We start from the raw sequence: 60,948 nt of genomic DNA, 5'->3' as shown, positions 1-60,948 counted from the left end.
ATCCACCACAGCATGCTCCACAGCATCCTCCACAGCATGCTCCACAGCATCCACCACAGCATGCTCCACAGCATGCTCCGCGGGGGGAGCGGAGGGGTGGAGAGCATCTCTCCCCCCGACGCCGGCTCCTCCCCGGTGAGCACCGGGGGAGGCCGGGGCTGCGCGGCGGGGGCGGAGGAGGGCGGCGGGGCGGTGGCCACCCGCGGCACGGCCGCCCCGCGTGGAGCGTGGGGCCATGGCTGTGGCCGCGGACGGCGGCCGCTTCGGCTACATCCTCGACCTGCTGAAGCGGGACAAGGTAGGGGCGGCGCGGCCGCGGAGCCGCCCGTGCGGGGCCCCCGTGGCTGCCGGCGGGGGTCCCCGGCGGCGGCGTGTCGGTGGGGTGCGGTAAGGCCTCCCGGGACACCCACGCAGGTCCCGGCAGGCAGCAGCGCCGGGGCTGTGCCGCTGGGGATGCGCCCGGAGGGGACACTCGGTTGCCTCCTTACTTTTTTGTTTGTTTGTTTGTTTTTTTTGTCGGGGGGGAGTGTGGGGAGGAGCTTGACTCGTCTTCAGAGCTGATGTACTTCGGAGGCTCGCCTAATATTTGCCGCACGGTTCCGAGGCTGTCGGATGAAAAACTTTAACACGAAAATGCGAAGTGCCGCTCAGCCCGGCGCAGCTGGCCGCCTGGCGTTTTTGCAGCCTTCTGCTGTGCGTGTGGCAGTCTGTCCTTCTGCTCATCTTCTGTGGATGCGGCGCGGTAACGCGGGATGCGCCCCTGGCAGCCGCTCACCGGGGGCTTCCTCCGTTATCCGTGGCTGGCCTGGCTGCGGGCACTGCTGGAGGGAAAAGGGTCGCCCCCAGGAAATGACTCAGAGTTTGCAAATATTTTGAGGGAAAGCCGCATGTGCGTTTCGTGGAAAAAGGAGGTGGGCAATCCAACTTCTTGTATTTGTGAGCTGCGGACACATGTAAGGAACAGGAAGCGTTGCTTCTGCCCTCCCCCCAAAGGCTCGGCGGTGGTGGGTTTAAAAAAAAATGAAGTAGTCACGGTATTTTTAAACTGAAGTGTGGCAAACAGTGGTGTTACTGGAAAGACTGTTTGTTCCAAACGCATCCCGAAGACCTTCCAGCTCATCTTCAGAGGCTGCCTTCACCCCCCCTTTTTTTGTGCCCACCCTTCCCGCCCCCTTGCCCTTCTAAATGTTCTGGATGAACCTTTAGACTGGGGGAGAGAGGAGTTCCCTGGGCGATTTTCTGCTTCTCTTTGCCCGGGGGTAAGCATGCCTGGGGCTCCAAAGGACAATTCTGATGTCCAAGTCTTGTTCCTGTCCATTTCGTGCAATACACAAAATCATAAAGGGTTTCAGGCAAGAAACTCCTTTTGCCTGTGACTTCCCTGTAAGGGGGTGATACGTCTACCCCTTCTGTCACAGTTAACAGTCTGTGCTGGTAGCTGAAATCAGACGCCCTCTGCAAGAGCATATGGTTCAGTAGACAGCCGAGTTAGCACATTAGTGTGAAATATGCATGTTTATTACAAACAGTGCTGTTCTTTATACACAGAGCATCACATTGCCAAGTCCCATCCTCAGAGACACTTGGTGGACCTGAAGAAAAGAGGAGCAGTAGCAGCTGTATGACCTTCACAGACTTTCCACAGTGGTGGTCACTGCTTGAGGCTCTCCAACAGCCCGCTCTGAGACCTCTTGCTCTCATGTCTGCCTTTTGCATTTCTTTACCTCCAGGGGTTGTAGGTTACAGCCCCTTGGTAATTTATTGACATTATCCAGGAGATTGGAGGTATTCCGCTGGGATAATTACGCTTCCTTCTCAGGTGACATAAATCATGCCAGCAAAAGGACTCTTAGACATGGTAAACTGTGATTGCTTAGGGGCAGGGTATTACCGCTTAGAGGTCCCAGTGCTCCAGTTTTTCCCTTTCCCATTCTCCCATATCAATAAAGCTTTTGCAACAAAGCCTGAGAGCATTAACATGCTCTGAATTAACTGCTAAGCATCTGGCTTTCACTGAACAAAGCACTATTAGAGAAACAGGACATAATAACAATACTTTACACTTGCACACTCACCTCTCTGCTACGTAGGGTCCCAACAGGTACGATACATCAGCTCGCAGACCCTGGCACGTGAGCTCTTTTGGCATTTGTGCTGTTTTTCCACTCAGCTTGCAGTCTCTGTCAGGCCTCCCAATGGGGGCAAATCATTATATATTGCTTTTCCCTGGGGGAATGTCACTTCAAAAACCTGTTATCTCTTTTAATGATTTGTACTAATTATTCCCCTGTGACTCTGTTTCACACACACAACTTGCACATTGTACCTGGACCAGAAATATGCATGTAAGCATGCCAGCTTTTAGCCCCAATAAGAGAGTCCTTGTGTAATCCATATATCCACAACATCTGTTTAGGCTCACTACAATACTCTGTGAGATATTCTGGGCCTCCGAAGCACCTGTCACAAACATCACAGTAGCATCTGAGCACTCCAAAATACCCCTGTGAGACAGATTAACAATTAACTGCATTTTGTAGCAGAGGCACTGAGGCAGAAGGAGTTTGTATGACCTCCTTTCAGGACTCTGAAATCCCAGTTCAAATCACAAGAAGGACGGACACTCAGCTGTCTCAGAATGACATGATATTCCAGAAATGGTTTCAGGCTTCGTTTTTCCCTCTCTCTTCTTCACTGTAAGTTCCCTTTCACAGTAGTCAAACACATGATTATCCATACAATTATTCACCCTCACTCCATTCAAAATTATTTTACTTGCATAGACCTATGTTTTCTTCATTGGAATGCATCTGCTTCTCTTCTGGTACTAATTTCAAGGAATTTTTAGAAAATTCTATAAAGAAATATTTGTGTCTGGTGGGGTAACTCATACCAATACTTGTTATCCATTTTGTAGGACCATTTTCGGGGATTTTCCTGTAAATGGAATAAAATCAATGAACCGATATAAACCAATGTGAATTTCAGAGAGAGGCTAGTAACACTGACCCTGTCCTTGTGCACTAGCTGTTGAGAGAACAGCAATACCCCATGTGCTATGTGTGTATTGTCCGTATTTTTCATGCCATATCTTTATGGTGTCAGAAACTGAGTCTGTGGCTGGGCTTCCTGTAAATTTGATTTTTTTTGTTAATGTAAATCTTTTATATTCCAAATCCTTCTAAAAATAACTTGTTTACAGATATGATTCCCTCCTAGTTCAGAGCTGGAGGGTATTTTGGTTTGAATATCATGTATTTTTAGGAATCTTTTTCTTTATCATTCTTTCATTTGCTTGGCAAGTGATTACAATGTGTGGGGGAAACAGCAGAGTCCTCCATGTGGACTGCTGTCTTTAGCTGCTCTAAACTGCAACTGCTGCTTTCCAGGTGTCCTGGGTGTGAAGCAGAGTACTACACCTGCAGCAGTAAGTAAAAAAGTAAAGATATACTGAGCCAACTTAAAACACTTTGAGATGTGCTAGCTACAAATCCTACCCAAAGCTGATTGCAGTCCCAATATTCTGGCAGTTAGATGACCATCATTTTATTGGCTCAGTGCTCTGTGTGTAGCAGTGGTTTGTCTGACCTCCCAGACTTATTGGATCCAGCTGATGAGGTTATGGGATGTTAGGAAACCCATCTGACCTTGAGGGTTATGGGCCTGTAGCACATTTCTGCAGAGCAGATAAACAGCCAGAATCAAAGGACTAGGGCTTGATACTTTTGTTTTATGACAAGAATTCAAGCATTGGAACAGGCTGCCCAGAGAGGTGGTGGAGTCACCATCCCTGGAAGTGTTAAAAAAATGGGTAGATGTGGCACTTCAGGACATGGTTTAGTCCAGTCTACCCTTGATTGGCTTAGAGCAGACTTGGTAGTGTAGGTGAATGGTTGGACTGGATGATCTTAAAGGTCTTTTCCAACCTAAACAATTCTATGATTCTATGAATCTAAGAAATCCTCAAGTCATCATTATTTTAATTTTGAAACACCCAAGGGCTACAGGCCCTTGCTGGCTGTTCAAGGTGACACAACTGAAGGTTAACCATCAAGAAGACAACAATGAGCCTGTACTCCTGAGCCAAAACAGGCACATTTCTCTCAGGCAGCATAAATTCCTGCCTTATTGCTGAGTGAACGATAATATCTTTCAGCCTGTATGACTGAAAAGTCCTGGGGAAAACAGTCATCTTCATGGTTCAACTTCTCAGGGCTAAGTAGCAAAGCAAATCACATCGCTGACAATTTACAGAGAGCGAGATGCAGGCTAAAACCCCACTGCATCCATCCTGGCAGAAAATACTTCCCATTGCACAGGGAGAAAAGTATCTCCCTGGTAGCTTGGTCCCCAAGATGGTCACGTTAGCTCAGGACCAAATCTCACTCTTCATCCTGTGTATCTCTGCTGTGGACATGTTGGATCTGCTGTGGTGTAAGCCTAGTGCAAGGCAGGTAGCAGCAGTTCAGTCTGAGGAGTGCAGACCAGCAGGGAATTGGCTCAGGCTTGAGCCAGGGTTGCAAAAGCAGTGTGCACAAAAAACCCCCCAACATCTTGGAAAGCTTTGGTCTGAGGGCCTGACTCCTGAAGGCAAGGGAGGTGTTGCCAGAACACCCCCAAGTGCTTTGGGGCACGCTGTGTTGCTTCGTGCAGTAGGATCCCAATCAGACTGTATAACAAGTGTAGGATTTTTACGGTTTGTTGAAAACCAGTGCCACATCCTTCTTTGAATTGTACTGATAGTCAATGGAAATGAGTGCTTAGAACACTGCTGTGTACCATTGATTAAATTAACAAGCATATCTAAGCTGAGGTAGGAGGGAAAATAGGATGACCTCCACCCCTCCAGTTTCTGTCTTGTGCTGCTGTCTTGGGAATGCAAGGCATGCCAGCAATGCCCCAACAGACCTCACCTGCTGAGGGGGCAGAAGTGAATGATGAAGGATGTGTTGAACTATCTTGACACTTTCCAGGTATTACTTGGTGTAAAAGGAGTCCCTCGTTAGCAGAACGGGTGTCCAATTGATGCACGCATGTGCCTGGAACGAAAGCAAAAGGGTAGGTCTGACTTCTGTGGCCACGCTGGTCTTACATGCAGGTCCCTTCTGCAGAGGCTAATGACAGGAGCCTCTTCTGACAGTGGTTTGTGCTCTTACCTTTTTAATGTACCAGTGATTCCTAACCGTTGTCTTTTTTTCCTCCCAGTACCTTAAAGCTAGTGCGGATTTTGGCACTGCAAATGCAGTCATCCTATGCTTTGATCTACAATCAAAGGGCTAGTAAAAAGGTGTGAGTGCAGGAGGGGGACTTTTACCCTTTGGAGGCCTTCAAGGACCTTTTCATCCATGTAACATCTTAATGTGGTGGAGGAGGAGGTGGTAATTAAAACCCTGCTCTACGGTACCCTGAAGCCAGAGCAAACAGGCACACAAACAAGCTAATACCTTAATGATCTATTAAGGGATTGAACAAAGAGTCACTCACAAGTCCTGGCCACAACAGTAGTTGGCAGTGTGGTTCATCTGAAGGCTGTGGGAGGACAGGAGGAAAATGTGTGCTCCAGATTTGTCCATGCTACAAACACCCACCTCTGCTGGCACCTACACCTCTGGCATGAAGCGCAGAATGGTTTGCCTTGCTGTGCTGCCAAAGACAAAATTTCTTCGTACTGTTTCAAAGGCAGCAGCAGAGCCAAAGGGGCTTTGTTCTGGTCTGTGGCTGATTAGTTTATTTGGCCCTAAATCAAGCACATCCAGTGTCAGTGATGGGAAGCGTTCTAATGTAGACAAGGGCTTATTAAGAGATACATCCTTTAAGGTCTGCCTGCAACATCAGGAAATTTGCGCATAGTAGAGGTGGTGAAGGGATAATACAGTTGTTCAGATGCTTGCAAATCCTTACTCAAAACATAGTTGGAAGGCTGACAAATCGTGTTCTTACCAACCCATTCTCCCCCACTGCTCGGTTTAGTGACATGTTTCAGTTTGAACATACGTACTGTGCATTACTGGCATTATGGGAGTCATTTCAAGCACAGTACTCTGTATTTTTATGAGGGGGGCTTCTAAAGTAAATGTGCAATAACACCTTTACCTATGTTCTGTAGAAATTTGTTCTTTGTAGTACTGGACATGCAAAAACATCACCTCTGTCTTCATGATTTCTGAGTGTAATTTTCCATTCAAATTTCATGTCCAGGCCACTGAAGCCCAGATGTAAATAGGGACCAAAACACAAATAAGAAATTTCAAGCGTGTTTGTTTTACTGACTCATATGAAGGGTAATTCTGAGGGGACAAAGGAACTTCTTATCCTGACATTAGTCTTTTAAATAGGCAAGTAGGTCAAATTCAGAGTTTGTCAAACTGACAGCATTTCATTGTTCACGTAGTCCAGGCTGTTGGAATTAACTAAACCTCCTTCCACTGTGTAATGTAAGGACACTGTATGCTTTCACTCTTTGAGTTTCCTAACTAGTGATTTTTCTCCCTTAGCCTAATGCTCCATGAACTGCAGACAGCATTGCATCTGCAATGGTCGTGTCCACACCCTTGCCAAAACCTGAAGAAGCTGGAGATTTAAAAGTGTTTTTTGTTTGTTCTGGCTGGTGGTGAAAAGGGTATTTGCTGCACCTTTTCCGACAGAAACGTGCTGTAAGAGGAGAGTAGGAGGCGCAGAGAAGCGTGACCACTTCCCCACCTCTTTTCTCATCCCGGCTGCCACGAAAGCCGCCTGCTGCGTGGCTGCTACGCCCTAAAAACGCCCCGCTGCAGCTCGCCTGCCCATGCCCGGCGCATCGCCCTGTTCCTAGGGACAGACACACACCTGTCTCACACCTATTACCACGGGACGTTATTAATGGCAGGGGTTTGAGTGGGAAAGGACTAATTACTCCCCGCCGCTGGGATGGGCGACATTTCCGGTGCAGCTTGGCGAAAGAGAGGAAAAAAAAAAAAAAAATCAGTGAAATAAATTTTCCCTCGGGACCGGCGAGGCGTGGGCTGGCGGTGGGGACAGGCCGGTCCGGGGCGGGGGGGGGGGAGGGGGGCAGCTGCGGTGGGCCCGGCGCCCCGCCGCCCCCCGGCGCTGCCCCTGCCCCCCGGCGCTGCCCCTGCCCCCCGGCGCTGCCCCTGCCCCCTGTCCCCGGCGCTGCCCCCCGGCTCTGGCGCTGCCCCTGCCCCCCGGCGCTGCCCCTGCCCCTGCCCCCCGGTGCTGCCCCTGCCCCTGGCCCCCTGTCCCTGCCCCCCGGCGCTGCCCCTGCCCCCGGCGCTGCCCGCTGCCGCTCCCGCTCGCCATTGTGCGCTGGGCGCCGCCGCTGGCCCCGCCCGGCGGCCGTGGCTCCCCCCCGCCCCTCGGCGAGCCGCCTCCTCCCTGCCTCCCTCCTTGCCTCCCTGCCTCCCTGCCGCCCGGCCGGCCGGCGCCCCGCCCGCCTTGCAGCCGCTGCGGCGGAGCCTGCGGGCGGCGGAGGCGCGGGGATGGAGGGCGATCGGCCGGAGAGCCCGGTGAGCGCGGCGGGGGGAGCCGACGGGGGCGGGGGGGGGGCGGCCGCCGGGCCGGGGTCTGTCGCGCCGCTCCGCTGTTGCGCCTTGTGCTGCGGGGGGCGGTGGTTTGGGGGGGGGGGGGGTGCCCCCCTCCGCCGCCGCGGTGTGCGCCGGCAGCCCCCTCCCTGCCCGGCGGGGAGCGGCACCGGCGGCGGGCAGGGCTGCGGCGGGGGTCTTCAGGGGGTCTTCAGGCGGGGCTGGGTGCGCGCAGGGCAGAGGCTCCCGGCGGCGCGGAAATAAAAGCGGCGGCGCGGCGGGCTGAGCGGTGCCGAGCCCGGCGGGGACGGGGGGGCGGCGGCCGCCGCCATCCCCACTTGATGCTTCGCTGGGGTCTCCCTGCAGAGCCTGGGCGCGGGGCGCGGCGCCAGATTTGGGGGGGTGTATGTGTGTGTGTATGTGTGTGTGTGTGGTGTGTGTGTGTGTGTGTGCGCCACCGAATTGCTGCACGGACCCACGGGCGGCTCTTTGTGCGGCAGAGGCACCAACAAAAAAAATAAATAAATAAACCTTCCCGACTCGGACCTATTAGCCTAATGAAGTCAAGGCAATTTCAGTCCTTAAATGCGAATTACGCGGCAGGAAAGCCTGTTGTTTAACCAGTCTGACGATTTGTTTTTTTTTTTCTTCCCCCCACCCTTGTTTGAAGAGCGAGCGAACAAACTCGAGTTCAACGTATGGATTCCCATTGTTAAGAAGTATGGTTGCTTTGGTTTCACTAGGTCCTTAAGTGGAATTAAGGCTACTCCCCTCCTCTCCTTTCCTCCCCTGCAATGCAGACATGACCTAAAGATGAACTGAGTTTGCCTAGTGGCAGTGTTCATGTCAGTTGAAATGCATGTTGTCAGTGCTTTCATAAATGTTAATTGAGATTTGTTTGCATCTTGACCAGAGGAGTGCCTCAAATCAGCTAAAACTGTGTGCAACGATTATTCTACAGAGGCTGGGGTTTGGTGACATGCAGACATACAGCTGTGCAGTAAGTCTCACTGGCTCACATTTTCTGCGCTTACACGTGTTTTTCCCTCTTTCTGTCGTGAAGGTTGCCATTAAGGGTATCGAAAGAGAGCTCATCTGCCCAGCATGCAAGGAATTATTTACCCATCCACTGATCCTTCCTTGCCAGCACAATGTCTGTCACAAATGCGTGAAAGAAATACTCTTTGCATTTGAAGACTCTTTTGCTGATGCAGGCTCTGAATCCTCTAATCAGAGTAGCCCTCGAATTAAAATCTCTTCTTCTAGCATGGACAGAATTGACAGGATTAGTAGATCAGGTACGTATCAGAATTCTCATGCGTTTTCCTAATTTTATTATTTGACTGACTTGAGCTGAATGGTATCTGCATTGGTAAAATGTCTTCCCAGTACTCCTGACGCAGTTAAAGAGATGGCTTAGGGATAGCGCAAGTCTTGTTCATTCTCTGGCAAGAACAATGGGAATATTTTTAAGGACAATGCACTTTATTTCATATATAATACATTTGTCGTGTGGCATCCTGTAAATCTTTGTAACCATTGTGCTTGTTTATTCCTGTATTTCAGTTACATCGAGACGCAATAGTGTCATGTTCAGTGGCGTTGAGATGTAGATTTCAGCAATTTTATTGCCTGTCAGTATTACTGTTGAGGTGGTTCTCTCAGGTTTCAGCCAGCCTAAATCCAGTAGTTCCAACTTCCTTCTGAGCCTCTGCAGACTTTGCAAATGGCAGTTTTGTCCTATCCATTTCATTATGCTTACAATAAATCATTTTCCATAGATGATGATCATTGCACGGTTGCAGAACTGGAGGATAGATGACTGTAAGAAGACTGCGCTAACAGTTTCTTTCAGTGTGGTCTACTCAAAGCTTTAAGGAGCACTTAGCTGTAGGACTCCTCACGCTCTTTGTGGTATCACACTAGAAAGATTCTTACAGCTGTCTCTGTAATCCATGCATGAATTGATCCACTTTTACATAGATATATCAAAAGTACTTTGTGTATGTTAGACCTCTTGAAAGAAACCTGATCTTGCCTTTTAGGCTTCCTTCTGACATAATTATCCACTTTAAAACCACAGTCCGCAGTGCTCTGGAAGAGTCACCCACAAGACAAACCCTAAAGCTGTATGTTGCATTTCATATGTTGCTAATGTTCATACTTCCCAGTTTTCAAAGTTCAAATGTTTTATTTCACCTGCTTCTTTTAAACAACTCTGGAGTTGTTAGTACTGGTACTCTTTCAAATCAGTTTGATAAGCAAACGCTGTGTTTGCTGTAGCTTGGCTGGTTGAGGCTTACATGATTTGAGGGAATCCCCAAATCAAATGGCTAGTTATCTTCTGTACAGTCCTATGTTCTGGATATGGGGTGCACAGCCCCACAGTCACTGTTCAGCTTTGTGTGCATACACTTCAGCTGCTTTCGAAGCCCTCTCTAACCGCAGTGTTACGTGCAGTTTGAATGAAGAGAGCCCACTGGTGACTGCCTTCTCCCAAATCCAAGCCTATTCCCTTTTTTCCTCAATAAGCATCATGTTCTGGCATGGCATTGTAGGCATGGACTGAAGCGGTCACCAGTTTCTGCTGCAGCTGTCTGCTTTGTGTTTTTTACAAGGTGGACATCGGAGCGCCAGGTTGGGTGCCTGGGGAGTGGTGGATGCACCGTGGGCCACCTGACCTCCCTGTGAAAACTGTGGCTTGCGAAGTGTGGGAGCGTCGGACAGGCTGCACGTGGGGAGCAGCTCCCCACGCTGCCTTCAGCAGCGTAAGCGAGGAGGTAATCCTTTATCTCCCATCAAAAGCTGTCCTCCAGCTTGCTCTTCGTTGGGCAGTAGAAATAGTGATTGAGCATGACGCGGCCCGCACGTGGTGCCATGGCACAGCCTGCCCTGTGCGCGGAGCAGGCAGAGCTCCCTTGGGAACCTGACATTTAATTACTACTAGATTTGCAGAGTTCAGTGTGCAGTGCTGCCACAGTTGTTGGCTGCCCTTCTCACAAGGTTTAGCGTCACTGCTTCGTTACGCCCTTAACGACCGGGCAAGAAAGACCCGATCCTGGTGCCCCCGTCCCCCTGAGATGTATGCACGCAAGTTGTTGCAGGGGTTGTAATCTTTAAATCCACAGTAGCCTGCCACCATTCCAGCAAACTGATGGAAAGTTAGGTGTGCTATCTCCCCATCTGTGATTCTAGTAGAGGGAGATTAATGCTTTCCTAAAGACTTCATACCTGTTTGATGAGTAGCAAGGTAGTGTTGAGACTTGGAAATAATGTGCTCCCCCGCTGCCTCCCGAAGAGTGTTGGGCAGATGCACATCACAGGAAAATTACCATCTCAGACAGTTCAAATTTGCAAAATGAAAAGCATATGGAAATGGGAGCTTTAAAGAGTACATTTGGACATTCAGGTTATAGTGTCTTTGCTTCTAATGTTACAGGCATTATAGCTCCATTGCTGTGTGGGGTGTGAGATTTCCTCACAGATATTTGGTACAAGTAATGTCCAGCCAGCCTGTGACTTATTGTACAATTCGTATCTTGCATCTGAAGTAACCATACTGTGCATTGTCTTGCTTAATTTGTTTTGTGATCCTTAGGGGAATTTGTAATAAAACAGCTCCATAAGAGAGAAAACGTACAAGAAAACATCCAAAGTGGGGCCTCACATGTATAACAAAAACCCACTAGAATTTCTGATAGGCTTGTGCAGGGCATGTCACTGTCAAGACATTATTGTTATATTTGAAAATGTATACGACACCTTCCTCCTGCTGTGGCTTTTTTCTTTTTCTTTTTTTTTTCACTTAAGGAATCCCTGCTATCTCCATGAGGAGTACCATCTATTTAAAATGATTTTGACATTTAAATTCTTGAGATGCCAGAAGGAACTGGTCCACATTCTGTATTTGTTGTGCACACACAGCTTGCATTTACAAATACAATTTATCTTTATGTAAAATGGTCGGAACTGGTAGAACTCTTTATTTTTCAGTTGAAATGGAGTGTGTGTGCTTCTTAAAATCTAATGTGCTGGTTTTAAAAAAAAACACTGTTTATGTTGTAGATAAAATAATTTTTGCTTAAAAAAAATGTTGCATGTAAAATGAAAATAAAGGATATTTTTTATTGCTAATCCATTTTCTGTAATGTTAGTATAATTACAATGTTGGTGTAATTAAAGCATTTAATGTGGTTATGTTGGCACTTGTGCAGCACTGACCGATGATGCAGAAACTGAACGTTTGAAATCTCTCTCTCTGCACCTCCCCCCCCCCCAAATCTCTTCTTTCTTCCTTCTGTTCTGCTTAAATACTACCGTTGTTTCATGTGCTAGGAAATTAAACATTCTTGCCTTTCAGCTCTGCAGTAGTTTAACAGGCACAGGAGAGAAAACAGTTGATGCTTTTCATTTGAACCATTGTAAACCAATGGTATATCTCATTTTTTGATTTCTAAACAGCTTTCTGTTCATTGTTCGCAGCCTCACAGAGGAGGTCTTTTGGGTGGAGAGGTAGAAATGCTTCACTTCTTGTATTGGCTAGAGATAGTCTAGCATTTAGATCTTGAGTTAAATATTGTTGGTTAGCGTATAGCTTTTTGTCAGTGGTCAAGTCCACAAAATGGCTTTTGCAGTGAGCAAAGGTACAGCAAAGGACTTCTATAAGGAAAGCTTTTCATTCTGTTTAACACTGACTTAAAGGTCAACTGGACTGGAATTCAGTTAAGGGTTGGATTATATTTTTTTTCTTTTCCAGTGTATGCGTGACTGGACATCCATTGATGGGTGCAAAAATGCATGTTCTCTCTTCCCTTTAAAACAAAAACCCAACAGTTACCCCTGCTAGCCCACACTTTTTAATTTTCAAGAGGTTACATGCTCAAGTTTTGGTAAAACTGCTGTCTCACTGGTAGTGAAGTGTAATTATTAGATTGATCTTTGTAACATTTAGAGGTCATGGTTGGCCATCACTTTTAAATGGAAGGTAATACCAGTTCTTCATTGTATCTGAGCCTGCTTAATTTGTTAAAGAAGCATATTGAAATTTACACCATATTAATCGGAGTAGGTAGTTCTGGTTTTGGCAATTTAGTACGGACTTGAATATATGAGGAAAACTAAATATTTTAAATTGATACACTTGTAATGTTTGACGTGCTTAGTGACACAGGTTGAAGGGGTAGCGAGTGCCTCTTTAAGTACATCTAATTTCTAAAACTGAGCTAGTCTGAGCATCTCAGCCACTGTCTGAGCTTGTTAACATAATTTTTTTTTTTATGTGATGCTCTGTCAAAACCAGGAAAAAAACCCCAAAGCTCCACTTTGCCATAATAATGGCAGGCACATGAGCAATCCATAGAAATATTGTGTCCTTCAAGAAAGACATGAACTGAGCTAAACACAAATCTGAATTTCACAGTCAGTGGAGGACAAAGCTAATCGGAAGGGGAAGTTTAAATTGCCTCAGTTGAAGACTGAAAGTGTCATAAAACAAAGATACCGTAGGACACTGTCAGAGCTCTCAGAAAGCTGTCCTTATCTGCTCTTTTTGCAGAAAGCACCCTTGATTTGGGGAAGTATCTGAAAATAACATTTTACAGCTACTAACCTCTCTCACTTTTTTTTTTCTTTTGTTTCTTCGTAAAAATTCGTCAAAAAGCATTAACTGAGTTTGAGGGCGTGGCATTATATATGTATATATTTTTTAAAACTTTTACGAGAATCCAGTTGACTTTTAAAATCTTTATTTTTTTAAAACTCTCACACATTTAACTTCCATGTCTTCCATAACCATAGAATTCTGGTGATACTGTTTACTTGGAAAACACAATTTTATCTTTAAGATGTCATATCCCTTTGCAAACCATCAGCTGTAGGTTGGGCTTTTCAACATTTTAAGTGTTGGTACCTCTCTGTGGAAAGAGAACATTTAAACATTGTCTTTAAAAGACATACTTAAAATTGTTCTTTGACTTGAGCCTTTGCAATCTGTATCCTAATATTTGTGAGTTTGGAGTCTGAGCATGAGCATATGTTGTGGTAATTTTTTAGTTATTGATTGAGCTGTTCATTGCAAGTGGAGCGGTCTGTTTACAAACCACAGTGGGAAATTTCTTGTGATGATTCCTAATATTTCACAAAATCCATACTTTTTTGTTGTAAACCAGATTGGCAAAGTGTAAAAGACAGTGTGGGGAGAACGTAAGTTTCTCTGAGCTTCATATCTAATATGACTACAAAATCCGTGGGGTTTGCTGCTCTGGTTATTTGTGTTTTGTTTTTTTATATATAAGCAGAACGCACTTTTAGCAAACTGAACACAAGACAAATAGGAAAGAGAGTGCTCCAAGTAATTTGGCACTTCATCAATGCTTTCTTTTTAAAATACGAGTGTAGAAATCCTGTAAGCAGAAAGCAGACTAATTCTTACTGAATGTTAATATTTTAACAATAGGCAAAAAGAGAATGTTTCCATACTTTAACTACTGAAGTAGCAGAGCATGTGAAGAAGCTTAGCAAGTAAACTTCCAGGGTGTAAAATGGGAAAAAACCCAACCCTAGGCTCTTAGAGTGCTGTCAGTGAAAAGGGATGAGACATCTAAAGGTGCACAGGACTTCTTTGATACTGGATTGCTTTCCGTAAGCAGGGTGTCACCAGTCTTTGCAGAGCATGGGTCGTGATGATGGTCTCGTTTCGGTCCACCATGGGCAGAATGAAAGGCCTCCATTGGGATGCAGCTGAACTCACCTTTGAGTTAAACAAACGCCCCTTCTACATCTGAGCCACTTGGGCCAGACTTCAAAAGCATGCTACCAGATACGAATTTCAGATTGTATTTTTAAACTTGACCACTGCACCATGTTTTTTTTCTTGTTATCTTGCTTTGTCATTGCTTGCTCTCTGCTGCAGTGTACTGCTTGTAGGCAGTCCCTGTACATATGACACTATACCATTATTTTCTTAGTTTTAGCAAATTTAAGTACTCCAGATCCCTTTCTGTACCTGTTGACTGCATGGCACTGCATGCAAAATCATCTTTTTGTTTAGGCCATTGTAGAAGTCTGTGTAGAAGATCTCTCTGTGTTCCTGTGTGCAGTGCTAGCTTGGAGCGTACATTGAAAATACAGTTTGCGTTTCACTGCTGTCGCTGCACATTGCATGTGTGTGTTGCTGTGTATGCCAAGTTACAGGTACTGCAGGACGTGCAGTTTGGGTAATTAATTCACTTCAAGTAAGTACTACAAAAATATAGAACAATAAAAAAAATTCTCTGCTTCTCTTAGCCAGAGAGTTGTATACCAGTGCATTGTGTCACCCATACTGTTCTGTAAATGCAGTCTAGTTGTCTGCTCAGAACCTACAGAAAGGCATGAGACCAGCTGAGTTTGAGACTGCCAGCTTGTACGCACTTACTCATGCACTGGTTGTGGCTCTTTAGCTGATGGTCATCCATAACCACCATGGGGCACACTTCAAAGGTTTTTAAAGCAACTAGTTCCTTATGGGAGTGTTGGCTTGGTTTTTTTTAGAGACTGGAAAGGGCATGATAGGAAGGGAGGTTTTGGATTGTTGGGTGAAGCAGCCACAGGAGAGCGGCACAAGGCAAGTGTCTTTTGGATAGCATCAAAGGACGCTTCAAAAAGAAATGAAGCGTCAACATTTCTGATGGGAAGACACTGACTAAATACAGATGAGAACAAACTTCCCTTTCTGAAGAAGAACCAATTTCAACACTAAGAATTCAGCTTCAAGTCATACCTCCATTTACAAATTTGTTGGTTATACCAACATGCAGTCTTCTCAAAGGGATCTTAAAACCACGCTCCAGCTACAGAGGATGTTTTTTTGTTCCTTCATAAGGGGGAGGTGAGAGGATACATATTAAGCCTAAACACTGGCTTAGCCTGCTTCAGAAATACATAAAGGACTGCTTTTTGATAGTTGTGCCCTGTGGGTTCATAAGTGAGACATGGGGATGCACTCCCTGTTTGATAGCCTCAAGAATGTTACCCCATAAATAGCTGTTGGGTCTGTGTGAGCCACCCCCTTCATCAGGCTCCAAAGGCTCCTTAGGCTTGCGGCTTTACTTGAGCCTTGATCACTTTACTTAGGAGGAGAAGTTTGTGCTTAGCTGTTTGGTAGGAGTGCAGCTTCTCTGCTGTCCCCTTTTGAAATGAAAAGAGATAGGTGGGCCCTGTGTAACCATGCAGATCTGTGGTTCCCTAGTTCAGGGTAGACGAATCTCTCGGACATAACCATCTCATCATCCCCTTTGGTGTGCGGGGCTTACTTAGCAGCCCTCATTTATCAAGGCCATTCAGCAAGGGCCAAGAAAGCCTCTGCATGTTTTGACTAAACGATTTGGCTGAGATTTCATAGTGGTAATATCTAGTTGTCTTGTTTTCCTCTTTATTTTTTTATGATGCCTCTTGGGATGAGCCAGATGAGTTTGACTCAGCCAATGCAAACTTAAGGGAGCTTGAAGTTGGCTATATTTGTCTGGGAATAACTAATCTTACTCTGGGAATCAGCATCTTTCACTTCAATATGTTATGAAGCTGTTGCTTTCTACATGGGCAGCCAGTTAGCCTAAAACCAACTGGTTTCTGGAAGGTTTTGTATTTCAAAAGGCTGCACCTTAAATGCACCCAAAACTAGATGAAGACAATAGGATTGGAACAGCTAAATTCATCTTAACAGAGAATTAAGTTTTAGAGTAGTAGTTTGTAATGCTCCCTGGACTCAGACATTACACTACCTTGTCACGGCAAATGTATCCTCTTTGGCTTGGCAGACTGCATATGAATTGGTATTGTACTGGTTTGGACAATGTGCTACCATAGTTTGGAATTGGTTCATAAATTCCTATGCTTCTCCCTTTAAAATCTAAACCTCTTCTATTTATGCTCCTCCTAAATCAGGATTTGGTGTCTACACAGGCAGAAAACGCAATTCACTGACTCCTAGATCAAGTCTATTTCCTTGTCCGGGTTGCCAGCGGGATATTGATCTCGGAGAACGTGGTATCAATGGCTTATTTCGCAACTTTACTTTGGAAACCATTGTGGAAAGATACAGACAGGCAGCCCGGGCAGCCATTGCTATTATGTGCGATTTCTGCAAACCTCCACCCCAAGAGTCCACAAAGAGCTGCATGGACTGCAGTGCAAGCTATTGCAATGAATGTTTCAAAATACACCATCCTTGGGGAACTGTGAAAGCCCAGCATGAATATGTAGGACCAACCACCAACTTCAGACCCAAGGTAAGTTTACAGTATCTTACAGAATCTGGGTTGCAGGATTCACATATAGCTTCAGACATATCTCTGCAATGGTAGTTGCTTTTGAGGACCGTTGTTGCTTTATTGACTACTGACTATTATTTATTGAGTGAACCATAAGCTTTTGTTCTTGTTGATGCTGAAGTGGTTGCCATTGAAGAGGACATTGAGAATGTATTTGAAGAGGACCCTGAAAATAAGGATTTTTCACTTTGGGGAATGGATTGTGCTATTTGTGATTTGGGTCTTTTTTTTCTTTTTTTTGGTAAGACTTAATGATCTTGCATATCTAGAATGGCAGCGCTTTTCCCTAAAAGTCAGGTCGAGGAGGATGCTCATGTACAGTAAATGTACAAAACCCAACACAACTGACCTCTCCCCCATCCCCTTAAGGCAGGTTCCCTTTGGATGTTTTGTGCATGAACTCAGTCCATCAGAAAGCATCTTCTTTCTCTCCTCCTTCCTTGCATCTAGCAATAGCAAAAGGTGGAGTTTAGGTCTCCATTGTTATTACACAGTTATTCTTTTAGCTATAGCAGAAGAGAAAAATGCGATTGCAAGTTTTCTACTTCACACACTGCTGCTGCTGCTGCATTCAGACAAAACAGAGTGATTGCAAACTGCTGTTACCTTTCTTTCTCCCACTAAGTGTGGTGCAGAACATGGCAGTACCTTACTGAATTTCAGTTACATGAAGGGAGGAATTGTCACAGCTGCCATCTCTGTAACAAAGGACCACAGTATGTCTTAATGTCCCAGCACTTGCTGCGTGCCTGTGGCCAGCGACCTCGCTGGAGGTCCCACAGATACCAGAAATGCTGGTGTTCAAGGAGTCCTGATTAATTTTGATTAAATTAAGTAGATTTGATTAATGTGCAATGCATAAGACGCTCTTGGCTGGTGGTGTGCCTTCTTTCTGAGGCTGGAAAAATTTGAGCCTGAAAAGTTAGTGAGCTGGCAGATAGTGAACATCCAGAAGTCCACTTGATGCCGTTTTCCTTGAGTCTAACACATTCATTCCAGTTAAGAACAAGCACGTGCTTTAGAATGCACTCGCACACAGCTATCTTTGTGAAATGTCCCTTTACTGGATAAACGAGTAAGGTAAAAGTTTGCATACTGTCTTCCAGCTCTTGATCTAAAATGCTGTACAGCTCGTTAAAAACTTTGCTTCTATGGTATCTAAACCCTCACCGCTACAACGTTGCTACTTAAAAATACCAAAGGCATCCTGTGATCCTGGTGTACTCTTAAAGGTACCATATGTTGTTATACTACATGCAGACTGAATTTGGATATAAAATCAGTAGCTGAATTCTGTTGAAGCAGAGCAAAAGCAGGAGAAGTGGTTTAGATCATCCTGACCTTGATGTATCAAGTGTGTACGTGTGTGTGGGTTTAGCTTTTTTAAATGCTATGTGAAGACAGATGTGCTGTTTAAAAAAAGAAAAAAAAAAAAGAAAAACGTAGTTAAATCAACTGTAGATACATATACTTTGTAGAAAAACTTCCCAACAACAGTAATCTCATCTTTACTGTGCTCTTATAGAGACTTTTTTGAGGACTGTTTTAGCTTAATATAAAGAAAGAAAAGTGCATTTTTCATTACACTGCATTGTTAAGACCTGAACTGAATGCATGGAGTATTTGCTCGTCTGCTAACAATGTTCCCAGTCATCACTTTAATTTACAACCAGACTGGCGAGCACTTTGTAACGTGTGTGGTGGGGATGGGAGAAGCACATACTGGGCTGATTGTTCTTGAATTTTGAGAGAACTGGGCAAGGTAATCTGCTGACCTCTTCTGTCTCTAGCTTGCTTCTGTAATGCTTGCTTATAGGAGGAGATGAATAGAAATACGTGGTTTCTGTTAGGTGTGACAGTGCACTGCTGTGGAAAAATTACTTCCACAGACCAACGGCACAACTGCAGTTTTTGGAGATGTCTGCCTGCACAGCCGATTTTCCTGAAAGCTTCTTTTTTTTTTTTTTTTTTTAAATCCAGCAGTCAATGACAAGGGGCTAGGTTATTGCATATTCTGCTTAATGACAGTCTTATGTACCAAGGCGCTAGTGAGACTGGTGTCTTTGGCCTTTTCACCATAGCCTAAGAGCTACTCAAATTTTCTATTTTTGTGCCCTTTCCTGTCCTTTTTCTTTTGTCTCTGTGTTAAAAGATGATACTTTAAAAGCTTGACTATTGGCATTACTGTCTTGTTCTTCTCCTTGACATGAAACTGAAAAGCTTTCTCAAGACCTCTTCCTTGGTAACATGGAGTAGATGGACCCAAATGTTTTCTTTCAGTGCTCTGGAATGAGGCAAAGGATTTTGTTTTTTAACACACACATTAACAACCTACCCCCCACCTTCCCCCCCGCCCCTTTTTAGATGGTTTTATCTGTTACTTGAGCTTGGAGTTGAGCAGCAGTTTTTTTCCCTTTTTGCAGTTATTTTAACACGTTCAGTTTTTGAAAGATGACTTTTAGCGAACACCAGCTTTTTTGCAATGCTGTTTAAGCTGATACTGGAATTAGTGCTCAGCATGAACAACTTGTAATTGGAGTTGGACAGAAAAATTGAAACACTGGAGCCTTTTGTCTTTAAACTGACTGTGACTGGTGGTGGCGGCTGCATTTTGTTTGTTGCTTCAAGAGCAATGGCTGTGTAGCTGATCCGAGTCTAGCTTTGACTTTAATCATTACAATATTATCTCAATTCCTGCTTTAAGAAATAGTTCATAGCCATTTCAAGAGAGAGCTGAGATGCTGGCATGGACACGGTTAAATTTAACAGGGTGGTTGTGTTATGTATTGCATTTACAGCTCTGAACAGGAGTGCAGGGAGCTTGAGGCATGGAAACAACTTAAGGGATTAGCATAACAGCTGATTGCCGTATGGAGGCTACATGATGTGTACACAGACATTGCTACAGGTTTACTCACTGTAAACCTCGTGAAACTGCTAGCTTTCACTGGCATGGACAGATAGAAAAGGTGGAAGATAAACTGAATATAAAAAATCCATTGATGGAATCAGATGCTGCTGTGGGATGAATGAGTGTTTTGATGTTTTTTTGAGCACTTCAGTTTTTGGAAGTACACCTGCATTCTTTTTGCTCTCTTTTTTTTTTTTCAGATTTTGATGTGTCCAGAACATGAAATGGAGAGGGTAAACATGTACTGTGAAATCTGCAGAAGGCCTGTTTGTCATCTTTGTAAACTGGGTGGATGTCATGCAAACCACAGAGTAACAACCATGAGCACTGCCTACAAAACCCTTAAGGTAAAAGTAAATATTGTTGGACCTGGCCTTAAGAAGGGGAAGGGTACTGAGCTTCTGCTGTAAGGGCAAACTCCCTCTGGCAAGAAGCCAGGATGTGTGTGTGTAGAGGACACTGAACTAGTCACGAGGCATGCTGTTGTGCAACATCTCTTAACGTATATATTAGTGTGACATAGTGCAGGTCTAAGAAACTATATTTTCTATGAGGCTTGAAACATAACCGCTTAAAAGTGCTTCCACCTTATTTTAGCCAACTGTACAGCGGTACTGACCAATCCAGCAGGTTTAAGCAGTTAATACTTTACAGTCTAGCTTTCACCCCTGGGTGTTCAGATATTGTCCTTTTGGCTTGGGTTAGCTGACACTTTAGAAGCACTCCTGAAAAATTTGCATCTGAAGTACCTGTTGGGACCTTGTATGTTTCTGAAGTTGCATAGTTGTTAATTCCCTAAGCACAGTTCTACGGGGAGGACTTGCAAACATTGTTTTGTCATTAAGAATGATTGCTGGTACCTCCTCTTCTTCCTTTTCTTCCTGTCTTGCTCACAGAGGGGAAAAAAAAAAAAAGAAGGGGGGAAAAAAAAAAGACTAGACCAGCCTGCCTGGTGCTCTTTGGCCTCCTCTGCTGTTTGCAAGGCTTTTCCTGTACAGCTGTTAACTCTGGCAACTAAGGAAGTGCAGAGACACTCATGAGTTTATGCTTTGAACCACTCATTTTTCTCGAAAATCTTACTGCAAATGAGTTAATAACTAACAAGGCTTTTGGTACATTTTAGTAATGTGCTGAAGCCTCATGTTCGTAGCCTAAGAGAGGGTGACTCCTGTGCCTGGGGAGGAATGAGCCAGCTGAGGCTGTTACTTACCTCTTGTCCTTAGAGGCTGTGCCCCAGTTCTGCTCACAGCAGTGGCGTGATGTCCCTGTGCAGTCATTGCACGTCACTGAGCAGTTCTCAGCAGTTGCTGTTCATAACTGGTGGGAGGCTGTTGTCCTTGTAACTAGATAAACCGAGCGCTAGCTGGATGACCTGCCTGCGCTGGTTGTCACTTTGGGTGGGATACCCTTATTCTGCCAGCTTGCTGTTTGATTTTAACAGGAGAAGCTTTCAAAAGATATTGAGTACCTCATCAGTAAGGAGAGCCAGGTGAAAGCTCACATCACACAGCTGGATCTGCTGCAGAAAGAAACAGAGGTGAGAGTGGCTTGCGGGTTGTCTGGGGATGGCCCTTGCAGGGACACAGCAGGGACTCGAACTGTTTTCAGGGAAGTGTTTCAGATCCTTTTGGTTTTTTTTCAGTTAGCCAGTAAAACAATTTCTCTACAGTTTGTGTTAGTCCTGAATCATACACGGTAAGAAGTAGTTTTGACAGTGTGGGAAGTATAGGTAACATACAGAGGGAAGTTAAGTTTTGGGTGCTGCCATAAATTTAATTGAAATAAAGCTTATTTGATACCCTAACCAAAGAGAGGTGGGTTAGACTTACAGCTCTTGTGTATTAATGGTGTTGCACAATTTACACCGTCTGTTTACCTTGAGGATGTTGCAGCAAAGTCAGAATTAAGGGCAAAATCTGCCTACAGAAGAGTCAGAGCTGGGGGCATTCTTATATACAAGCTGAAAAACGCGATGACAGAAATTGCAGGAGCTCCTGGCCCTGCCCCTATCTTGATACGGACTGTCTGCGTGCTTTGTAGTTCCTTTTATCAAGGGCATAGTCAGAGGTGGCACTATGGTTCTGAGAGCATGTGTGAGAAACTGGGCTAGACCCCCGCTTCAGGGTGATTGGGGTAGATGGAAGCGCACCTAATGTTTAGGCATGAACACTTCTGAGACTGTCCTGCTTTTATAGTGCTTTCCCATGAGCTGTTTGGACAAATGCCCTGCATAACTCAATACATAATCAGAGGAATACTTCCCTGCTCTTTGTTCTCTGTATTAAGATGGTAAATGCTTGCTAGCTTGGGTGCAGTGTTGATTGTGTTTTTGGTACTGAAGAGCATAACAAAGCTCATTAGTCCTGTCTGTCAGATGACTAGATTGCTATGATATGTTCAACAACCTTAAGTATGTTTCTATACGCAGCCACGGTGCTGTGGATTCTGTCTAAACTGTCTTTTGTTCCCTCCTAGTGCAACAGTGAAAGAGCTAAAGAAGAAGCATCTCAGAGTTTTGAGAAATTATCCCATGTCCTGGAAGAGAAGAAATCTGCAGCTCTTAGGGCAATTGAAGCTTCTAAGAATTTAAGGCTGGAAAAATTGCAAAGGCAAGCAGAAGAATATCAAGGGCTCCTGGAAAATAATGGCCTTGTAGGATATGCTCAAGAAGTGCTTAAAGAAACTGATCCGTCTTGTTTCGTTCAAACAGCAAAACAACTTCATGTCAGGTATCTTAATTATCTTCTGTTTGAGGTACAGGTACTGTTCCAGGACGACTGGTCAGTCATATTCTTTTGACACCTGCTAGCAAAGTACTGAATGCAGTACCTTGTATTGCAGAGGCTTAGAGATGGTACCGTTCAGTAGAACTTACTATGCTACAGCATGCGTTAAGCAGCAGCACACAGGAGGGGCTCTGTACCGTGACATGCCTAGCCTTGTTCAGTAGGACTGCAGTGGAAGGGTAGCCCATTCGGCTCACTGCCCATTCCTTTGCTCAGAGACTGTGCCAGGTATTTGCAAGTTGATCTAACAGGTCTCTTCTGGCTTTAAACTCTTTGATCTTAATAGTTGTTCCCCATTAGCACTTCACACCTATTTTGTTCTTTGAACATAATGCCCCAAATTGTTAAAATACTCCACCAAGTGAACTATTACCTGTTTGTTATCTTTACACTGATGTACAAAAGGCCTTTAAATTCTGCATTTGAATTCTGTCTAGAGAGACACAAATTCCTGGGAGACATCAGTAAGTACATAAAACCAGAACTTTTTTTAAAGCAAAACCTAGCATTTTTATTTTAAGGAATGCACACATTCCCTCTTCTCTCTTCTGTCATACCTCTGCTTCTGTGCTTTCAGAATCCAAAAAGCTACTGAATCTCTGAAGAGCTTCAGGCCAGCAGCTGAAACTACTTTTGAAGACTTTGTGGTAGACATAGCCAAGCAAGAAGAGGTCCTTGGTGACGTGTCCTTCCATTCCAATGGTAAATTGCGAGACCGTCAAGTCTTTCTTGAGTTACGGCTTTAAGGGCTTCTCTGGAAAGAGGCAAAACTTAGGCAGTGCTGCAGTTGTTGCAGGACTCAGTCTGGTGACTTGCATTGTCCCTTCTATCTCCGTGATCCACCCAGCATTACCTGGTAGCAATGCTAGCTTCAGCTTTGATAAAGAAGCTAAGTTGCCATCACATTCAGTACCAGTTTACGTTGGCTTCCAAAGTATGTAGTTAAGTAGTACTAGGTCTTCCTAGAAGCTTTTTGTTGCATGACAGAAAATAATAGGTTTTTGTATGGTTTTTTTAGCTGCCAGCAAAATTAAATAACTTTAAAAGTAAAAACAAAAAGTAAGGGATTTATCTAAGTGCATGAACATTCTCATTTGCACTCTTTAACTGAGTGAGTCAGATTTCCATCCCTCCCCAGGCACTGTGCTATAGCCAGTCAACAAAGGGCTTGTATCATTAATTCTAAAACACCGTGTATCTAAATTTGAGTTTTTTTCTCCTGAATCTCTGGCATTCCAGGTCTAGAAATACCAGAAATCAATGAAGAGCAGAGCAGAATGTACAACAAAGCTCTGATCAGTTGGGAATGCCCTGGGAAGACAGACTCGGCTGATATTTATGTTCTTGAGTATCATAAGCTTAATAGAGAAGAGGAGAGTGTGACGTGGCAGGAGATCGAAGTTTGCAGCAAGAGCAAAGTAATATCTGATCTTGATGATGACAGCAGCTATGCCTTTAGAGTTCGAGGATATAAAGGGTCCATCTGTAGCCCTTGGAGCCGAGAAGTTATTTTGCGTACGCCTCCAGCTCCAGGTATTGGGTTTTCTTATGTCTACAAGGTGTTGAATCTGTCTGTTGGTGTTAAGAGATGTAGGTGGTGTTAAGAGCTGTAAGTGGTTTCCAGTAGTTCCCGGACTTCTACTATACTGTTACTGATTGCATAAATGTTTAGAAGAACTGTTAACAAATAGGTTAAGTAGGTAGCATACAGAGACTGTGTTAGCTTGCATGATGTTCCCAGTAGCCTTGCTGGTGTGACTTAAAATGTAGTTTATAAGCACAGAAGGCCAAATACTTCACTAAGAGGAAATCTCTTGGGATACTGTTTTTCAGTTTTCAGTTTTCTTTTTGATGACAAATGTGGGTACAACAGTGAACATCTCCTGCTGAACCCAAGAAGAACCTCTGTGGAAAGTAGGGCTGGATTTCCTCTACTGCTGGGATCTGAGCGCATGCAGGTTGGATGCTACACAACGCTGGATTACATCATTGGCGACACTGGGATTGCCAAAGGGAAACACTTCTGGGCTTTTCATGTGGAAGCCTATTCCTACCTGGTGAAAGTGGGAGTTGTTTCTAGCAACAAGATACAGAAATTGTTCCATAATACCCATGATGTGACCAGCCCAAGGTAAATTCCAGACTCTTGCTTAATACATGTTTTATATAAGAAGATGGCTTTTTAAAAATTAAATTAAGAGTGAGTCTAGTTTCAAATAGTAAACAAGGTGAACGTAACCAGTGGAAAGTGGCTTGAAGGATATGGTGTAAGCAGCTTGTCCTGTTCATCCCTCACTATTAGTAGAAAGATATTCTCATTATCCAGAGTCCTATTTTCTTTCTTTTGTGGAAAAAAATCAGGTTCCTGTAGGTGTCAAGATATGTCAGTTAAAGCAAGAAGGTAAAAAAAGAAAGCATCAGTTGCAAGATTGAAGCAATGGTTAATTGTCAACAGTAAACCTCTGCCTTAATATTTCCCTTAATCATTCCCTTAGCATGCTAGGTTTAGCAGCCATTCAAAAGTACAATGTTCACTGTGCATATCTGTGTATCTTTGCTGTAGCTTACGTCACAGTGGATTACAAGTCACTGGCTTATTGCAGGCTATATGCTTGCATGCGGTACTGGAGTGGTACTGAGCACAAGCCAAAGTACAGCGGACAAACCAGCAAAAAGATATCCAGCTCTCAATTACAGTTGTAGTAAGCCTGGATGTGTCTAGGAACTGCAGGCTGGGAGGCTATCTGCTGGGGACTCTTTAACTTTTTCAGGAATCTAACAAATGTATTGGCTTCCTCCTGCATAACATACTGAAAGTGTAAAAATGCCAATGTCTTGAGCTGCTTAAAGTCAGATGGAGCCTTTTTGCAAAGTGAGAAATTAGATCCTGATTTCTTTTTCCTTATCCACACTAGTATCTGGAAAACTTCAGCTGACACACATCCAACCTCCCCCCAGACACTCCAAAAATGCAAACCTTGCTAGGGATTGTCTGCACAGAAGAACATGTGGTTCTCTGGTCTGTCTTCATCTGGGGACAGAAGTAGGGGGAAAAGCAGGGAGACTGAACAAATCTGGCTACAAACTTTCCTCAGTAACCCGCTGGGAAACAGGGTTCAGGGAAGCCTCCAGGCAGAACACTTTAAAAAAAAAAAAAAAAACGAAACACAAACCAGAAAAATTTAAACCACTACTTTTGTGTTGTGAATTTTATAGGCAATGTAATGCAGCAGCAGCATGGAAAACTCATAGGACGACATTAATGTTAGATGTATTTACTGGTGTCATTTAACATCATGTAAATAAAGTTAAACATACCTTGTCTGTAATGATTACTCATAGTCGCTAAATTACTTCTCAAGTTAACTAATTTACTGTACCTGTAGGTTCATTAATGATTGCCTAGCATGAGTACATTTAGATACATCCGGTCCTTAGTAAAGCCATCTGTGGTCTTGTCCTCATTAGTGTTTAGCTGTTACTAATTGTTTGAAGTGGCCCAAGTGAGGTTTCTCCACCTAATAAATGAATCTTCCCTCCTGGCTTAGGTATATTTTTACCCCACAAGGTTTTGCGGGTGATCGTGTGGTGTTACCTGTCTTACAAAAGTGTTTTCTCCGGTTCACGTCACTGATCCCACTTCAGAATTTGACAAAAGCAAATGTTTTTTTTTTTTCTGTTGTAGAAACGAACAAGACAGTGGTCATGACAGTGGGAGTGAAGATGCCTTCTTTGACTCATCACAGCCTTTCACACTGGTCACTTTAGGCATGAATAAGTTCTTTATCCCCACGACACCGGCTGCCCCCAAGGATCCAGCGAGCAGAATCCTTCCCCTGCCGTCGTGCTTGGGCATCTGCCTCGACTGTGACAAAGGCAAGGTGGGGTTTTACGATGCAGGCTGTATGAAATGCCTTTATGAGTGTGAGGTGGACTGCTCTGGCATAATGTACCCAGCATTTGCCTTAATGGGTGGTGCCGCAGTTCATCTTGAGGAGGCTGTCACAGCAAAGTATGGGGAGTACCACGATGACATCTAGTGCAGTAATCTCTTCCTATTGCTGTTGAGATGGAAGATGAGAGCAGAAAAATTCCACCTTAGTTTTCAGTCCTGATGAATTCTACTTATGTGTTGCTTACAAGCCTCTGGGCCATGCTTTTTTTAAACAAACGGTCCAGACAGCTCCCACACCAGTGGGAAACGTTCTTCCAGGAACTCTCCTGCCTTTCTTGTGATCTGTGCAATGCTGTTCTCCACAGACTTTCTTCCCAGGGAGAAGCAGGGAAGAAGTTTGACTAGCAACCAAAATTACACTTCAGGGGTAGAAATCTGCCTTTTATGTAACTTGAATCCTTACATAGTCAGTTTTGCATTTAATGAAGTCAAAGCTGACAGCATGTGATTGCCATTCTCCTTTTAAGAAATCTGCCTGAATGCCTCTGAGGGGTCAAATGCTTTCCAGTTAACCCATGAGCACCAGGGATTGGGCCTTTCAGCACAAAATAACATTTGCAAAAATACAATTTAAAGTAGGGAGAAATGAGAACTGCAGCTGAACATTTAGCTTGTATTGGGAAAGAGGAGGGTAAACTAGAATCTGATTGCATGTCATATACCTTTAATGTGACTAAGCTAAAACTCTGACACCTGGTGTCATATAGTTGGTGGCATAATGGTAAGTTTCTTTACTCTTCCAGGCTTTGCTATAGGCTATATAAAATATATGAAGTGCAATTCGACGTTAAACATCAGGCTTTAGAGTCCAAAATCAGAAATGTTTGCATGTGTGAGTAATAGTACCTGGTATTTAGGCAAAAGAAAATGAGTTATCGACATGAGTAATAATACGTGAACTTTTTAAAAAAATCAGGTATTTCTTTTACTACTTGTTTTTATAAGTTAATTTTTTGATCTAGTAGCAGCTTGATTTTTTAGTAAGAATGTTAAAAATGCACTGATTAAGTTTTGAGACCCAATTTCTGCCTTAAAGGACGTTTCCCCTCAAATTTCTGTTCCTTTCATGTTAAAAACTGTATTACATGGTAGTTTTTCATAGAATCATAGAACCACAGAATGGTTTGGGTTGAAAGGGACTTTTAAAGATGATCTAGACCAACCCCCCTGCCACGGGCAGGGACACCTTTCACTAGATAAGGTTGCTCAAAGCTCTGTCCAACCTGACCTTGAACACTTCCAGGGATGGGACATCCACAGCTTCTCTGGGCAACCTATTCCAGAGTCTCACCACCCTCATCATTAGAAATTTCTTCCTTGTATCTGATCTAAATCTACCCTCTTTCAATTTAAAACCGTTGTCCCTTGTCTTGTCACTACAGGCCCTGGTAAAAAGTCTCTCTCCATCTTTCTTTCAAGCCCCCTTTCTATATTGCAAAGCCGCAATGAAGTCCTCCCAGAGCCTCCTCTTCTCCAGGCTGAGCAACCCCAACTGTCTTAGCCTTTCTTCACAGGAGAGGTGTTCCAGCACTCAGACCATTTTTGTGGCCCTCCTCTGGACCTGCTTTGTGGGGGCTCACGAGAGCAGAGTGGGGGAATCACCTCCTTTGCCCTGCTTGCCACCCTTCTTGCTGTGCAGCCCAGGATACAATGGGCTTTCTGGGTTGCAAGTGCACATTGCTGGTTTATGTCCAATTTTTCCTCCACCAGGATCCCCGTGTCCCTCTCTGCAGGGCTGCTCTTAGTCCCCCAGTGTGTATCAATACTGGGGATTGCTCAGACCCAGGTGCAGGACCTTGCACTCGGCCTTGGTGAACCTCATGAGGTTCACATGGGCCCACTCCCCAAGCCTGTCAAAGTCAGAGAATTATAGAACCCAGGTCCCTCTGGATTGCATCCCTTCCCTCTAGTGAATGAACTGCACCACTCAGCTACATGTCATCTGCAAACTTGCTGAGGGTATACCCAATCCCACTGTCTATGTTGGTAAGGTACTAAATAATATTTATGCCAGTACAGACCCTTGAGGGGCACCACTCGTTCGTTACTGGTTTCCACTTGGACATTGAGCCATTGACTATAACTCTTTGGATGTGGCCATCCAGCCAATACCTTATCCATCAAACAGTCCATCCATCAAACCCATATCTTTCCAATTTAGAGGTAAGAATTTGTGGGGGATCATATCAAAGGCCTTACGGAAGTCCAAGTAGATGACATCCCTAGCTCTTCCCTTGTCCGCTGATGCAGTCACTCCATCATAGAAGGCCACTAGATGAGTCAGGCACGATTTGCCCTTGTGTCTCTAGTCACCCCCCTGTCTTCCATATGTTTCGGCATATCTTCCAGGAGGATCTGTTATGTGATCTGACTGGGCATGGGGGTGGACTGCATCTATTTATAGAAATCTACGTAAAAAAACATTTGGGTACTTGCACTGTTAACTTGTGTTGTGGAAAAATAAGGATCTAAAGTGAAGGATGTTCCTAATACATACTTGGTGCTTTCTAATTTGGGGATATGCTTTCTAATTTGGGGATAGTGTTGCATCTTGATGAATGTGTGTGAAGTATGCTTATTAAGTACATGTATACAGCTGTAGAGCTATGAAATAGGACCTGAAAATCACAATACACTTAAATGAATGTAGGTCATAATGCAAAACCTTTGTGTGCTTTGCTGTCTGAACTGTTGTACTGATCTGACCTGGAGTCCACCCCTCCCAGTGTCCTCCCTCCTAAGCCTCTGTCCAGTGGCCACTGTCAGAAGAAATTTGCAGAAATGGTAATTGGCAGAAATGTCATCTGTGCCACAGTGTGCATGACAGCCCTTTCAGGGCTAGAAAGGCCCAGCAAGGGCAACCTCTTGTCTGGGTGTCACCCGCAAATGTTTCTGCCTTAGTAAGGCTGTGTGAAAGTATGCTCCACAGCTTCATTGTGTGCTTGTGTGAGAAATACTTTGATGTCCCAAGCAGCAGGTGTGAAGCAGTGGGTATCTTTTGGAACTTTCTCCTGCAGGAGAAATGGCAAATTGTCCCTTGCTAGTTATCCTTTAGGTCATTTTGTTTTGTAATAGATGGTTATCGTAGACTTTCTTTCCCATTATGCCCTCCTCTTCACGTTTCCTCTCACTAGACGGAAGCCATTCTGTACTGGTGAGCATCCTGCTGCCTCTCGCCTGCTGAGGCTGACTGAAGGAGGACTCCATACAGACACTCTGTTGCTGTGAAGGATGACAAAATTCTGGGTTTTCCTTCTTTCCATAGTCCTAAAACCATATTTGCCTTTTTGATTGATACCGAATATTAAGCTGACGTTTATAAAGTTTCTTCTGCAGTGTTTTCCACACAATCCTGATGGTTAGTTGTAAACAAGCTGTACACATACAGGGTTTCCCCACCTTGTGTGTTATTTTGTGTTTGTTAATGTTGAGTTTCATCTGCTGGTTTTCCTAGTCACTTAGTCCTGAGGGCCTCCTGCAGCTCTTCAGTCACTTCTAGACTTGAATGTTCCTGAGTAGCTTCATAGGTAACACAAATGTGATCCTTTGCTTGCTTTACGAGATCTTTGAACAACTCAAGTTGTAGTAAGATGCAGCAAATCTCTTTCTGCTGTTAAAATTTATTGTTCCTTCCACTTTTTTCCCCCTCAGGCATTTACTAAACCATGATTAGCTAGTCAAGCACTGAAAACTTTTACATGTTAGTACACGCTGTTGAGTTGATGACTCATGTTCTTGTATGTGTGAGCCCAGTAGTCAAACAGACCCAGCAGACAGGATTTGCTCTTCAGTAGCTGCAGTTTCTCCCATTGTATCATCACCATTTGTCCGTTTGTCTACCAAACCTAGCATTGGCTTAAAGCTATAGATTATAGGGTTGAACTTTCCCATTTATTGTTCCCAGACCAAATCTCCTTCCACAGACAAATGTATGAGTTTTGATTCCTCTGTTTCAGAAACTGGTCTGAATTACAGGTTTTATGTCACGGTTAGCACTCCACAGTTCCACATTTGAATTCTTTGTAAGCATCTGGACCGGTATCACCAGGCTTGGGCCTTTCATTACTTTATGGAAATATTCATAAACTGACCACTCTGTCTTAGATATGAAGACAGTCCCTCAGACTCATTTATTTAAAAAAAAAAATTTTACTAGTTTGAGAATATAGAAGTAAGAAATTCAAAAATTAGAGTGTTTTTCCCTACTATAGCTTTCTCTTACATTCATTTAAGATGTGCTCTTCTATGCAATTACTTATTCTACTGGACAGACACTGATGCTACTTTAAACATTTATCTACCTTTTGATATGTCTGTTTGTATTTATCTCATTCTGAGTTTTAAAATGGATTTGGCTTTTGGTGTTACTTGAATACTTAGGATGCATTCATTACAGTACTCTATGGTGCTTACTCCAGCTTATTAAATAGAAAACCACACTGTCAGAGGCACTAACAACACAATGTCAGATTTTTTCCACCACAATGGAAGTGTCACCTTTCAGAAATACAGTTCAGCAGTACTTGCCTATCCAGATACTTATTTTTCTAGAACAAGTTTCTTCCTACGAAACAGCACTTTACAATGTAGACTAAGCTAAGAATGGTGTGGTATTGTGTGGATCTTTGTGCAATATAGCTGTTTGGTGACTACTGTGTGATTTGCAAAGCTCCATGCAGGTGTGAATCATGTAGACACTTTTTAGATATCTAAAGCTTTAACAAAAAGGCCTTGTTTAAAAATATTGTGAAATCTAAATGTGTTGTCTTTTGTTTTTTTTAATAAAAGCTGAAAATACAGTAGCTTGGTCATTCACATTATTACATCCCAGCTCTGAAGTACACCAATTGAAATACTTCTTAGAATAGATGACAACAGGTGACTTGCGGGGAGAAACTACTACTTTTGGTTCTGAAGTCTGCCCATATACCAGTACCTCTAATTTCAGGAGGACCAAAGAGTCTAGTTTGGACTAACTGCCATATCAGGTTTTTACTTAAGACGCTTACATTAGGAAGTTGGCTGCCTGAGGCTCCCTCTCCAGGCAGGGGAGGAAAATATGTGTCCAGAAGGAACTTGGCTCTTGGGCATTTTCAAGGGAACCTACCCATTCCTTAACAGAGGAAGCAGATGGTGCTTAGCTCTCCAACCTGAGCAGCCCAGTCAAGAGACCTTAGTTTGGATGGACCCACCTTGCTCTGCAATTCTGAAAATTAGTGCCACTGCTTAAATCTGCATCTCTTTGAAAATTCAGTGTTTACATTTGTCGAGGCTGCTGCTTTCAGGATGTTTTAAGTTCCAGCTGCTGGTGGTTGCCTTCAGGCCTGGTGTGTGTGCACTAATGAGCACTGGAGGCTATATTCACAGTGAATGTCCTGTGAGCTGTGCTAGTGCAGTTAAAGCAGCCACACAGTCAATGTATGTATGTGTATACTGCAGGAGAGAAGGGCTGATACTCCTAGGAAGGCAGGAGTTTTGAAAATAAGTGCAGTATTCTGCTGAATTTTCTCAACTTTCTGATTTGACTGCCATCCTCAAGTATGTTGTTCAAAGGTATAAAAGACAGGTTTGTTTATTGCTTGAAACTGAGTAAAACCAACACTGTAGAGACAGAAGGGTGGCTGAGCAAGCACTTGAAAAGGGCTTGGGCTGAAGAATATTCTTGGCGCCATGTCAGCAAATGAACACAGAGATGACTGGTACTTCCTGAGATGCTTGCCATCAGGGAAAGACTGAGATGGTGCGTGGTCTTTGGCTCAGCTCCTATTCAGTAACAACTTTCTGAAAGCTTATTTTCAGGTTCAGAAAAACAAACTGTGCATCTGTGTGAGAGAGACCTTCAGTGTGCACTGGAGTCTCAAATTAGAAAGAAGCGGCTTTGACTTGGCCTGAAGGTTATTTCTAGCTCCTTGGCAAAATAATAAGGCTTTTTGTGTATTTATTGCCCAACTATAAACATTGCACTGGGCAAATCCAACTTAGCATGAAAGGATCCATTTGTTTTAGCTAGCCTGCCTCGTTTGACAGGCTTAGTCCTTGTTCTTAACCCTTTTATTCCTCCTGCCTCCTATCTCCCATAAGACATTTTGTAAGGGAGAAATGGGAGGCTGAAACACTATCAAAAAATGTTTCTCTTTTGATCTTCATTCATCTCTTCCTGCCTATTTATTAAATTCTGACTCTCTTTTGCTCTATCATACCCCTATCAGCTCAGCTGTGGTGCAGTTATTGGATTTCCTGGTCTCTTCTCAGACCTGGAAACCAGCAGCAGTATCCTCTGCTTCTCCATGCAACATAACTGATGTAGGAAGGAGCAAGAAAAAAAAAAAAACCAGAGCTACCCTTAAACCTTTCAGAAAGAGATGGAGGGAAAATGCCCTAGGTAGATAGAAAACTTTCACCTTGGGAAAAAAAAAAGTAGTTTCAGAGGAGAGGAAAAATTACTATTTTCTTCCTCAGGGTCCATGAGCGACCATTTTGCACGGGTGGTCAAAGCAGGGCAGGGAGCCAGGCAAGCAGAGGAGGTTCCCACACTGGTGCTGCTAAACATGTACAACCCACAGCACAAGTTGGCACATTGTGCAGAAATTGCTGTTTCTGGGGTTGGTAACCCACTGTGACCTGGTGGACTAAACCACAGGGAAGTTCAGTGCATTCCTCCTAGTTTCTTCCTATATGGTATAAAGTGCAAATGACTTTGTTTCTGCCTGAGCTTAAGTAAAAGGGTTATATTTGATCTCTCTCTGTGTTCGTTGATTTAAAAGATGTCCACCTCTAACAAAAAAACTGTTGTCTGAATTATTATACAGATACCTATTCATCCTTTCTTAAAAAGAGAACTGCAATATAACTTCTAACAGTGGAATTTATATTAATGCAATTTAAATGGGTCATCATACTTGGTTATGTCGCATGCCACAAAATCACCATAACTAAACCAGTGGAATGAAAAAATTTCCTTTAAGAATCTCATAAACACTCCTTCAAAACCAAGTTAAGTGGTGAATGAACATTAAAAATTAAGAATTCACTTGAGAAGTCATTTCATAAGGGAATTGCAGGGATCTGAACTAACTACTTGGCTGTGGAAAACAAGCAGCACTTCATTTTATTCATCACCGAACCTACCTATATATAGACATGTGGGTATATGCGTTTACATTTGCGTGTACATGCATGTCTCTCTTTTCTGGAAAGTTATTTGGCTACTCATGAAATTGTTAAGAAGGTCAGAAAACACTGAGACTTGTTCCAATATCACTGACAATTGCTCTTAGAGCCATCTTACTCAGAATTTTGCCTGTTGCTGGGCCAAGTGTGCTCACTGGAACCTGGTATTTAGACTATGTGAGGTGACAGAGGATGGTCCTTGGGATGGCACCTGGGGGGGTGCAGAGTGAAGGGGCTGTTAACCTCGAGGCAGAAGGACCAGGGGTGGTGCTGGTGGTGCATCCCCCGTACACGTGAACACTAAGCCAGAAGAAGATGTGAAGGTGTAACAGTGCACCTCGGCAGAGCTGCCAGGATGATTTTTCCTCAGGTTTTCATCAGCGAACCTGAAGACACCACAGACACTTGTCGCCTCCCTCCCTGCTGTTTCTTGGGACTTACAAGAGGACTCTGGAGTTGGTACTGATGTTGGGGAGCGCATTTTGAGCCTGACTCCTGCATCTTTGCCCTGGTAGAAATGCTCCATGACCATATCCACAGGACCCATGCATGGGGTCTGGACCCCCAGCCCCAGCATCTGCCTGTGGGAAAGAAGCCTTCTTCGCTGACTGTCCTGGAGCCAACTAGCAAAGGAACCTGCCTTTGTATAGTCACTGTTGGCTTCAGCTGGGTTTGTGGCTTCTTCGCTTACTTAGAAGATGCTATGTATCAGGCACCCCCTGATATTTCAGGGTAGTTACGCAGGTGTGAATTCATTCATGGTGGTTTTATTACAACTTCTTCCTGCCTCACAGGGGAACAGGCAAACCCTTACACAAAGTAAATCTAGCTCAAAATCTTCACTGATTCTTTTAAAAATGACAATAGAGTCCCTTTCAGAGAACTATTGAGACAGAAAAATAAGGATGAGGAAGGATAAGGCTGGGACTTGGCATGAGAAAAAAATCATGTATAGTACCAGGTTTGTACTATTTTAATTTTATTTCAGAGCATTTTGTTTCTTTCAGACATAAAAAAATTATGAAAAGTACATTTTCAAGACACTAGCAAGGAAAGGATGTACTGGTAAAATTTCTCTCCAGAAATCCTATTTCTTCTGTAAATACCTTAACTCACTTGCTAATTCATGATTTTTTTTTTTTTAACTTTATGCAGCTTGTATTTTGTCAGTCTCCAGGGAGCCAGGCTGGCACCACTCTGAGCCCCATCCAGCTCGCCGTGCACCAGCCAGCACCTGGCAGTCACAGTGCCCCGCCTGGTGCATCACTGCTGTAATGAAAGGGCAGTAACATACGGCATGCAGATTTGCGGTGCAAATGCATTCAAGAGTGTTGAAAGATGAGTTTATCTTCCAGCACCCCTTTTTTAACTTGCCATGAGAGCAGCCAGTACAACAGAACACATGGCTTGGGGGGCCTTTCCTCAGGGCCCTGCCATTGTTTTTTGTTGGGTCCCAGGTGCTGGTTTTGGAGCTGAGTCAGCAGACCTGAGCATTTGGGTAGGCTTCAATTTCATTGACTTTCTAGTGTCTCTCCCTTTATTTAGTTTTTCCCTCTCCTCAGGTTCTCCTGTCTAGCTAGTTGCTGGATTTCTAGTGTTAAAGCAAGCAGAAGGGTGTTTGTTTAGAGAAGCAGTGCAAAGAACATGCCCTTGGAGTCCACATAATCACTTGTACAGTCATTACAGATGGTAAGGAGAAAATATTCACTTGTTTACAGTATTGACACACTGCCTGTTTTAGTATTTTGTTATTTATAATGATTAAAAAAAAAGACTTAAACCTAGTTTATGAGCTTGATTTTTTTAACTTTAAAGAAGACCTATCACTACTATTTTTAGAAGCGTAGTCCATATTGTTTAAGAAATACTCATTTCTTAATTGTGATTTTGCAGTTCTGGTCCAACCATTAACCATGCCTGTTTTCTTTTCAAAGAGGCGGCAACAGCAACCAGCATTAGCACCAATGCTCAGCTGAAGCTCCTGCTGCAGCGTTGTGCCTCCCCTCGGCTTACCCCCTGGTCACCTTTGGCAAGGTCTTCCCTCACAGGACCTCTAGCTCCAGGTTCATCCCCATAACGTCAGTTGCATGTGCTGGTGAGACTGGAACATGTAGCAGGGCAGCAAGGAAGAAATGATTAAATACTTTTAAGAACGCAAAATCAAAGCTTATTGGCTGATGAGGAGAAACTAAAATAGTTAGGAGAGATGGGCTATGTGGTTTCACAGCAGCCATTGGCAGTATTTCCTGGGAGACAGGCTGAGCCTGCTTTGTTCAGCTCATGTATAGTCAGCGTGTGCTTTGCTTTATACAATCTGCAGTCTCATAAATACCCATTTACTTCTCAAGGGAGAGGCACAAGATTTAAGATTGCGTGAAGTGCTCTTTGACATGGGACCAACCCAGGCTTTAATGTATTTTCCAAAGCTGGTGGTAGCATTGGGCTGTCCTCCACAGAACATATAAGAAATGCAAAGGCACAAGGACTGGCTACTTTGAAGTAAATATGGGAAATGGTTCTTCTCCTTTGAAATGCAAACCTGATGGCGAAGCCACTGCTCCTGTGGCTGCCATTCCCTTTGATATGGCACATACAATGCAAATGAATGCTAGAGAGTGACAAGCAAAAGGCTTTGAGAAGCAAAGGACCAGAGAAAACATATTCTTACTTTCCACAGCTTTTATGCTAAGCAGTACTCAGCCTGTTGAAACAGAGTTCAACAAGTAGGTCCGCAGAGACCAACTTGTTGGAAATTAAGTTAAAAGCTTGCAACTCCCCAGTGTGACTCAATGGATGATTATACTGTGTTGAGATCAATATTGCTCACATTTGCAATGTGTTTGTAATGAGAAATTTAGGTTTGGCTTTGCCAACTTCTACACAGATTGTTGAGAAATCTGCTGGACGTTCTTAAGTTGTCGTTACGGTAAATTCTGACTTAAGAAGAATGTTCTTTATAGAGATGAAAAAGATTTCTTAGTCACTAACTGACATTTGTTCCTGTTGTGGATTTAGCAAAATGTGAATTTCCTACACTTGGTTAATTCTTTTTAAAATGATACAAAAATTCTTCCCCCTGTGGTTCCATCATTTGCTGATAACACCAAAAGGAAAAGCAAGTTCTACTGAGAAAAAGAAAAACAACTTTTTCTAATTTCAAAACAATATTAAATTTTATTAAAAAAAGACAAAAGTCTAAGAAGTGACCATAATATCCTGTGGGTTGCATCTTCCTGAACTGAGACATTGCTAAGAAAGTAAATGTCTGATCCAGGCATAAATATTTCCCCTTTTCAGTGCAGACAGGATTTTAACCATGCTCTTCAACCCAGCATAGCTATTGTTATGATCTGGATTTATCCATTTTACAAAGAATGCTTAGGTTTCATTCCCACCTGTTTACATCATGTGTGAATAAGCCAAAACATGTTGAGCCCAAATTGGTTGAAGTTATGAAGTGGGCTTTATTCCAAGGCTTGCTGAAGCAAATCAGAAGTCAGAGGAAAGCAGCTTGAAGTCAAAATAATGGAAAAGAAAAAAGGATGTGATCATATATTTTGCAGAAAATTTAGGAAGTGTTATAACCTTGTCATACAGGAGCCTGCCAATTTTTACTTCTCTCTTCTATAACTGAGTTACTGACCAGAACATTTGTTCTGGTTACTGACCAGATAATTATTGTTAGGTTGGTTTTTTTAACAGCTGGGGCTTTCTATCTTATCAAAGTGATAAGACCACAGTATTGCAAGTTACCAAACTATTTGTTGAAGAGGAAGGAAAACCCTGTTCTACACCTTCATTAACAAGCTCTGATTTGATCCTTGGGTAGTTATCTTTTGACACAGTTAATGTTAACAAGCTTCAGATTCTCTAAGTTTTGTGCTAAGTTTTGCACATTTAATGATTAAAACCTATTCCTGGATTCAGAAGAAAAGAGAGAAAATACGTGTTGAGCCTCAATCAGAAAATATCATATAATCTTTCTCATTTTGAAACATAGCTAATCCCTTCCAGAAAAGCTCAGCTTTCCTGTATTTAAGAACGTGTACTCTACTGACAAAACATTGATTGATCATTTGCTTTTGCAAAACAATTTCCATACAACAAGGTTGTCAAAGACAAAGCCAAGGAAATGGAACAAAACCAGCTTTAAGAAGGTAATTTAAACCCATCTTGCTTGCATTAGCTTCAAGACCTCATTGCAGCATTTCAGTAACTTCATAAATTCCAGAACAGACCCCGAAAGAAGCCAAGAACAACACATTTCCTTCAACTCAAAATTAGCTTTCTGCTGGAGGGATGCAAGTGTCTACCCACATGGATGTCACGGAATGATGAAGAACTTTACTTAACAACAGCCACGATCTATAGCACATTAAAAAGAAAGCACAGATTCCTGCAAATAAATTGTCTTAGACTCCTTTGTGTTCCAAAAATCTCTGCTGCTTCCCTCCTCACTCATCTGCCTGTTTTACTTTTCATTGCATGACCATCTTTACACACAGTGACGTCAGGTAGCTGGACTTTTAACCTCTGAGATCATGGCTTTGGGCAGTTAGCATGATCATCTCTGCTTCTACTTAAGCCTCAGATTCAGCTGAAATAGGTATTTCTTCAGCTGAAAAGCCAGGATTCTGTGTTACTATGCAGTCTGCGGCCTTCCAGGTCTGGCAATAAATATAACTGTCATGAGCTTAGCTCCATTAAGTTACTGTTATTAAACCATGCAGCTGGCAATCACAACACCTCTTGTGAACTGCTGTGGGTACAGGGCAGTCAGAACCCTTCTTAAACAGAATTTCTAGTGAAGCAAAGCATTCAATCCCTTATTCTTCAAAGCCATTATATTTTCATTAAATACTGGAAAGCAATAGGTAGAAGCTGTAAGTTAGTGCCTTGCTATTTATCTATTTTTAAGAGAAGCAAGCAGCAAAGTCTGCTGCAGGAGACCCACTGAAAGCCTGAATCACATCAAACTACAGCACTGGAGCCCATTTTCTGGGCCACTGGCAGCGTTCTTGCTCATTGCCTGTTGCAAACAGAAGTTGCAGACCTTCTCCTGGTTTGGTTTGTACTACCATTTTTACTACCAGTCTGAAGGTTAGTGGAGGGCAGTGCTGTCCAGACATGCTGGGCAATAGGGATTATACTGGGTGCCCTCCCAGAGTGTCTACGAGGCAGATGCCTGGGTGAATTCCATCCCTGGAAATGTTCAAGGTCAGGTTGGATGGGGCTCTGAGCAACCTGATCTAGTTAAAGATGTCCCTGCTCACTGCAGGAGGGTTGGGCTGGATGACCTCTAAAGGTCCCTTCCAACCCAAAGCATTCTATGATTCTATGAATTATTAGGGAAAGGTCAGGTGAGACCACATGGGGATCCCTTCTGCAAGAGTACTGGCAGGGCCCTGCCTGTGTCCTGGCCCTGGCACAGCTGGCTGGCAGCTGAGGGGCACCGCTGGGCTGGGGATGCTGGCTCACACAGCTCACCCAGTGCCCCTCTCCCTCCCCCCCCCCGCCCCAGGCCATTCCCTCTCTGCCACCTGGAGATCCAGGACAAGGCTGTGGATATATGCTGACAAGCAACCAAGGATTAGATTTGTCTCTTTTTTGTTTGATCTGATTACAGACCATAATGCTGTAAAGAAAAATCTATTTAGATCATGTAAAAGGCCAAGGAACATGGATTTCCACTTGGGGTGCTATGATAGGCAAGGGGGCCAGGATAAGAAAAGTTGAAAGTAGGGTGCCTGCTTAAATTTAAAACCTGCAGCTACAATCAATATACTGCACTGTTCAAAGTCATTTACTGAATTGCTGCTGGTGGTAGAGGTATAGATGCCTTAATTTGTGATGTATGGGCAGATGAAGCTCTCTGCTTAGGGTATATTTCAATGCAAGCAAATATAAATTAGCTACTATGAAGGCAAAGCATTTCTAAGCGTCAGGAAAAAAGGAACAATACTTAGAAGATTGAAGGCTAGCAATATCTGAATAGTGTGCTCCATAGGGTATCTGGTCTCAAACAGCCACAGTGCCAGTCATTTAAAAACTGTTGCTTCAAAGCACAAGGTATTTGCTTTAACCTCAGCTTCAGTGTCTCCATTTGAGACAGGTAGGGTTTTTCAGGCATGTGACCCTCCAATGACTTTGAAAAGGCTCGTGTGAACACAGCATGTATGAATGTGGCCCAGAACGGCTTTTGCTGAGGAATACCCAAAATGAAATCCTGCCATACCCAGAGCCAGCTTTTCCAAATTGTCATTCAAGGGACCCAGCCGAAGACTAGGAAAGCCCAGTGGCAGGTTCGTAAGTGTAGCAGGAGTCGCCGTCTAGCAGCAAGGGAAGGCAGCCCAATCTATCGACTCTTTAGAAACAAACAAACAAAAAAGACACCTCAACAACAACAACAAAAAAAAGCCACACCACTTCGCCTCGTTTTCCCTCCTGTCTTTCCCAAAAGCGCCAGCCAGGCCGGCCGTCCCGCCTGCTCCCCGGTGCGCTCTGGCGCGGCGCTGCCGGGAGATGGCGGCGCTGCGCTGCCGGAGATGGCCCGCCTGTTTGCGGGAAGCCGGAGGGCTCTCACAAGCTGTTTTGTCAGGGTGTTGGTGCATCCGTCTGCCAGGGGTGAAACCTAGGTGTTTTACCTCGGGCAGCCGCAGGGCTCATGAACGGCAGCAGAGGCGGTGGTTTGCGAGGTCTCCCTTGTGCACTCACTGTCGGCCTTTGCCGGGTCCCCGAGAAGGTCCCCGCCGAATGGGAAGCACCTGGGAGTGCTGCAGTCCCTCCAAGAGGTGCTCCACCCGGAGCAGAAGGCAGCAAAGTCACCCCTGGATTGCTGAAGAGCAGCCGAATCTTCGCTGACCTGCCTTTCCCGTGCAGAAAGGTGACAGGTGAATCTGTGAACTGCGTTGCTGGCAGAACTGGGCACCGTACTGGCGGGGCCTTTTGCAGGCCACCGAGGTGTGATAACAGATGCAGAATTACAAATTCTGCACCCTGTCTGCATTTGTTGCACAAAGAAAACTGGTTCAAAGTGCGGGAACAAATTGCAGAATGTATACGCTAGGTATACATTAGGTATTAGGTGGGGTATACACATTAGGTATACATTTTTACAGGGGTAAGAATGCTCCTGTACCCTAGTTCATTTAACCAAGAGAGATTTCACCAGAGATTTACCCAGCAGGCAAACACGTAAGATGGATGCAGTGAAAACAGGCATAATGGAGGAAAAATATGCATCCACTTGGCAGTGCTGAGGAGCAAGCCTGTTGACAGAAAAACAGATTTCTGCCTGAATTTGGTTAATACATCTACCAAACACGCTTCAGGCCTATGGTTGAGCTCTCTGTAGAAATGCCAAAAGCACTCAGCTTTGTGCCACCATATGCAGGAGTGACCAAAATGGGGTGCTGCGCTGTGCAAGCAAGGGGTCTGCTTTCTGGACTGTTGGGTCAGCGGGTGATCGGGGGTTGCTTGTGTGAGTACACGAGCCAACTGAAAAGGACATACACCTTGTCGCTTGCTGAAAGAGTGCTGACTTCTGACCATGGTGGGGGGGTTGACACTTTAGAGAAAAGTTGAACAGTTCCCAACTTCCTTCCCTTCTGCATCCCACCCACGTTAGTACAGCAGCAGCGTCCTGTTCACAGTGCCAACTGTTCCTGCAATGCCTATGCGCTGCCTTTGCTTCCTCAGCCCCGCGCTTGCCGAACACGGAACAATATGGTCTGTGGGCAGCAGCTGCCCCAGGTGAAATGAAGCGGAGCCTTCCTCTGGCTGAGCAAGCAGGGACTGTGCTCTGGTTGTCTCAGCTGGAGGCCATTCTTGGCATATGTTCATTACATTTCCAGAAGGACATGCAGCTTTTTCTAGTACTGAACACTCAATTTGCAGTCACTATGTGTCTGAGACAATAACTAATTGTAACAGCAAAGAACCTGGAGAAGACCACACTACTGTTTCTTAAACTGCTATTGAAAACATAGGTGGAAAGGGGAGACAACACCCATTTACACTGCAGGGTCCTCAGCTGAGAGAACAATTTCTAAATTTGCTGTCTAGATGGGCCTGTAGCCATCCAAAGCAGGTCCTTGGATAGCTGAGTCTCTTTGAGTCTCCTACTAAGCAATACAACTGTTCAGGTTTGGAAAGGAGACCTGGAGAGTGCTGCTAGCCAGCAAGTACACCAGCAAGAATATCTATGAATTTTTTACTTTCTTTTTCGCAACACATAGGAGATAAAAAATTTTCCATGATCATCTCTGTAAATGATTGCTTCATAATAAAGAGTCAAATTCCAGAATAATTGACCCAGAAGGGTACCAGCCATGCTGTGAGGTGGGACCATTGATAACTATGTCCTGACAAAGGGTTACCTAACATGTCCTTAACCCTCCCCAGCATGGGAATTTCCACAGACTCCCTAGACAGTCCTGGTAGTGTCTCACACCCCTGCAGCAGCATGGCTTGCCTGATTAAGTTTTATGTATGATGGACTTGAACAAATCACCTTTTTTTCTATGCAGAAGTCTCCTGGGTTTTTAAGACCTTTATTACATACATCCCTTCCTCCTTTGTTGTTTCTTTTTTAAGTACAACCCCCTCAAAACTTCTTTAATCTGTCTCCAAAAGTCATGTTTCCTAGCTTGCTGATTGCTTCCCCTCACCCTGTTTCTAGACCCTCTCAAGCAGCTCCTGTTTTTATGGAAAGACAGCCCCAAAACTGAATCCACAGCTGGGGAGAGCAGACAACTGCTTCACGTGTCTTAAACATGCAAGCCTGTAGGATGGAGTCAATTACTGATGTTTCTTTTCCCATACCCTTAATGACTTCCTGTCTGTAAATTTCAGCAGATATACCTATTTTTTCTTAAACAGGAAAGAAAATGAATTCTCTGAGGGCCGACCAGAAACCTCCTAGTTAGTCAGGCACATGGAAGTTATGAAACTGGTGTTTTTGAAGGAGTTGACTAGACGACTTATTTCACCTGGCATTACCAAGCCAGTTGCTCAGCATCTAGGACTTGATACACCTGGCTTTATACACTGTGTGCTTGAAGAGGGCTGCAGGAGAAGAATGGACTGTTTTTGACAAGTTCAACTGTTGCACTGTCCCCAAGTCTTTTATGGCTTACATTCCATGGGATCCAGCATGCTGACTCTTTTCATGTCATGACGACTCTATTTCCCCATGTGTTTTACCTGCTTTTCCTGTCTTTGTGCTTTTTTTTGCGGCTTATTTCCTTAGCCCCTCTTAGGAGCATCACGAGTCTACCCTACAATTAGCACAGAAATTGTTGTAGTCATCTCTTCCTCTCTGACATATGCATGCTCGTTTCTCTGAAGCATCTGTGTCTTATTTAAGGACTATGCCGTCAGCACTGTGACATGATTAAGTGAAGAAGGGATCTGTTTCAGGTCAAGGCTGCTAAGTAGAATAATGATGTAATTCGGTATTATAGTTTTCAGCAGCAGAGCTGGTTTAAGATGTTTCTAGCCACACTGCCACCGGCTGCCCCTTCCTCACTCCCCCAGCCTACTGTTTTTAAAGGGGTGGTGACTGATACTGCAGAGATGAGAATGAGCAACATGTGATGGGAAAGGCACAACCTCTTCTGGTTGGCATTGACTATAAGCAATTTTGTCAGGTTTGTGGGGTTCTGTCCGTTATTATACTGTAATTGAAGGGATAAACAATTTTCTGATAGCCACACTAAGCAGCCTACTGGGAGCCTGAGCACTACTGATCAGCACCAACCTCCAGAGCAGAGTCCCCTCTAGCAGTCTGAAAGCCCAGCATCTTATTAAAAAGAAGTATTTATATATTGCATAATAGAATGGGAATTGATTTTACTTCCCAGGCTGTTTCTACAGGTGTTTTACAAGTCTCTTCTGGCAGTGAATTTTAGCACTGTGTTGCTTACTCTTTTGATCTGCTGATGCTAACCCATCAAACAGTGGAGAGCTTTGTTACGGTCTATGCCTGCTTTTGAGTCAGGGTGCAGCAGAGCATTTCCTCCACAGATGGCTGAGTAGTTTAGTTATGCTGGGAAGTATAACTAAAATAATCGTGAGGGTGTGGCAAGGAGACTTCCCAAGGAGCCCACACGTGTCAGGGTAGGCTGAGGCAGCCGGCTCCCTGCAGCAGTGGCAGGGTGGCTGCGTGGGTGCTGGCTGGCCAGGGGTGGCTGCAGGAGGCCACTGTGTCTGGGAGCACTGCCTGGGGCACAAGGGAGTGACAGCCATGGAGAAGGGCTCTGGGGAACCTGGCGGCTACAGTGGTACAATGTCATACAGCAGAGATTTTTCACTCTCCACGGAGGGGAAGGTTCATCTATTATGTGTGTATGCGATGGAGAGGTAAACAACAGAAAACTGTAGTAAGCTTGACCTGTAACATCTCAGTCTGGGACTTCGCACAGAAATGTGGCATTTGTTTTTCAGGACAGTTCTGAGAGCCAAGCTCCCACATGTGTGAATCATGAGTGGGACCTTACAGCCAAATAACGGCAGGAAACAACAAAATGTTTGCCAGGTTCCAACTTTGCCTACACAGTTGCAGAGTTTGAATGTAAATGCAGATGTTTAATGTGGTGTATGCTTTTGTGTGAGAACAAGTGGGTATCGCTTAAGAAAAGCATTCTGTAGATCTGTTTCTTCCTGGATGTTTATAAAGATACCCTCATCCATAATGGTCCTTAGTTTATAAATTACTTCCTTTAACAGTTGGGGTTATTTGCTGTCATTCAGTTAGCACTGGAAAATTCTCTCTAATTCCAGACTGACAGGCAAAGGAGACTTCATAAACATTACATTATTTCTCTGCTTCAGGACTTGATGTTATCACAGTTAACTGCTATGTGAAGGTAGCTGGTAAGAGGAATAAAAATGGATTTTTTTTTCTTTTAATTCTTGTGTCATGACACTTTGGCCTTTGTTTTGAATTGTAACGAAGTGTCCCAACCCCAAACAGTGTTGTACTGCTTCCACAAAGGAAGAGTTCATGAAGACATTGCCTTTTTGAAGGACAAATACACAACTGTTTCCAATCAGTTTCTTAATGAGTATATTCACAGCTCAAATACAAGAGACTGTATTTCAGACTACACAAATACTTGACTGTAGTCCTATGATCAAATACCCATGTGTACCAAGCACCTGTCTACTTGTGCTCAGAAATGGGTTGCTGCAGTGCTTCTCAGTCACTGCTTCTCAGCCACTTAGTGCTTTGCTGATAAACTCAGTAAGGTATCTGCTGGGGCCTTTTAGCAAGGTGAATATTTTTTGGATAGAGCAAGATGCATGGGATGGTGATACTTGCTTTGCTGAGATGCCTTTTAAGTATTTAGTATCCTGCAATGATTTTTCATTCTTGTAAAAAACTGCTCTGGAGGCTGAAGTGCTTCCTCATCACGCTATACATTCAGCTTGGATAATGGGTGTGTAAGCTTCCCTGTTAGTCATCCTGGCCCTAACTAATGCCTTCTTGCATGAGGAATGACAGAGAATTTTGTTGTACTTTCATGTTCACGCTCGTGCCTCAGTTTCCCCACCTTGGAGGGTCCTGTGGTATCATTCCACGGTAGGTTTCCCCTGGCAGTAAAGGTGATGTAAACTCTCCCTTCCTTGTTGCTAAAATCTATCTCATGCTATAATGCACTGCATACTTGGGTCTTTGTGCAGCTACACTGAAGACTCAGTCTTAAGGCTGATCTACAAAGCTTTCTGCGAATTCAGAATATGCCTAAAATTCAGTACCTGCAGTCCTAATGGCCAACACAAATTCAGCTGGTGATGGAGCTGCCAACTCACCTGGGTTTTTTACTGCTCATGTGGGGGAAATCCTCGCATAGAAGTGGAGATTACTGTGGTGAGGGTGGGGAGTGCACTCAATTGCTCTTGACCTAGTCCATGAGTCCCAGTGAGCTCAGGGCTTACCTGCTCCTGTGCTAGGCCTGTTAACCAGAGGGGGTTAGCCAAAGGGTGATACCAAAGGATGTGGGTCAACACTCCCATTAGAGGAGGCAGAGGCCTTCAGTGCACTGAGCTGTGACACCTTCCCCGCTGCAAGAAAGATACCTGATTTCTTAACTTTGATTACTCTCTGAAAATAGACACACACACAACGGGTGCTGGAGGGAATGGTGGTTATGTGAGCTGAGTATTTGTCCATGATGCTGAGAAGAACACCTTACTTTGCTGATTAAATGAGAAGTAATTCCCTGAGATACAAAGAGCTGTGTCCACTTACATCAACAGTGAACATGGCCCTGTTTTGTTAATGACTCTGCACTTCTGCATGGCAGATCTTCAGTTCGGATGCTGATGTCTCTAGATTTGGCAATACTCTGGGGATCCTGCTTAAATACAGAAAAAAAAGAGGTTCTGCTCTTACTCCTGGTTCTGCCTAAAGTGAAATTCTATGCTGACGTCTCCTATTTCCTAATTCAGGGACTCTCTCAATCCATTATCAGCAAATGTCATTTCCCTCAAATAATCTTGCTGCAATTCAACTGGCCGAGACAAGGATGTGTGTCTGAATACCCAACCTGATCAACTTCAATAGTTTTGCTCCTTAGCTTGCTTCCTGGCACAGCCTGGGTATGTGAAATTCATTCTTCTGGCAGTCCATACGTTCCCTTGCTGATTGAAAACACAGGAATGAATGTTAATAAAAGAAGGAGAGGGCCTCCCACAGCCAGGATCACAGCCATCAAACAAGCAGACAGAACCAGTCACTACTGTCTTACCTTGCAGCTCTCCCTCTATTATTAGGATTACTCTTATAGCTGGATGGAAAGTGAAAATAGATCTTTTTCAAGCTGGAAAAAAAAATCTGTGCCCTTCCAATATCCAGCCCTGCTGCACACCTGGCCACTGTCTTCCACTGCATTTGCTTTTTAATCTTCAACCTGGATGAAGGACATAGTGGCCTAGTAGATAAGCTGAAAAGAAGAAGTTAAAAAGCACAGTGCAGATCACTTCAAGAGAGAACCTCCCCAGTCTGAAAGGCTGCCTGTGTCATGATATTTAAATAGATGGTTAGTGCAGAGTAGTCAATACTGTTCATGTCTTTAAATACAGATTGATAACTAAATAACAATAATAAAAGCATTAAACCAGCTGTTTTCTGCAATGGATCCCATTGACGAAGATGCTGGAGCATGGAAGAGAAGGTGCTGAGCAGGCAGCAAGCAGTGATTTACCATGAAAAGTAGATTTTTTTTTGCAGTTATCAGATACCGGCAAAATAAACATGAAGTCTGTGGCTTACAGGCCTCAGCAGAGAGCTTCACCTTTGTCTTTAATGTGGCTGAGATGCTCCTCACTGTTCTCCCTCTGGCCTTACAGGGTACAACGGGCCATATCATGCTGAGGCTTTGTGACCTTGCTGCTGGGATTCATTTATTTCTTAGCACGTCTTCACTGGAAGTGCTACATGACTTTGTGCATTTTTACTTTCATGTTACATAACAAAGTGAGTCTGACTTGTGAAAACTCCCTCTGAAGATGTCAGTGACACGCTCAGTTTGCTGGATCATCCTGAAAGTTAGAGATAAGGCTGTTACATGAGGAATCACTGCATACAGAAAGGTAACAGCTGTGCTCATCTGAGGATATCTATGTCTCTTACTTTCAGTCACTTTCATTTGATGATTGGGATTTTCAAGCCTGCTACCAGTCTGACATGCATTTGGTTATAAGTACTAATTACTTCATAGAGACTAATTACTATTCCAGTCTATTCTCCCCTCCCTAATACTCTTTTCCGATCCACTAGATTTTTTTAATTATTTTTGTCATCATCACCATCATCATCATCACCACCATCAACTCTGGAGAAAGAAGGGTTTTGACAGGTGTGGTTGTTGGGGTATTCATAATGAAGAGGGCTCTTCTGAATACAGTGAGATGGTGTTTGGAATGAAGAGGAGATAAAACCCAGGGTCCTGAAAGGAAAATTAACTTATAAGAAGTAGAAATTTAGGACTACTTCAGTCACAAAAAAAAGATCTACTGAGAGGGGTGAATCCAAGAATAAACAGCCTGGTAATTCTATAAAATGTTAAGATTCAGGTATTGGTTCAGAAAAGGAATATGATATAAGCAGTGTATAATCCAGAGTCAGGACAAATACTTGTGAGGGATTTGCTTTTACTCAATGATCTTGCATTCCCCCTGATCTGCAGCACATCCTCAGGGGCAAATCCTCTTGCATCCCCTGAGTGTATTGACTCATGCTGCTTTCCCAACATTCAGGCTCTTCTTCACAGGGACAAGCGACAAGCCTGAGGAATTTTGCAGAAGTGCCTATTACAAATTTCTCAGCAGAGGACCAACTGCACCCTAATATGCATTAAGATTTTGAGGAGAGGATGACGAAGAAGGGCATACGAGAGCAGTAGGGATTAATAAGATACCATCTCCAGCCCTTGAGCTGGAGCAGACGTACACCCTCAGTTAAGGAAATGCACAGGTTGAATGTTCAAGTTTCTCCATCCTCTTCTATCATCTCGACTCCAGCAGGGGTACCAAGATGACTCAAAAATGCTTGTGTTTGTAGTAGACATCTGTAGGCCATGTCTGCAATTGCTTGTAAATTTATAACTGCGTACATTCCAATAGACTAGGGACAGTATGAAAGTCATGACAATATTTTTAGAAAGGTAAGTGAAATGACCTGAGTAATTTTAGGTCAATTTTGCATTGATTTGTGGCCAAATGATGGAATGGTTAAAAGATTGAAGTAGAATTAATGTCAGTCAATAGGGCTTAAAAGAAAATAAATCTTGTCAAATGTACTTAATTTAATTGCTTGAGATCACAGATTTGGTTGATAAAAGCGTAATGGTTTTCTTAGGCTTCACTTTTTTGGACACATGCCAGCCTGCTGTATTGCTTCCACAGCCTTGGCCATTGTCTGCTGTAGGGTTTTGAGGAGATTTCATGTGTTGGCGCTAGTTTGGTGGCCTGTAGTTGCAGCTGCCTGACCCTTGTCATGCAGCTGACCAGGCAGCCTTGCCTGTAAGTCACAGATACCTTCTCTGAGAACCTCAGCTAGCTGGGCAGCCTTTTGGAGTACAGCAATTCCTACCATGTCTGCAGCATAGACATGTGGGTTTTTTCCTTTGAAACTATTCTTCATGAAATTGCCACATTCTTCAGTCATCTAGTGTGGATGCAGTTACTCATGTGGGTTGTTCTGGTGACTTAGGTTAATCTGAGTTTAGATGCTCTCACATTGAAATGGATGGTGAAAATGCGTGGGGTTGGGAAAGCACCACAAGAATGTTTTGAAGTCTGATCAATGACCCTACAAAGGGAGATTTAGCAGCTTGGTCTCTAGCTTACTTTTGTGGTACAAAAGTGCTTATCTGAGGTATTGTATCTAACTGTCTGTATTCTTATAATCTATTAAACAAAATCATGATGAGAAAGCATAGAAGTCAAAATGAGAAAATACATGCCTTGAGCAATCCTATCAAGGGCTAAGATAAATGGACAGTAATTTGGGAGGCTTATGCCAGTTGACTGATGTCTTTCTCCAGGATATATGTAGATTGGCCCCGATTTTGGGGCTTCTGGCAGAAGGTACTTAGTGTTATTTCCTAGCTTTTGCTGTTTTGGCTTCAATACAGTTACGAACCAACCAAACCTACAGCAGGAAGCACCTACCATTAATTACAGAAGTACTTGTCTTCTCAGGTCTGATTCTTGTCTGAAATGCCTGAGCTCATACTAAGATATACACTGTGCTAGATCCTCAGCTGTTAAGGATTTATTTAGCACCATCAACTTATCTGGGGCTACAGTCATTAACACCAGTTTAATTTTGCTTATGAGAATGCCAATCAAAGAAAGGCAAGCACTTGAAATTCACTTATCTCTGGTATCTATATTGAGCATCAAATGGAAAATTTTTATCAAAGCAGACATGTCATCTCTTGGGAACAAACAGAATTCTTGACTTCCTTCTGACTTCAGTAAACTTTTCACTTACTGTTTCATAACATGGCTGACTAGATTAATTTGTCATAGTGCCCGTGTAATTCAATGTTCAAATCCAAACATGACAAAAGGGAAATAAATAATGTACCCTTTCTTATGCCCTAAACCTCCAAGGCCTTTTTTTAACCACTACTTTGTTTTTAATATAGAATAAAAACAAAGATACATGAACATAGTCTGCTGTTCTGTCAGCTCTACAAGGCCAGTATTTGACACAGCCAGAGGAGCACAAACATACACAAAATTCAATCAGTTGAAAGGATAATCCTTTTGGAAGTGCAACTTGCAACATCTATCTAGGGCATGAGAAGTGCTGTATTCCAGTGAGATTCCCACAGAGATACTGAGCTGAAGTAAAGATTCACTACAGTTTTTAAGACAGTGAGAATTAAGCACATGCATAAAAAGTTAGCTGACTGCAAATGTACTTAAAAACTTACCTGAATAGAAATAGCCAACTAAATCAGGGGCCTATAAGATTTCTATTGATACTGCATCCATAGCAAAATGTATTCTATAAAAAAAACCCCCAAACCTTCTATCCCTCTTTCTGTTCAGCATCTCTAAATCCTTACTTATTTTTACCTCCTGCCATCTGATATTGCAGCCACAAAACAACAGATAGCCAAGTCTATTTAATAAACCATAGTCTGTCTTATCTATATTGAGTAGATATGCAAGATGTCTAGTAATTTCTTTAAATAAAATGAAACTCAAATTTAGAAAATTCTGTGTAATTACACTATCATAAAATTTGCTAATAGTTTACTACAAAGAAGATAAAATTATATACTTAAGATCATCATATGTATTATTACTACTCAATCTTGCAAGATGCATTCACCGTGCTCAGGAGAGTGCCCAACTTCATTATGATAATTTTATAACTCAAACCATAATTTGTATCTGAGTATTTTTTTGAATAGTTATAATATCAACTTATTCACTTTAGTGTCTGTGTTTATAGAGAGAAGAGGACACCAGACATATAAAAGATTTATCATTCTGCACCTGAAAGAGTCATTGTGCATGACTTCTCCTGTGTTCTCTTCCCTTGCAAATACACTTGCCCATTTGTTATAGCTGGCAGTTCTGGTCTTTTGGCCAGTCAGTTCAATGCTTAGTTCAGAGGCATGTTTTCTTTCCCCAGTTGTTAAAAGAACCTGCAGTAGTCAGGTGATCTACATCTGTATCTCAGTCAGGTTCCTGATGGACAGCCCAGAGAGCGCAAGTCACTGGGAAGAGCTCTGCTGAACTCAGAAGGCTTTGGATCAAGTCTTCAGTGAGGGGACAGCAAGAAAAGAGAAATGACATCTTAGTTCTAATTTTGAGTGAAGAAAGCAGGTTATTAGGTCATGCTAGTCAGCTATCTGATGGGAATTGCTCTTTCATGCTTTCTGGAGTTCCATATAGCTTTTTATCTAGGGGGCATGCACAATTCATGAGCAGCTGAAACAAATGAAGACAAAATTTAACAAAGAAAATAAAGAAGACATTGAGCTATAAAACACTACAGCACAGTAATAACTGAAAAATAATTGAATAACAATATAATAGTGGAGGCAGCCATTCCCTGCTATTAATCATGGCTGTAGTTTTAAATATTAATAAACCCAAATAGCTGTATCTGTTAATTCAGACTCTACCTTTTAAAAAGGGATTTCTGTCATCAAAGACGAAATCAGGTTTCAGCTGTAACTCCTTGGCTGGTCTGGGGAGCTGTCCCAGTCCACATTTCAGTCATTCCTCTTGTTTTGCCAGCCTGATCAGACGCGACTGTCGGCTTCTGTCTGAGACTGTAGGGTGGAATCAGTGAGACAATAAGCCATGAACCCCGCTTCAGGGATCCTGACTTTCTACCTAGTGGTTGTGAAACATGTATCAGTTTGCCAGAACTTGGCTTACCAGTGTGGTATTAGAGGAGAAAGAGAAGAACAGGCTGTGAAAATCTGAGCTTTCAAAGGACATCCCATCACAGCAGAGGGAGGGAGGGGATGGGACTGGATTTTGAGAACCACCCATGTAGATTGCTGCAGAGCTTGGAGTCCTCTGGGAGATATAACAGCCAGACAAATTGCCCCACTTCAGGAGAGGCCAAATCACTCCTGAGTCAGTGTGCATCTGTGGGGAGCAGCTCAAGTAAGGAGGAGTCTACCTTAGGCTGTGCCTAAAACATATTTGTGATAAACGGTACCAAAACCATGGGAAAGAGAACAGCAACGCTCCACAGACAGCCCAGTTCTGCACACGTATCAAGCTCTGAATTTTGGTAGATCCAAAAGCAGCCCACCCCATTGCATTGCCTGCTATAGATAGACAAGATTGATATTTATGGTTAGAGGCCTATTTAACTTATAATTTGATGAGCATCAAATAGGTCCCTTGGAACAGAACTCTATCTTTCATTTCAAAGAGTGAGTCTTTACAACTGTGAAGAAAATAAAAGTCTAAAGAAAAACCATGAGCTGAAAGCAATCTTTCTGACCCTCCAGAGAACTGAAACAATTGTAGTGAAAGGTGTCAAGTGCTACATCCATCTCAATAGACCAGAACTGCAACCTAAAAATGATCATTTAAATCTCCGCAGCTATAAGCCAACCACTTCAATGGGAGTCTCATTCATCTCCAGGCAAAGATTTCCCAGATACTAAAATCTCCGTTTCTTTCCCCAAATAACTGCTCCGGTTCAGCTGTTAAATATTAAAACAGAGATCTGCAGGGAGCTGCCTGTCAAAAATGTGGGGACAAAGGCAAGCAGGAGTAATTGAGCGGGGATGCTGTGCTGTGAGCTGAACAGCCCAGGCAATGAGCACTGCCTGATGTCTCTGCCAGCCAAGGACAGTTGGCGGGTGCTGGGAGAGGGCCCATTCCTGTTGCAGTCATCTGAATTAACTACGTGGGCTTTGTACACAGCTTGTGATATTTTATCTTCTCGACGAGCTGGATGTGTCAGGAATATCCCTGGTGAAAGGCACATGAAGGTTTGAGTGTTTACTTTGCAAACTATTACATGCAAACTATGACTGATTTTTCCAAAGTAAATTTGTTTTTTAAGTATTTTCCTCCCTTATAAGTAAACAACAAATTTTTAGTTATCATTGACATTGTTTCCCCCAAACAAGGGATCCTAAGGTAGGATCTAAGCATTAAAATTAGCATATAAGGTGCTACAATATCCTACTGTGAAAGCATAGCCAACCACAGAAACATTTTGGGGCCTGACCCCTCAGTCTTGATTAACAGAGGCTATCCCTTCTCTCACAAGTAATCCTATTCAGCTGACAAAAGAGGATGCCAGTTTAATACTAAATATTTCCTACTTCTTTCAGGTTTTTTTTGGTATAAAATCTTGCTTTATTGCTGTTTTCAAAGATACTACTTCAGGAAATGGACCGAAGTAAAAATGTTAATTTTTGGACTGTTTTGTAAGTGTCTATTTTTGTAACTCTCTTCTGCTGATGCTTTCTTGATTTATGCTGTCACTTACATATAAATATAGCAGTGCTGAGGCAGTACAATACAGGACAAGTGATCAACAAAGCCTAGAAACATTTTAGCATATTTTTCACACTGTGACATGTGATAGCATGGAAGCCTGGGTCCTGAAAAAATTTTCTGAATGTCTCTGTGCTCTTTTGTGTTTTAACAGCTGGTACGCTATTAAATACTGTCTTAAGAATATTTTCTTCACATTCTATATTAATATTCTGTATAGGAATATTCTTAAGAGTATTTTCTTAAGTCTGTCTTAGCTTTAGGTAGAGAAACACAAGAGGGCACGTTAGTCCATTTATTTATTAAGCTGATATCAAGGAGAATCCTCTCCGCTACTCTGACCCCTTAAAGAGTTAAGCCAATGAAGAAGCATTTTTTGCGCTTCTCTTTCTTGCCTAACAGAATGAAATCACAGTGCATTTCTAAAACCAGAGGTGGTGAACGAGGCAAGGGAATGAATGACAAGAGAGAGAGTTAGGAAGAATATGCATGCTGTGCCTTGGGGATGGAAGTTGTCTCTTGTTAAACAGCTGGTGATCACGCCTGTTTGACCTGTGGTCTGTAACACTGGGATTAAGTGCAGGTAGTTATAGGCAACATGTAGAAAACACATTAGAAAAGGTTTTATAAAATCATGTTGCTGATTGGTGACTTGCTTCCTTTTAGGTCAAAATCAGGCTGAGAGTAGTAAACTTCTGGAAGTGTAAACACATGCAGTATAAAATGAAGGCTTTTTTTAGGCCTTTTTAATGAAACTTTCCTTAGGCACGAAGTTGAAGCTGGAGGTCCAGTAGCAGTCATTCTGCAGTGGAAGTTTTCCTTACCCTCCGAGTTGGACAGTGATTATGAAAATGGGGTTATTCTGGTGAATGTGGCCATATTCAGCTGCAGAACAGCTGCTATATTCTTCTGTTGATGCGTAAAGATGAAAAAAAAAAAAGTCCTGGGAAAGTGTGCAAGGATAATGGCAGTAAACTGTTCCCTCAAGCACCAAGTTTTTCATTTTGCTGCCTGTAATCAGACACTGTCAGCAACACCACACAACCAGAAAATTTCTTTAACCCTCCAGCAAGCTTTATGATATATGTTGTTCTTCAATACAGTGGATTTCACATGTCTTTTCATTTTTTTCTCTTTCTTATCCCCATTTTCAGCCTTTATTATTTTGGAGCAAAAGGGGATGTTCCAGGCTCTCTGTTGTTTAGTTGTCCTTCATTATGCTACTACATTGCCAGGAACGTTTTGCTGATAGCGATATTCCCAAGGCCCCATTCTTTCCCTGTCTCGCTACAAAAACATGCTTTTCAAGTTAGTCACTGGGCAGACTCGTCTTAAGTATTCAGTTGTATAGCTACCTGCCACAATGTGTTGCATGCCTTATTAGGCCGTGCTAATGAAGGGTTATGTCATCTATCTCCAATACCCCTGTGCTCCTGCCTCCCACAGTTTGGGTGCATTTCTGTCTGGATAACAGCACTCACTCTTCGTAGACATATTACTGTTTCTGAATTTGATTAGCATTATTGACAAGGAAGCACTGAAAGCTTGTACAAGAATTTCACCATTTTCTGGCTGCTCCTCAAGACCTACCACACTGCCAAAGGATTCTTTTGAGGACCAGAAAGGAAGATGATTTGACAGGAGCTCAAAGGAACTGGAGGCTAAACTGCATAGGATGCAGTGGATTGCCTCTTGTCGGTTCTCATTGGTATTGGTAGTTGCATGGCAATGAGTGAACAAATCAGAAAGTGATATAACACACACTCTTCCTAGTTTAGATCCCCTGAATATCCACTTACCTTAATTTATTGGACAGTGTGTATGAAGTATCTTGAATATGAGTCTATCTGTTGACAAGCTTGTTTCCTTAGTTCAAGCTGTAGAGACATATGAAGGGACTGTTTGAATGATAAAGGTTGCCAGTTCAATTCCTAGTGTCAGCTGGGTTGAAGATACATCATATATCACGCCAGCAATATGACATGTAGTGTATATGATTGAAGAATCCCTTGAATATTAAGCAGTGCATAGTAAAGTCAAAGGGAACTATAAACCAAAGTAAAAAAACTTAATTTATTCCTCATCGCACAGGAAATCTAAATACAGGCATACATGCAAGGCACCAAGGAATATATTTCTTACAGATGAAAGATTCAGAGATGAATTGATATGAATATTTTTGAATATTAAACTCTCATTTGTAATAAACCATCTCTATATAATTATAACCACCTGTAGAAAAGATGCTAAATTACAAACTTGCTAAATTTGTTAGGCATAATATTGACCTGAGAAATTCTTTTTAGTCTGTGAGACTCAGTCTCATTTTATTTATATTGTTTATGAAGTGGCCAAGACAAAGTTTGTAATGGAACCCCACTAAGATGATAAATTCACACCTGGAAGGGAATAACCTTTAAACCTGTATTATTGAAATTGATTAGAGTTCCCATGGTACATAGGGTGTTTTTTGAAGCATGCTGCCCTTGGCTGAGAATCTTTTAATAGTGCTAGTAGGCTAGTTGGAGCTGAGTTGCCAACATCCAGAGTGAGACAGGGGCATTACCCTTAGCTTTCCAATTAAAGGCAGGGTGGTGTATGTTACTATGACACATTTCTTAGTGTTCAGTTAGGATGAAAACTAGCTAGCATACAAAAAAATATTGTTGAGCTGTTATTTATAAAATACAGGAATATACACTGTATGTATATTATAGACAGAAAGAAAGAATGGTGATGCATATATATGCTGTACATAACATAATGTTTTAGCTGTAATGCCATTGTGCTATTTTGGTGTCAGACAAAAACCAACCCAACGCAAAACCAAAACCATTTTGGAAAGTGATCCTCTAGTGTTAACGGTCTTTGTAATGGAACACATTTATTTGGCTTACAGATCACCTCGGTCTTCTCTGCATAGCTATAGGGGAATAAGAGAAGATGTGAATCTCGGAAGATACTCTCATAGCAGGGTGTATGCAAGTATTGTATTAGCAACAGACATATGCCTAAATGTGTCCACATTTTCATGTTGGTTTAAGAATGGCTGATATGTGTTAGTTATTAAAATTTGCTTAATTTATGTTGCAAAATAAAGTATAAAAGATTAAATCGGAAAAAAGTTTTATCTTGCTTCATTATAAAAGGGTACATGAAGAGTTTATGAGTAGAACTATAATTTAAATCACTGGTAAAACTTCTGTATTTAGGGAAAGCCTGCTTTCCATATTCCTTTGAGATATGGATGGGATTGCTTTTATCCATCCTTTACAAGACGATGGGTCTTGCATTCATTCAACCCCATTCATGCTTTGAGATGTAACAGTCATGAGGGATTTGCAAGTGATCAGGGCAATGCTTGCTGATTCCTACCTTTGCAGTCCATGCAGACTTGTGCTTTGCTGTGCCTCTGCAGCACTATCAGCTGAACTCCTGGCCTTTTGCTGTCCTACCCGCAGGACTTTCACAGCTACTCTGTAGGTCAGGAGAACTTGAGGCCATTGTATTGTTTGCAATGCTGTGCTAGCAGGGGACATGCTACAGACACCCCTCTGTTTTGCCTTGCTCTTATCTCTGGCTTGCTCTGGCTTGCCCTGCCCAGTAGTCACAAACCTGCAGGTTCACTGCGGGGAGACTTACTGAAATTCGAGAGAAAGCTGGAGAGCAGCAAAAAGGCCAGGAGGCAGCAAGGCTGGCAATTGCAAAAGCGTAATTTATTTCTCTGACTCTGTCACCAGCTAGCTGTGTAACGTTGAGGAGGTCGATTTTATCACTTAGCCTCTGAGGAAAAAAGAGAAGACTGCAGAACCGCTGGCTTAAGAGATGCAATAGCATGAGCCCTTGTGCAGAGGCAATATGATTGTTATCACCCAAACCCTTTGGTCAGCACAGATGCCCCCAACGATTGCTGGAGTCGGGGTGGCTCAGAGAAAGGCTCATGTTAATTAATTGCAGCTTACAGCAGTGCAGCCCTACGCCAGAGGGGCCCCACGACGCGGTGTCCTGCGGTGATCGGCTTCCCTTGCTGGCAAGGAGATGGAACAGCAGGCTCACGGGGGCGAGGGGTGCTGCACTTAATTATGGCCAGGCGACTGCCAGAAAGTAATAGGATTAAAAAACAGACCCATTGATGTGTACTGATATTCAAACAGCTTTGTCACACCATATCTGAGAGCTACCTAACTTGACAGAAGTGCCAGAAGGGAGTTGGACTTGATGATCCTTATGGGTCCCTTCCAACTTGAGCTATTCTATGATTCTATGATTCTAAGTAACAAGCTGAGGATTTTTGTGAACATTTTTGTCCTTTGCCTTCCTAGTTAACATATGAACCTCTGCAAGCTGCAGTCGCACGGTGTTTTGCTGCTACATTGCACTTTCACTGGGGTGTCCCTGGGCCTAGATTAATATTAAGACAGGCATTGCTTTTTCTGAGTTGTCTCTCTGCAAGTCCCGGGGAGAGAGGGGCTTGCCTCCGTCTGTCCCCACAGCCATACCCCAGCTCTGTGCGCCCTTTGGTGCCAACACAGCAGCGAGGAGAGGTTTGCTTCCTCTGGAGAAAAGCCGTACTCTTAGCAGCTTGGCACACTTGTTTAGGATTCCCTAGAAGATTGCATTTGGGTGGAAAGATAAGCTGACACTGCTGTTAGCTTTCAGCTAACAAAATCAAAGTGCTCATAAATTATATTCTCAGTAGGGAGGCCATATGAATGAATTCCAAGTACCAATACATTTGAGCTATACTTTTTTCAAAATTCAGAGGAGGAATTGAAAACACACACAGGTCTTTCTCTGTACCTCGGGAAAGCCATCCAGGGTGTCTCGGCCACCCAGGATGAGGGGGGTGCCCCCAGGCCTGGCCTTCCCCTCTGGGTCGGGGCAGAGGGGGCCAGCAGGGCTGGGGGAAGTTTAATGCCAAGTTGTAAAGGTTTTTAATGGGCTCATGGTCTTGGCTGTCAGGCTGCATTTGGTGTGGTTGGCTGGGGGCAGTGGGAGAAAGCTGTCAGGGTGGGGGAAACTGAGGGGCATGGGCATGCTGGGGCAGCATGCTCCCCCAAACCTCTGAGAGGAGAGGAAGGGGAGGAAAATGGTAGCGCTTCCCTTGTGGAGAGGAACAGTTACGCCATTGACGCCGGACAGTTGGGGTCAGCCGCCTTGAAAAAACCGGAGAGAGTAATTTTGCTGGTTAACGAGCTGTTAACGAAGTCTTTCAAATGCAGACCTTTCCTTTCTCTCTCTCAAAAAGAAGAATAAAGGAAAACAAAGCAAAGAAGCAGATACCCGCCTCTGTGAGGGAAGTCCTGCAGGCTTAGAAGTGGTGCATGGAGAACTAAGTGTGTCTTGCCGTCACATTGGCACCTGAGGAAACACTATGAAAGCTGCAAGCACCAGGCAGCCAAATGGTCAGGGCGTTGAAATCGTACACTAAACATAAAATTATGTCATGTTTGTAAAGAGAATCAGCTTTCCAGAGGCATATGGGTGATGATGACCGGGTTCCCAGAAGTCTAGAAGTTGGTGTCTAACTCTTCGGTGTTGCTCATAAATTCAGAATAATAAGATATTTTCCTTCTCTGTTTGCAGTTTCTCCCACGTAATGTCCCTGATCTCTCTCCTTTTTTCTGTGTCCCTGGTGGTAGGTAGGTTGCATATAGAACAGCATTTTACAATACTTAAGTAATCATTTCTTCAAAGCACTGCTGAGAAGGAGTGTAATACAAAGCAGGCACTGTAATGTTTCCTGAAAGGGCTGGGGACCTTTGCTGGTTATTAACTCTACATGTGCTCCTTGTTGCTGTCAGCGCGCTGCTGCAGTGGCTACCCTGACAATACTGTCCTACCAGGTCAGCTGGGAGCCCAGAGAGCTTTGATGGAGCTTCGTTAGTGCTCAGCGGAGTAGCAGGGGGGAACCACTGCATTTTACTGCTACCCTAATGGTTACTTTTTTAAGAGAACAGCTTTTGAAAATTAAAATTCTTAAGTGGGTGTTTAATTTTGTCAGGACTGCTATTACCTTCTGCATAAATCGAGTAATAACCGATTCTGAATAATATGCTTAGTGACATTTATCTGCTGATTGACAGGGCTAGAAATGTGCAGGTTTTTGGCAGGATTATAGCTGGGCACTTGTGAGCAAACCAAAGGCTTACCACCTGCTGGTAGATGTCTTGTTCCAAAGGGCTATTTCTCACCAACGTACCACTGAGCAATGTGGATGGCAGCACTTGGGCATTAAAATAAACTCTCATTTGAATAATCAGTATCCTGTTCAACTTGTACCACATAGACAGTGAAGGTATAGCAGTCCAGCTTCCAAAACCTGGATGGCCAACAACTGAAGTGGGAACTGACCAGATATATAATCATCACTTTCATGCAGAAGCCCTGCTGGGGCAAATATGCTTCAAATATACTACCCAGAGGAAAATGTAAGGTGTGGGGTGAAGGGTGCTGTACTGCTGCATCAGGGCTCACAGACTGCTGTACATGTAGATTTCTACTCAGAAGGCTACTGCAGATTTTTCTAGATGTGATTAACCTCTAGGACTAGCTGGGTCCCAAGTAATTCTCTTGGCTGACTGTTACGGCAGTGCTTTTCCTTACAGATGAATGTCCTCCATCAGTAAGCTAGATAAATACTCCAGGTCTTATGACTGTGGGGTTCCTGGTCTTGCTGTTTTCCCAATCTCCTTGAACTTCTGTTTATAGAAACTATCAGTTACTGTTTGTAATTCCTGTGTGTCACCCATGTTCCCAGGGCTGTCCACGTTGTTCTGGGTCACTTCCATAGGGATTGCAAAGAACCAGTCAGTGCCAACGGTGAGGGGTACTTCAACAGCCCATCCTGTAATGAGAGGGGGGCAATAACGAGCAGTCCTACAACCCTTTTTTATGAACACTGCTTGGTGATCTGGAACATGAATTGAGGTTATAGTGGTAGTCATATTAACAACAGTAATTAATTGCTTAATCTTTCATTCCGCAGTGGCATTCTGAGGCACTTTTCAACCTTGATTTGGCTCCAAGCCTGAGGTGCCATCTTCTCTGTCCTGAGTCCCTGGCTGCATTTTTATTTTTTGGATACTACCTGTAGAGAAACTATTTATTTAAAAAAGCTCAGTGCCTATAGCATAGTTATCAACAGAATAAGTCAGCAGTCAAAACCCTGCTAATTAAAGGAATTATGCCAGTAAAGTTTCAAGAAGAGCTGTGGTGTGGAGACTATGATATGTACAGTGGGGAGTACTAGGAATACCCTGTTAGTGATGACTTGTAGTTGGATATCTGCATCTGTTTTTCTTCCAGTTCAAGGCAATTTAAAAACAAGAAACTTGCTTTTAATTCAAACATGTATTTTTGATTATTCACTGTAGTTATTTTTATTGCTATGGAGAATAATAGGCAGGTGGATCCATTGCAGCTGATGTAAAATGATACAGCAATAAAAGATTAAAAAAAGAAAAGAAGAATCAAAACAAAAGAAGCAATTTGGCTTTGGATTCATACATGCATTCAAAAAATATTCAGTATGAGGATGTACCAAAGGTCTTAACAAATACCATTTCTGATACATTATAGCCTTTCTTGGAGGTTTAACAAAGGCGGCCTTCCTGGTTTGTTTTGTTTGCACATTCATGATTTAGTAACGTGAATAAAGAATTGAGCAGTCAACACACCTATTACTAGCGAAGTTTTTTAAAAAAAAGCTATACAAAAAAATACACAGCATTCCTTTGACCAGATGTCCAACCATTAACTTAATCAACTTGCTTATCATACAAATTTGAGAAAT

General features: G+C 43.2%; 1 protein-coding gene across 6 annotated transcripts; it reads left to right on the top strand.

Moving 5' to 3' along the window:
* The first annotated feature begins 235 nt into the window (after nucleotides 1-235).
* On the top strand, nucleotides 236-26,562 carry TRIM36 (tripartite motif containing 36). Of its 6 annotated transcripts, none has more exons than XM_075726286.1 (11): nucleotides 236-298; nucleotides 8,581-8,815; nucleotides 12,000-12,029; nucleotides 16,458-16,783; nucleotides 19,937-20,083; nucleotides 21,178-21,273; nucleotides 22,212-22,465; nucleotides 23,100-23,224; nucleotides 23,762-24,055; nucleotides 24,356-24,653; nucleotides 26,208-26,562. In XM_075726286.1, exons 1-11 carry the CDS (start codon nucleotides 236-238, stop codon nucleotides 26,560-26,562), a joined length of 2,223 nt encoding a protein of 740 aa, XP_075582401.1. The 6 variants fall into 6 exon arrangements, with proteins under 6 accessions (XP_075582401.1, XP_075582403.1, XP_075582400.1 ...); XM_075726290.1 differs by lacking the exon at nucleotides 236-298 and adding an exon at nucleotides 7,437-7,502; XM_075726288.1 differs by lacking the exon at nucleotides 12,000-12,029.
* Nucleotides 26,563-60,948: the final 34,386 nt, after the last annotated feature.

This window comes from Pelecanus crispus, chromosome Z (genome assembly GCF_030463565.1).
Source record: "Pelecanus crispus isolate bPelCri1 chromosome Z, bPelCri1.pri, whole genome shotgun sequence".
Lineage (NCBI taxonomy): Eukaryota > Metazoa > Chordata > Aves > Pelecaniformes > Pelecanidae > Pelecanus > Pelecanus crispus.
Note: the sequence above shows the minus strand (reverse complement) of the source record. Positions and strands in the feature narration are given on the sequence as shown.

Bases quoted from the DNA above. Each gene is read 5' to 3' on its own strand.
- TRIM36 (XM_075726286.1), top strand. From the start codon at position 236: ATGGCTGTGGCCGCGGACGGCGGCCGCTTCGGCTACATCCTCGACCTG. The intron at 21,274-22,211 runs GTGAGAGTGGCT...GTTCCCTCCTAG, and splicing joins TGCTGCAGAAAGAAACAGAG to TGCAACAGTGAAAGAGCTAA. The intron at 22,466-23,099 runs GTATCTTAATTA...CTGTGCTTTCAG, and splicing joins GCAAAACAACTTCATGTCAG to AATCCAAAAAGCTACTGAAT.